This window comes from Dasypus novemcinctus, chromosome 14 (genome assembly GCF_030445035.2).
Source record: "Dasypus novemcinctus isolate mDasNov1 chromosome 14, mDasNov1.1.hap2, whole genome shotgun sequence".
NCBI classification, from domain to species: Eukaryota; Metazoa; Chordata; class Mammalia; order Cingulata; family Dasypodidae; genus Dasypus; species Dasypus novemcinctus.
In genome coordinates, this window is record NC_080686.1 from 14,127,723 (window position 1) to 14,199,811 (window position 72,089).

Sequence of the window (72,089 nt, forward strand, 5' to 3'; positions counted from 1 at the left end):
TTCATCAGTGTCTCCAGGTGACTACAGACAGTCTTGTGCCCAACTGGGATCATTATACATGGTACAGCTCTGTCCCTTCCCCTGACAGAAGAGAAAGGTGGAAGAAAATTCATCAATTCCTGGGGCAATGTGGGCAGCTTCAGCCTCCACAGCTTACAGCACCAACTATATCCTTGGCTTCTACTACACAAACAGCAAGGGAGAAAAGATAGGAAATCGCTAAACTAAAGGGAGAAACTGCACCCAGAATAAATACATCTAGCAAGTCAGATGCAGAAACACTAACAAAAAATTACAATCCATACCAAGAAACAGGAAGAGATGGCCCAATTAAAGGAATAAGATAAGTCTACAGATGACATAAAGGAGTTGAGACAACTAATTTTAGATGTTCAAACAAATCTCCTTAATAAATAAATGAGATGGCAAAAGATATTATGGATATTAAGAAGACATTGAATGAGCACAAAGAAGAATTTGAAAGCCCACGTAGAAAAAGAGTAGACCTTATGGGAATGAAAGGTACTGTAAATGAAATTAAAAATACACTGGAAGCATATAACAGCAGATTTGAGGAAGCAGAAGAAAGGATCGATGAGCAGAAAGACATGGCCTCCAAAAGTGAACAAACAAAAGAACAGATGAAGAAAAGAATGGGAAAAATTGATCAGGGTCTCAGGGAACTAAATGAGCAAGAGACATGCAAACATATGTGTCATGGGTATCCCAGAAGGGAAAAGGGGCAGAAAGAATATTTGAAGAAATAATGGTGAAAATTTTCCTAACCCTATGGAAGGACATGGATATCCATGTCCAAGAAGCACAATGTACTCCCATCCAAATAAATCCAAATAGATCAACTCTAAGACACATACTAATCAGAATGTCAAATGCCAGAGACAAAGAGAATTCTGAGAGCAGCAAGAGAAAAGCAATGCATAACATGTAAGGGATACCCAATAAGATTAAATGCTGATTTCTCATCAGAAACCATGGAAGCAAGAAGGCAGTGTTATGATATATTTAAGATACTGCAGGAGAAAAACTTCCAGCCAAGGATTTTATATCTAGCAATATTATCTTTTAAAAATGAGGGTGAGATTAGAATATTTACAGATAAACAGAAACTGAGAGAGTTTATAACAAAAAGACCAGCTTTTCAAGAAATACTAAAGGGAGGGTTACAACCTGAAAAGAAAAGACAGGAGAGAGAGGCCTGGAATAGAATCTAGAAATGACAACTGTATCAGTAACAGTACATAAAAGGGTCAAGTATAAAATGACAGACAAAACACAAAGATCAAAATGGATGAAATAAGAACTACTTTTACAGTAATAACATTGAATGTTAATGGATTGAACTCCCCAATCAAAAGACATGGACTGGCAGAATGGATAAGAAACTATAAACCATCTATATGTTTTCTGCAAGAGACTCACCTTAGACCCAAGGATACCAATAAATTGAAAGTGAAAGGTTGGAAAAAGCTATTCCACACATGCAGTAACCAAAAAAAAAGCTGGGGTAGCTATACATACATAAGGTGATACAGACTTTAAAAGCAAAACTATTATTAGAGACAAGGAAAGACATTACACATTAATAAAAGTGATGATTCACCAGGAAGAAATAGCAATCATAAATATATATGCACCTAACCTGGATACCCCAAGATACATGAGGCAAACACTGGCAAAACTGAAGAGAGAAATAGACATTTCTGCAATGACAGTTGGAGGCTTCAATACACCACTCTCAGCATTGGATAGAACATTTGGGCAGAAGATCAACAAAGAAACAGAAAACTTGAATAATATGAAAAATGGACTAAACCTAACAGACATATACAGAACACTGCACCCCAGAACAGCAGGATATACATTCTTTTAAAGTGCTCATGGCTCCTTCTCTAGGATAGACCGTATGTTGGGACACAAAGCAGATCTCAATAAATTCAACAAAAATTGAAATTATACAAAGCACTTTCTCTGATCATAATGGAGTGAAGCTGGAAATCAACAAGTGGCAAATAAAGGGAAAATTCACATATATATGGAGACTAAACAACACACTCTTAAATAATCATTGGGTCAAAGAAGAAATTTTAAGAGAAATCAATAAATATCTCGAGATGAATGACAATGAGAATATAATGGATCAGAACCTATAGGATGCTGTGAAGGCAGTGTTGAGAGGAAAATTTAAAGCCCTCAATGCTTACATAAAAAAGAAGAAAGAGCTAAAATCAATGACCTAACTACACAGCTGGAGGAACTAGAAAAAAAAACAAGCTAATTCTAAGGCAAGTAGAAGGAATGAAATAACAAAGAGCAGAGCAGAAATAAATAAAATTGAGAACAAAAAAAAGACAATAGAGAAAATTAACAAAGTCAAAAGTTGGTTCTTTGAGAAGATTAACAAAATTGACAAACCCTTAGCTAGACTGACTAAGAAAAAAAGAGAGAAGATGCAAATACATGAAATGAAAAAGGGAACGTTACTACTGACCTCACAGAAATGAGGGAGACATAAGAGGATACTATAAACAACTTTATACTAAAAAACTAGACAATGTAGATGAAATGGAAAAATTCCTAGGAATGTACAAACAACCTGCACTAACATTAGAAGAAATAGAAGACCTGAACAAGCCAATCACAAGTAAAGAAATTGAAACAGTCATCAAACAGCTCCCCAAAATGAAAAGCCCAGGACCAGATGGTTTCACAGGTAAGTCCTACCAAGCATTCAAAGAAAATTTAATACCAATCTTACTCAAGCTCTTCCAAAAAATTCAGCAAGAAGGAATGCTACCAAACACATTCTATGAAGTCAATATCACCCCAATACCAGAAAAAGATATTATAAAAAAAGAAAATTACAGACCCATTTCTCTAATAAATATAGATGCAAAAGTCTTCAATAAAATACTTGCTAATTGAATCCAACAACACATTAAAAGAATTATCCATCATGATCAAGTGGGTTTTATACCAGGCATGCAAGGCTGGTTCAACACAAGAAAATCAATCAGCATAATACACCACATTAATAAATCAAAGAAGAAAAATCACATGATCTTATCAACTGACACAGAAAAGGCATTTGACAGAATACAGCATCCTTTCTTGATAAAAATACTACAAAAAATAGGAATTGAAGGAAATTTTCTCAACATGATAAAGGCCATATATGAAAAACCCACAGCTAACATTGTACTCAATGGTGAAAAATTAAAAGTTTTCCCTTAAGATCAGGGATAAGACAAGGATGCCCACTGACACCACTGTTGTTCAATATAGTGCTAGAGGTTCTAGCTAGAGCAATCAGGCAGGAGAAAGAAAAAAAAAGGCATCCAAATTGGAAAGGGAGAATTAAAAATTTTGCAGATGATATGATTGTATATCTAGAGAAATCTGGAAAATCTACAACAAAGCTGTTAGAACTAATAAATGATTTCAGTAGAGTGCCAGGATACAAGATCAATACACAAAAATCAGTGATGTTTCTATACCCTGACAATGCACTATCTGAGGAGGAAGTCAGAAAAAAAATCCTTTTATAATAGCAACTAAAAGAATCAAATATTTAGGAATAAACTTAATGAAGGATGCAAAGTACTTATATTCAGAAAACTATAATGCATTGCTAAAGAAATTTAAAAAATACCTAAATAATTGGGAGAACATTCCATGCTCATGGGTTGGAAGACTAAATATCATTAAGATGTCAATTCTTCCCAAATTGATATAAAGATTCAAAGCAGTCCCAATAAAAATTCCATCAGCATTTTTTAAGCAAATGGAAAACACAATTATCAAACTTATCTGGAAGGGTAAGTGGCTCCGAATAGCCAGAAAACATCTTTAAAAGGAAAAGTGAAGTTGGAGGACTCTCACTTCCAGACCTTAACTCATATTACCTAGCTACAGTGGTAAAAACAGCATGGTATTGGCATAAAGATAGACACATAGACCAATGGAACATAACTGATGGTTCAAAAAAAGACCCTCACATCTATGACCAAGTGATTTTTGACAAGCCTGTCAAGTCCTCCCAGTTGGGGCAGAACAGTTTATTTAACAAATGGTGTTGGGAGAACAGGCTATCCATAGCCAAAAGAAAGAAAAAAGACCCCTACCTCACACTTTATACAAAAATTAACTCAAAATGAATCAAAAACCTAAATATAAAAGGAAGTACACTAAGTTCTTAGAAGAAAATGTAGGGAAATATCTTTAAGACTTGGTGGTAGGTGGTGAATTCTTAAACCTTACACCAAACGCACAAGCAACAAAAGAAAACATGGATAAATGGACCTCCTCAACTTTAAACATTTCTGTGATTCAAAGGACTTCATCAAGAAGGTAAAAAGGCAACACAGTTGATGGGAGAAAATATTTGGAAACCACTTATCTGATAAGGGTTTATTTCTATTCTATATAAAGAGATCACACAACTCAAAAATAAAAGAACAAGCAATCCAGTTAAAAAAATGGGCCAAAGATTTAAATAGACATTTCTCCAAAGAGGAAATACAAATGACCAAAACATGAAATATGAAACATGGAACATGAAAAAACATGAAAAAAATGTTCCATATCACTAGCTAGTAGGAAAAAGCAAATTAAAACAACAATGAGATATCGTCTAACACCACATAAAATGGCCATTATTAAAAAAACAGACAACAGTAAGTGCTGGAGAGGATGTGGAGAAATAGGAACACTCCTTCACTACTGGTGGGAGTGTAAAATGGTGCAGCCTCTGTGGAAGACAGGTTGGTGGTTCCTTAGGAAACTAAATATAGAACTAGCATATGATCCAGCAATTCCTCTACTAGGAATATATCCAGAAGAACTAAAAACTGTGACATGAACAGACATCTGCACATCAAAGTTCATAGCAGTGTTGTTCACAATTGCCAAAAGATGGAAACAACCCAAGTGTCCATCCACCAATGAATGGATAAACAAAATGTGGTATATACGTATGATGGAATACTATGCTGCAATAAGAAGAAATGAAATTGGGATATATGTGATAACATGGAGGAGTCTTGAAGACATTATACTCAATGAAGTAAGCCAGACACAAAAGGACAAATATTGCATGGTCTCATTAATATGAACTAAATACAAATAATAAACATATGGAATGAAAACCTAGAAGATAGGTTATAAGGAGATAAGAGGAGGGTTAAGAAGAACTATGGATGCTTAATGTACATAGAAGTTTTAATTAACTTGACTGTAAAAGTGTGGAGATGGATAGAGTTGATAGAAATCCATTATAGTGAGTAACAACTGGTTTATAAAAGGAATTGCAATAGAAAAAGGTAGTCAGGGGAAGTAAACATCAATAGAAAGAAAGCTAAAGAATAATCTAGAGACTGAATAATACAGTGAACCCAGAGGCAATTGAGAATTGTGGTTAACGGTACAAATGCAAGAGAGTCTTTCTGTTAGCCAGAGCAGATATATATCACTATTGCAGGGTGATGGGAATACGGAGAAACATGGGAAAACTACAAGTGGTGTGACCTATAGACTGTGGTTAACAGCAATACTATAATATTCTTGCATTAGTGCCAAGCTATACTGTGTTGATAATGTAGTTGTATGGAAAAAGTGTGCCAAATGTATGCTATGGGCCATGATTGATGGTAATAGTCTGATGAAATTATTTCATAATATGTAACAAATGTTCCACCAGTATGTGGAGTTGTATGAGAAATCTACACATCTGTATGATTGTTTTGCAAGTTCACAATATCTGTAACAAAAATACATTAAAAAAAAGAGTATGGGTTGGGGGAAAAATACACCAAATGTAAGATACGGAATATAGCTGGTAGTAATATTTTGACAATGTTCTTGCATAGTTTGTAACAAATATTTCACACCAATGCAAAGAGTTGGTGGAGGGGTGATGTATGAGACCCCTGTGTGATGTTATGTATGTTTATTTTGTAAGTTCATAATCTTTACTATACACTTATTGTTTATGTGTTCATGTATGAATGATATACTTCAATAAAAAATATATTAAAAACAAACTGCATTTTCTTGATTCAGCATGCGCCCAGTTACTGCAACCATTTAATTGTTTTCAGAAGGATTGAAAATGATGGCTTTGATAGTTTCCCTAGTATTTGTTTTGTTGGAACAGCACCCTGAAATATCTTATGGTGCCATCTTGGTTGATATGGTGTTATCTTGGTTGACTGGAGACTGGTACATCCAAATATCATTCCAAAACCACTCAAACCACATTTACTGGGCTATAAATACATCTTGATTTATATAGTTTTCTATTCTCAAGAAAACACAAAATGCATTTGCAAATCTTTACTATTTATGTTTCATTTTGACACTGTCTTTTTTTATTTTTGATACTCATTAATCAATATGGCTTACATGTAAGAGCTTGAAATAAAAATTTAAAACAGCTTTGCTTGCATATAAACACTTTTGATCCAGGATGAGGATCATTGCTGCAGGGTGTCAGCGATGGGAGATGCATGGGAGGAAGTTCACCTGGGACATACCTATAAGGTATATAAATGTTCAAGTGTTCACTGACAAGTGTTCATTGTCATGGTGGATGGAGAGTCACATAATAACCAAAAGAATATCTAATTTTCATCCTGGGGAGCTCTACCACATTCTCTAATGGGATAACAAGAATCCCCCATGTACAAAATAAGGAACTAGTGAAGGAAAATGGACTATTGACAGGCCCTTAATATTTCTGAAATTTAGTCTAGTATTATAGGGTGCCTAAGAGTTACCTCCTGAGAGCCTTCTTATTGCTTAAATGTGGCTTCTCTCCAAGCCAAACTCAGCATATAAATTCCTTCCCCCCAGCATTGGACATGACTCCCAGGGATGAGTCTCCCTGGCACCAAGGGATTACTATGTAGCACCTACCAGCAATGCAACTAGAAAAAGACCTTGACCAAAAGGGGGAAAGAGTAAAGACAATGAGTTTATATAACTAAGAGACTTCAAAGTGAGTCAGGAGGTCATTCCATAGGTTATGCTTATGCACATCTCAGCAGAATCTCTTTGACTGTCAAGTAAAAATTGCCTCAAATAGTGGAGATATCCAGACACTATAGGCTGGGCAGACAGCTCAGGAGTTTGGTGCACAGCCAGTGGGCCCTACTTGGAAATTTATGCTCTCCAGTGTCACAGAGTTGGACTAAGTTGTGGTTTCCCTATACATGGCTCTTCTGCCCCTTCTATTTGAACCTATAGTTAGTGCTAGAGTTGCTAGGTATATGTCCAAGAGACTTAAATTTTTGGGCTGTCTATGTGCCAGCTTTGCCCTGAGTCTCAATGGAATAATAACACCTACTCTCCAATTCACTGGACTCACTCAGGACAACTTACAAGGAGATAATGAAGGACAATGACCATCCCAAGGAACGGAAAGAGTCTGTAACTGCAAGCAAGATAATTCCATCCATTTACCCCATGGGATCTCAATTAGAGGTGGAGTGGGCATCATCATCCCAGAATCCTCAGAACTGGAGAATAAACGATGAACCAGAGTATACTTACTGCTATTCAACTACAGATTTATTGTGATTCTAGCAATGGAAGAACTTTTATCATTGATATGGAGGCAGTGGCCACTGGAGATTCTGAGGGGAAGGAAAGGGAAAAACAGGTTCTGACATTTTTGGGACTTGGGAATTGTCCTGAATGGCATTGCAATGACAGATAGAAGCCATTATATACCTTGTCATAACTTACAAAATTGTGTGGGAAAGGGTATAAACTACAATGTAAACTATAATCCACATTTAGTGACAATGCTCCAAAATGTGTTCATCAATTGTAACAAATATACCACACTAACAAAAAATGTTGTTAATATGAGAGAAAGTATGGGTTAGGAGCAGGGCATGTAGGAATCCCCTAATTTTTTAGGTAGCATTTATGTAATCTAAAAACCTTTAAAAATATTTTTAAAGTATATATATATATATATGTAAAGTATATATATATACATGACCTGGCCCGCAGGTCAAACGAACCAGCACCTGAAAGAGGGAGTGGGAATTGGGGGACAAGAGGCAAGAGAAACGGAGACAAGACAGGATTCTGATCAAGTCTCCATTTATTGAGGGTAGAACATGAGAATATATACTAAGGGGAGGGTATTAGCAGGGGGTGATAGGCTGATGAAGTGGCTCTTCCATATAAGGCAATAAAATGCTGTTACACCACTTGCTATAGGTTTTGAGTCTTCAACGCTGGTCATGGCTTCAACATCTTGTTGCACAGGCGTGGCACTTTTTGCCCGGGAAACTGGGGAAAGGGGAAGAAGAAGGCGGAAGCACAGTGGAGTAGGCATACTTATGAAAACCGCCATGTTGCTGGAGACCACAAATGCACGTAGCTCTGGGTGGCTCCCCACAGGTCCCCCTTCTTTATTATATTTTATGAAGCACCCTGAGTTCAGGGGGAACTGTGCCTGTCTTAGGTCGGGGCGTGCAAACGGTTAGGCGGATTGAAATTTGCACTTTCAAAGATTGGTTGTTTGTTCTTTGGTCCAGATAGGCTGGTATTGATGAACAGCGGCAAGATACATCACGTGGGCAGAGATTTGCTTCATCCTTTCTTGGAGAAATTTAAGGAGGCATGGGTTTTAGCATTGGTTGCTCTCGTGCAAGAAAGCAGAGTTCATCTCAGGGAGAGTTCTCTACCCTGGATAGGTTGTTATTATCTATTTGTTTTACCAATTGTTCCGGCAGCCACCTGGCTGCATCTAGTTCTTTGGAATAGACGCAAACTGATCCTCTGCCCCATATTAGGACGGGATCGGGTCCATGCCAGGTATTATCCATTGGGTCTTTCCATAGGACGGTGGCATGGTTTGTGCTGGTATTAGGGTGCCAGAAGCGGTCAGCCGCAGAATGTCCTTTTTGATCTAAACTTAAAAATTTAGAATAAAGAGAGAGTGGGATAATAGATTTTTGGGGGATCCTTTGATGGGGTACCACTCCCCCTTTTTTATTTTTTCTATGATGTTTTTTAGAGACAGATGTGCTCTTTCAACTATACCTTGGCCTTGGGGGTTATATTATTTCCTGCCATATGAAACCCCAGGTAGGTATAAGGGTCTTGTAATTGTACATTATCAGGGGCAATTTGAAGCCCGTGTGCCTTTAAGGCTGTTTTCATATCACGGTAACATGTTAGGACATCTTGTTCCTTTTTACCAGCCATTAAAATGTCATCCATGTAGTGAATAGCATAAAGGTCTTTCCACATTGCCCTTACTTCTCTTATGGTGGCAGCCACAAATTTTTGACATAAGGTAGGGCTGTTTGTCATGCCTTGGGGTAAAAAGTTCCAGTGATATCTCCTCATAGGTTCTTTGAAATTCACAGAGGGGAGGCTAAATGCAAAGCGTTTTTGATCGGCCGGGTGTAATGGGATAGTAAAGAAACAATTTTTTAGATCTATGACAATTTTATAATATCCAAAGGGGATGGCTACAGGGGTTGGAAGACCAGGCTGCAAGGCTCCCATAGGTATCATTACTTTTTTTACCGCTCTTAAGTCTTGCAATAATTGCCATTTTCCAGATTTCTTTTTAATGACAAAAATAGGAGTATTCCAGGGGGAGTCACTTTCTGTAATATGTCCTGCCGCTAGCTGTTCCTGCACTAACTGCTGGGTGGCCTGTAACTTGTCTGAGGATAAAGGCCATTGATCGACCCATACAGGTTCATCTGAAAGCCAGGTGATTTGGTCTGCATGGGGTACAGGAAGATCAACAACCTCTAGGCTAAATTTCCCAGGCCTTTTTTGTGGGTGTGTCCTGTGGCCGGTGTGGGTTGAGTAATGCCTGTCTCAAGCTTTCCTAAGCCTTTTCCTGGCTTAAATCCCTGGGAAAGCATTTGAGCTGTGACTATATCATTGGGGCTACCCATAGAGTCCCATTTGGGCAAGTAAGTCTTGTCCCCACAGATTGACAGGGAGCCCTTGGAGGACATAGGGCTGTATAGTTCCTTGATTTCCCTCCCTATCTTTCCAAGTCAAGAGCTTGGAACTTCTTTCGGGGTTTCGGGTTTGCCCAATGCCCTGTAAGTTGGTTAAGGAGGGAGAAAGGGGCCAGGTGGATGGCCAATCAGCCTTTTTAAAGATGGTAACATCTGCCCCTGTATCTATTAGGCTTCGAATCATTTACCGTCAAGCCAAAGAGACATAGTAGGTGTGTGGGTGGTGATGGGTGTACCCAGTAGGCATAGGAGCCGAATGCTCTGTCCCTGCGGTCACTATCAGTGGCAGTGTTGTTAGTGGGTATTACTGGGAGTATTAGTAGTTGAGCAACCCGCTGTCTGGCAGGGAAGGAAATAATGCTTTTTGGAGCAGAAGCCATAATTTTTATTTCTCTGGTGAAATCACTATCCACAACTCCAGGGGAAATGTGGAGGCCACTAATAAGGGACCTGCCACGCCCAATGATGAGGCCAAAAGTGCCTTTTGGTAGTGGGCCAAACACGCCTGTAGGCAGGGCTTGAACTCCCATAGGCAGTGTTAGTACAGTGTGGGAGGAGGCACAGAGGTCCAATCCTGCGCTCCCTGAGGTGACTCTACAGAGGTCGTAAATGGATTGCCGCTGGCAGGAACAAAGCTGATTGCCCCATAAGTCTGATTGTTTGTCGGGGCCTGGGGCTGGCCCCTCCTCCCGCTTCCCTGATAAGGAGGGAGTGGGCGACCTGAAGAATCGGTTCTTGATTTGCATTCATTAGCCCAGTGTCTGCCCCTGTGGCAACGGGGGCAGGAGTTGGGAAGGGGGGTAGCTTTTGGCTAGCAGGGGGGGCGGCGATGACAATCTCTGGCTAGATGGCCAGGGTTGCCGCAAGAGAAACAGGCCCTAGGTGCACGGGGCACCGGGGATGGAAGCACTTCTCTCAAGGCCGCAGAGAAGGCTTGGGCCTGTTCAGAGGTGGCCTCCCTTATGGCGGCAGCTATAGCCAGGCCCTGCTGCTTTGTGGGACCTATGTCTGAGCAAAGCTTAATGTAGCCAGAGAGATTTTCCCTTTTTCTATAGGGCCGGATAGCCGCTTGGCAGGCTGCATTAGCATTTCAAAGGCAAGTTGTTTTATATAGTCAGCATCAGTATTTGCATCACCAAACATTCTCTCAGCGCCGGTACAAAGTCTACCTATGAAGCCGGAGAATAGTTCCTCCGGGCCCTGACGGATAGATGTTAAGGAGGTAAGGGATTGTCCCTTGGTAGGCAGTCTTTTCCAGGCCTTAAGGGCTGCAGCACGGACTTGTTTGAAAAGTCCAGCATCATAATGCAACTGATTTGAGTTCTGCTTAAAATCTCCTGCGCCGAGAAGCATGTCCTCGGTCCACCTATTCTCAGTTCTGAGATTCTGCTGTGCAGTTTCCTTGCAAAACTCACAATATTCTGACTTCCAAAGGAGATAATCTCCTGCACTGAGAGCGGAGCAGGCAAGGGTGTGCCAGTCATGGGGGATGAGCCACCCACCAGCAATGTGTTCTAACAGAGAGAGGGTGTATGGAGCAGTAGGGCCATAGGTGGTGACCGCGGGCTTAAGCTCCTTCAAGGTTTTGAAAGGGAAAGGGCTATAGATGCACTCAGGCTCAGGTTCAACAGCAACCTCGCTCCCCTCACCAGCCTCATTAGGGCTCCCAGGCCTCTCGATAACAGGGGATGAAAAAAGGGGTGGTTTGCGGAAGTTGGCAGTTAGGGGATTTTTTAGAGGAGGGGTTAAGTTGAGCTGACGCTGCAGAGTTGTGCATAGAGATTGTAGATCCTTTCTCTCTTTTAAAAGAGAGAGCCATAACTTTAGATCTGCATTGGGGTCTAGGCTAGTGGGGGCGGAAGCGGGGGTGCATATGGGGGTGGGCAGGAACCAACAGAGTGTTCTTCAGCCTCAGGGTTGGAGTTATCGGAATCTGTACACGGGGCGTTAGGGTTTGGATTACTAATAACTCTCCTCCTCTGATTAGGGCCAGCTCTTCTCTTAGAGATATTATTTTTGCAAGGGGAAGGGGCACTCTCATCATCGCTATCTATTTTAATAGACACCGAGTCTCAATCGGGAGGTGGTAGTTAGCAGGACTTTTTGCCAGGGGGGATTTAGAGAGCGTCCCCAACTCTACTCCACCACCTTTCATTTATGGTCCCTTCCTGAGGAAGCCACCGACAGACTTCTCTCAAAAATCTAAAGAATTCTATTATCTCCTTAAATTTAACCTTTATTCCTCTCATCTTTAATGCCTCTCCGAGTCTCTTAATAAAAAGTTCGTGCTCACTCATTGCTTGTCCCATATTTGCCTATCACTTACCGAGGCTTCACAACCGGGAGGCAGGTTCCCTCGCGGCGTCCTCTTATTACTCTCTGATTCTCCTTTTTGATTTCTGGATGTTACACTTGGTCTGGCTGGACTGTCTGTCGGCGTTCCTCACTGGATCCCTCGTTTTCAGGTCCCTGTGCTTGGGCGCCAATTGACCCGGCCTGCAGGTAAAACGAACCGGTACCTGAAAGAGGGAGTGGGAATTGGGGGACAAGAGGCGAGAGAAACAGAGACAAGACAGGATTCTGATCAAGTCTCCGTTTATTGAGGGTAGAGCGTCAGAATATATACTAAGGGGAGGGTATTAGCAGGGGTGATAGGCTGATGAAGTGGCTCTTCCATATAAGGCAATAAAATGCTGTTACACCACTTGCTATAGGTTGTGAGTCTTCAACGCTGGTCATGGCTTCAACATCTTGTTGCGCAGGCGCGACACTTTTTGCCCAGGAAACTGGGGAAAGGGGAAGAAGAAGGCGGAAGCACAGGGGTGGAGTAGGCGTACTTATGAAAACCGCCATGTTGCTGGAGACCACAAATGCACGTAGCTCCGGGCAGCTCCCCACATATATATATATATTCATATTTGAGCAATAAGAAGGCTTTCAGGAGGTAACTCTTAGGCACCCTATATATATATATGAAAGAACATACAAAGGAACTTAGATAGTCATATGAGTTAGCTAACACTGGGAATAGAAGCTGTTCAAAGACATTTATTTTGGTGTTGTGTGCGGAGCTGTAAATACTTACCGATGACTGTGAAAGACATATTGGCCACAACACGGCCAAATTATTCTGAGCCACATACTCAGATCTTCCTGGTCAATGTGCCCCATCAAAGATGGTTAGGGTGCCTTTAGCACTGACATGGAATTTATCACTGTCAGTAATCTGAACATCTGCCTATGGAGCAAAAAGAGTTGTCACTGGAAGCAATTATTTATTAACAAACAAAAGCTTTACGTTTTGTCTGATGTAGTTTCAGTGGTTCAACCAATGTTGATATACTTTGAACATATATCAAACACTGAATGAGGTACTATAGATCTAAAGAGGCAAGAAAGCAGAGAGAGAGAGAGAGAGAGAAACTGGTTTCCAAGAGGTGTGGTTTGCCTCTCCTAATTAAATAAGTTTCATATCCAAAAATGTAATCATTTATATACTTAAATATGATAGCTATTTTGAAATATTCATGATCCTGATGAATGAATATATACAATTTATTAATTCCCTTGCTTACTTCTAAAACAGAATTGTAACAATAATTATAAGACAAAATATAAAAAAGAGGGAAAATGCTCGCAAATTCACTACCTTAAAACATCAAAACGTTTTCATACTACCACTTTCTCTTTTATTTCTTATTTATGCACTCATAAATTTTGTATATTTCCAAAGATTTTGTATACCCATTTCCCAATTGAAATTATATTTTAAGATGATAAATATGATTACATTTAAGTGAAAGATGTTTAAAAAATGCATTTATCTACACTTAGCATAGATTTATGTACATATTAATTTTTTTTGTTGGTGAAAATTTGTAAAAGAAATGGGCTCCACAAGATTGCAGTTGAGGCAGAAATGTCTCTATACTGCCCTCCCCAAAAGACTCAGTAAAGCCTAAGTATGAGAAATAATTTTTTAAAAAACAGCTCATACTCTAGTGAGGACCTGTACTTTATGAAGTATAGTCACAGAGATTTAGGGTGAAAAACTACTTCATAGTTCTTCAGATTCTCACAGCTGCCTTTCCCCAGTGCTGGAAGCAAGTCCAAGGTGATGGGTAACCAAACAGTGAAGATAGGAGGTGAGGAGGAAGTAGGAGTGGCATACCAGATAGGAGGGCAGAATGAAAGGACCAGATAAATAGAAGGTGTATGGAGGAGCCCAGTTTCACAGGTGACAAGGAGCATAGGGTTTGTCCTTCTGTTCTACCACCTCACCTCCTTTAGTACTGGACCACACACCCTCATCTGCCAGCTGGTCCACCATCTTCTTCCCATATTTGCTCCCTTCCTCACTCCTCTCCTTACATACTGCAGAACTCCCAGGCTAAATTTGCAGTTCTAAAATTTTTTGCTTAGATTCTCTGAGGTATCAGATAACCTTCCAAGAAATCTGCTTAGCAGATTTCTTATTCAGATTTCTGTTGCTTGTAGCCAGAGTAGTTTAAATACTCCAGATGGATGACCCTGAACAACATTATTTGCTCTTCCCAAACTTGTGAATTTAAGAGGATTGTTGAGGAGATTAAATGTGATAGCTTATGTAAAGTGTCTGGCAAACAGTATGCACTCAAATCTATTTGTTTGTGATTAGAAGCAACTTTTATTAAGCATTGTTTGGACTCGGATATTTTGCTGATGTGATTGTATGTGGCAGGTCGAATAAAATATATAGCAGGCTTTAGATACTGACCAAAATGTCATTTTTTTTTTGAATTTCCAAGTTTTAGTACAAAATATATTTGAATTATATAATATTAAGAAAAAAAGTTTTATAAGAAATATTCAAACTACATGAAACGACAGAAGCTTAAGTCTCAAGCATGAGACCACTGAACTTTATAGAGAACTGCATAAGATGCTTGACTATTGCACACACAAAAGCTACCATAAAAATACAAGGCCTTGAAAATATATGGTAACAACAAAACCAAGCCAAATGTCTTTGGAAAACAGTTTTGAAACATTGACTAATCTTCCATAAAAGCTATCATTTAAGTGTATATGGGCTTGATAATTTTTAAGAGCATTGGAATCTGAGATTAATTCTTCAATTTTAATGAAAACCAAAGTAATTGTGTGAAAGAATATGGCTCAAAGAACTACAGGAGTAAGATATATAATTATTACTTCTTTAAAATCACTCAAGTTCTGTACCTGTTTAACACTTTTGACATGTCATTTTATTTTAATAGCAAGCTTTTCAATCTTTTCATGTTTCAGCTAATGATCTACTTTTAGTCCACTGCAGAGGTATTACTTTAGAAATTGTTTGTAGCTAGCCACTAAAACTTAATTTATATATGAAAAAGCAAATTTTCCTTAGAGGAATTAAGTTATGCTCATCAAGATTTTATCACATGGCAAATGAAAAAGGGTAGGCTCTATCAAAGATCTGAACTGAAATTAGATACAGTCCCTTTAAAAATAGAAAAGGATGAAATAAACATGCTTCAATGTAAAACAAATTTTAACATTACAGCAGCAATAAATCAAAGTGAGAATCATTAGCTCTGTTTCAGTAGGTCAATACATCTGTCACTGCTCTTAATAATACTGTACTTTTCTTTGACACCTCACCTTATTCCAAGTAATTATGGGTTGTGGTTCTCCTTGAGCCTGACATGAAATGTTTATATTCTTCTCAACCTCTACACTTGCATCCTGAAGTAGCTGAGTAAACACTGGCAGAGCTATGGAAACAAACTGAAATAGCATCATGTCAATATCATTTTGTCAATATTTGCCAGCCATGTCAAACAGCATTAATCTGGATGCTGTGCTGGTTAACCATACTAGTCTTGAAAAAAATCAATAACTTGGGCATGCAGGAGAATTATAAACATTAAACCCAGGTCAAGGGAGGCTGAAGAATAATGCACACCATCCTTGGGCATATTCGTAATGTTTATTTCTTCAGCTGAACAGGGAGTACAAGGATTACCATTACTTTCTGATACTCTTCTGTAAATCTTAAATGTAAATATAATGGAGCATCAAAAATGTATTGCTGGATGAGATTTTAAAAAATTCTCTTGTTAAGTGAAAATCTTATCTTCTTTCTTTGACAAACACAAGCTGCCACAACTCACCCAACATGAACCAGATATTGGTATACCACTATAACTATTAAGGAAATTGAATTCACAATTTTAAAAAATTCAGAAAAGAAATGTTCAGGCCCAGGTGTTTTCTCTGAAAAATTCTGCCCGGTGTGTAAAGAAGTATTAATATCAATTCTTTACAATCTCTTCCAGAAAACAAAAGTGGAGAAATACTTCCCAACTCTTTTTAGCAGGCCAACCCTGAGAAAAAAACAGACAAATAGAGTACCAAAAACAAAAGCAAAAAAACCCTACAGCCCAATATCCTTTATGAAGTTAGAAAAAACTCTTTAACAAACTGTGAAGGATTCAACCATATAAAATAAGTATAGACACCATGACCAAGTGGAGTTCATTCCATGGATGCAAGACTGGTTCAACATTAGGGAAGCAGTCCAGTAATCTACCACATTAACAGGCTAAGGAAGAAAAATCACATGGTCATATCCATTGATGCAGAAAAGCATTTGACTAATCCAAACACCAATCATAACAATTCTTAGAAAAACGGAAATACAGGAAAACTTAATCATGAAAAAGAACATCTACCAAAAAACTACAGCAAGCATACTTAATGGTGAAAGACTGAATGATTCCCCTCCCCCAGATTGAAACAAAGTAACAATGTCAGTTCTTTCCACTCTTTTATTTTTTCCTCTCTTTATTTTTTTTAAATGTTACATTCAAAAAATATAAGAGGTCCCCATATAACCCCCACCCCCCTCACCCCACTATGCCCACATCAACAACCTCTTTTTTCATCACGGAACTTTCATTGCATTTGGTGAATACATTTTGGAGCCCTGCTGCACCCCATAGATAGTGGTTCTTTCCACTCTTAATGAACACAATACTGGAAGTCCTAGCAAGTACAATATAGCAAGAAAGGGACCTAAAAGGCATACAGATCAGAAAAAAAGCAATAAAGCTGTCCCTATTTGCAGATGACATGATGGCAAACACTCCAAAATGAGTTCAGCAAAGTCACAGTATATAAGGTAAATGTATTTTAAAAAAACAACTGTATTTGTATATTGAAGTAAAGAAAACATTTCTTTTAAACATAAAATTCAAACTACAATAAAATTTGCAATCATCTGAATAAATGATATACTTATGTATAGATCTAACAAAACATGTACAGCCCTCATATTCTAAAAACTACAAAACACTGATGAAGGAAATCAAACCAAATAAAAGGAGAGCCACCATATCATGAATTGGAGGTTCCAACATCTTTACTATGTCAATTATCCCCAAATTAATGGACAGGTTTAATACAATTCCTATCAAATTCCCAGCAAGATTTTTCTAGATATAGACAGAAGCATTGCAATATTTATGGAAATTGAAAGGAACTAGAATAATTGAAACAATTTTGATCAAGTAGAGTTAGGTGGGAGGAATCAGTCTAGTACATTTCAAAATGTATTATATAGCCACAGTAATCAAGACTGTCTTTTAACGATGAAGGGGTACATTCACAAGTCAGAGGACTAAAAGTAAACACACAGATGTACCCAGTTAATTTTTGACAAAGGTCAAAAGCAATTCAGTGGAGGAGGAATATTCTTTTCAATAAATGTTGCAAGAGACACTGAACACCAATAGGAAACAAAATTGAATCTCTATCTAAGTCTCACACTTTATGCAAAAATTAACTCAAAATGGACAATATACTTAAATGTAAAAGGTGAAACCATGAAACTGTTAGGAAAAAAAAATTATAGGAGACAATCTTAAGGAATCTAGGGCTAAGCAAAGAGTTCTTAAACTACATCAAAAGAAGAATCCCTAAAGGAAAATTGATTGGACTTTATCAGAATTAAAACTACTTTTTAAAGATTTCTTTTATTTATTTATTTCTCCCTACACCCTCATTGTTTGCACTTGCTATGTCTTTTAGTCTTCCTTGTTTCTTTAGGAGGCACCAGGAACTGAATCTGTGATCTCTGATGTGGGAGAGAGATGCCTAATGGCTTGAGCCACCTCCATTCCCTGCTTTGTTGTATCTGTCATTATGTTTTTCTTCTTGAGTCTATTTTTCCATCATATTTTTGTAGCAGCTTGCTATGCCTGCTTGTCACACCAGCTTATTGTCTTCTTTAGGAAACAATGGGAACCAAACCATGGACCTCCTGTGTAGTAGGTGGGAGCTCAATTGCTTGAGCCACATCTGCTTCCCTAAAAAATTTTTTTACAAAAGATTCTATGAAGAAGACAGAAAGACAAATTACTGACTGAGAGGAAATATTTGCAAATCACATATCCAGCAAAGGACAAGTGTTTAAAATATAAGCACTCAAAACTCAACAGTAAAGAAAACAAGCAAATACTCTGTTTAGAAAATGTGCAAAAGTCATGAACAGATATTTAATGGAAGAGGATATACAGATGGCAAATTGACATATATATATATATATATGAAAAAAATTCACCATTATTAGTCATTAGTCTAACAGAAATTAGAGAAATGCAAATTAAGACCATCAGTATCATTACATACATCAGTATGTAATCAGTATCATTACACACCTATCTGAATGGCTAAAATTAAAAATGGTGACACCAGAAAATGTTGGCAGGGGTGCATAGATACTGAATCAATCACAAAACATGGATGGGGCTACAAAATGGTACAACCAATCTGGAAAACTGTTTGGAAATTTATTTTTATAACCATACATGCAACTCCCGTGTGAATCAGCAGTTTCACCCCTCGGCATTTGATCCATAGAAATGAAAACTTGGATTCACACATAAAATTGTACACAAATGTTTATAGCAGCTTTATTCATCATAGCCAAAAACTGAAAACAACACAGATATCTTTCAATTCATGAATGGTTAAGCAAACTGTTGTATATCCATATCATGGAACACAACTCAGCAATATAAACAATTGATGCACACAACCACCTGAATGAATAGCCAAATAATTACGAAGAATACGGGGAAAAGCCAATCCCAAACTTTACATACATAAAAATTCTATTTATATAACATTATTGGAGTGACAAAATTATAGAAATGGAGAACATTAATGGTTGCCAGGATTTGAGGAGGTAAGTGAGGAGGGAATGGGGCACAATAGGGAATTAGAGATGGCTGCAAAATTACAAAAGGAGTGGTCTTTGTGTTGAAGGAACTGTTTCGCTTCTTGACTAAAATCAATATTCTGGCTATGCTTGTTTCAGATTTAATTTGTTCTTCTTTTTCTAGTTTCCTAAAGTGGAGGCTTACAGAAATGATTTTTATGTTTTTCTGCTTTTCTGATATATACATTCAATGCCATAAATTTCTCTCTAAGCTCTGCTTTAGCTGCATCCCACAAATTTTGATGTCTTATTTCATTTCCTTATAGTTAAATTTTCCCTTGAGACTTTATTTTTGAATCATAAATTATTTGAATTTAAATTAGTAAATTTTTGGTAATTTTCCATCCTACCTGGAAACAGAAATAGTACACTATTTTCTGTTATTTATTTCTAATATTATTCTATTATGGTCTGAGAACATACTTTGTATCATTGCTATTCTTTTAAATTTGATAAGATGCATTTTATGTCACTGAATGTGGTTCAGCTTGGTTATTATTCCATGTGAGCTTGAGAAGAATGGGCATTCTGCTATTGCTGGATGAAGTATTCACTAAATGTCGATTACAGACAGTTGATTGATGTTGCCATTCAGTTCAACTCTGTCCTTACTGAGTTTCTGCGTGCTTTATCTATAAATTACTATAAAGCTGTGGAAGTCTCCAGCAATAGTAGTGGATTTGTCTGTTGTGCAGTTCTAGCTGCCTTTGCCTCACTATTTTGATGCTCTGTCAAATATATTCATATACAGGATTATGATGTCCTCTTGGAGAATTGACCTCTTTGTCATAATGTAATGCCCCTCTTTATCCTGGATAATCTTCCTTGCTCCAAAGTCTGCTTTGTTTGAAGTGAATATAGGTACTCTAGATTTCTTTTTTTTTTTCATTAGAGTAGTCATGAGCTTACAAAACAATCATGCAGAGTTCCCATACATCATCCCTCCATGAAAACTTTACATTGTTGTGGAATATTTGTAACAGATTATGAAAGAACATGATCAGACTATTGCCCCTAACTATGGTCCATAGCATACACTTGGTATCTGACTTTCTTTTGATTAGTGTTAGCAGGTTATAGCTCTCTCCATTCTTTTATTTTATCACAGATAAATAAATTAGATTTCTTATAGATAACATATGTTGTGACCTTATTTTTATCCACTCTATCTCTTTTTTTAATTGATGTATTTGGGCAATTTGCAATTGAAGTGATTATTAATGTAGCTAGAATAATACCTACCATATTTGTAATTATTTTCTATTTTTGTCCTTGATCTTTGTTTCCATTTTATGTTCCACTCTTTTCCTGTTTTCTGTGGTTTCAATTGAACATTTTATTTAATTTGAGTTTCTCTCCTCTCTTAACATATTATATTTTTTAAAAACAATTTTAGTCATTGCATGAGAGTTTGCAGTATGCATTTACAACCAATCTAAATCCATATTTAAATAACACTATACAGATCCATAGATAGTGTAGGTAGTTTTTAACACAGTATTCCCAATTCTTTCCTCAATCCTTTATTACATTGCTGTCATTCATTTCACTCATCCATGAATTCTAATCACACAATATGCCATTGCTATTACTATTTTGAATAAACTGCATCTATTATTCAATTAAGAACAAGAAAAATAAAATATTTTATTTCATCTTTATTCATTCTTAAACACTCTTTATGTAAATCTGAAGTTTCAGCCCCTATAAATTTACTTTTCTCTGAAGAGTTCCTTTTAACATTTCTTGCAAGACAGGTCACTGGTGATACATTTCCTCACTTTTTGTTTATTTGAGAAAGTCTGTTTCTCTTTTAAGTTTGAAGAACTATTTTGCTGGATAGTGAACTCTAGGTTGGTGATTTTTTTTTTCTTTCAACATATTAAATTATTTCATTATACTCTCTTGTTTGCATGGTATCTGAAGGGAAGTCTAATATAAAATTCTTTTCCTTGTTCCTCTGTACATATGACTTTAAGATTTCTCTCTTTGTGTTTGCTTATCTGCAGTTTGAGTATTATATACTGTGGTGCAAATTTTGGGGGGTTTATTCTCCTTGTGGTTCCTAAGCTTCCTGGATCTGTGGGTTGGTATCTATCAATTTTGGAAAATTCTCAGTAATTTTTAATCCAATTATTTCTTCTGTTGCTTTTTCTCTTCCTTCTTCTTCTTGTATTTTCATTATGCTTATATTATACCTTTTGCAATTCTACCACAATTCTTGTATATTTTCTTCTGGGCTTTTAAATTCTTTTTTCTCTTTGCTTTTCAGTTAGGGAAGTTTCTACTGACTACCTCCAAGTCCACTGATTCTTACCTTAGCCTTATCCAGTCTTCTGATGAGCCCATCAAAGACATTCTTCAATTCTGTTTCTGTTACAGTGTTTTCAATTTCTAGCATTTCCTTTGATTCTTTCTTAGAAATTATACTCTCTGCTCACAAAACCTTATGTTCTTTCACATTATTTATTTTTTCCATCAGAGTCCTTGACATGTTAATCATAACTATTTTAAATCCTGGTCTGATAATTTCAACATCTGGGTCATGTCTGAATCTGGTTCTGATGTCTGTTTTGCCTCTTTAGACTGTGTTTCTTATTACCTTCTGGCATGCCTTATAATTTTGTTGAAAATCCAGATGAGATATATCAGATAAAAAGAACTGATGTAAATAGCCCTTTAATGTGGGGTTTTATGTTTATCTGACTAGGAGTTAGACTGTGTTAACTGCTGTAGCTGTATAAATCAGAGTCTAAACTTTCCTTCAGCATCCTAATTTTTGCCTTAGCTGTTGTCTATAGTTTTCCTAAAGATTCCTTCTTAGTTTCTGAGCTTTGTAGTTCTTTCAGCTGTAATCCCCCTTTTTAAAAAAAAAATTTTTTAAATATTTATTTATTTCCCCCCCTTGCAGCTTGCTCGTTGTCTGCTCTCTGTGTAAAATTGCTGTGTGTTCTTCTGTGTCTGCTTGTCTCACTTTGTTGATCATCTTTGCTGTGCCAGCTCTCCATGGGCATGGGCCACCAGCTCTCCATGGGCATGGGCCACCAGCTCTCCATGGGCACGGGCCACCAGCTCTCCATGGGCACGGGCCGTCAGCTCTCCATGGGTGCAGGCCAGCCTGCCTTTACAAGGAGGCCTGGGAAGCAAACCCAGGATCTCCCATATGGTAGATGGGAGCCCAATCTGTTGAGCCACATCTGCTTCCCTGTAATCCCCTTTTATTATACAGAAGCCCTATCAATGTTGTGGTAAGGTGTTGGGGAGAGGAAGCATCTGTAATTCTTTGATGAGGTTTCAGTCTTCTGAGCCTCTGCACTGGGCTGTGACCTTCACAAGTGTTGTTCAGCTTTTTTCTTCCCTTAGGTAAAATAAAGAGGGCTGGATCCAGGAATTTCCCTTCTCCCAGGTAATTTTGGCTCTGGTAAAATAGTTTCTCTTAAGAGCAGGCTTTAGTTAAGGAGAACAGAATATTCTGGGTATTTCAAAACCGTTAATTTTCTCCTTCCCCTGCTGGTAGTGGGAGGAAATTTTTCTCCAATCTTCACTCTGATAAGCTGGAGGTACTGGAGGTACCCCTACTGGAGGTACCCCTAAGACTGCTTCCAGTAGTTTTCACTTCTCAAGCTGCTCCGTGGCTCAATGTCCAGCAAATTATCAATTATTTTTAAGTGCTCCTAGCAGTTGTTGGCTCCAGCAGTGGTTTCTGCTTTTGGGAAGTTGTGATTCTCAGTATTTGCCTCTCTCTCCAGTTTTCCAGGCAGCAGTTTGTCCTATAACCTCAATTGTTTGAAGAATCTAAGAGAATATGTTGATTTTCAGTTTTTCACCTTTTTTTTAACTTGTTGTAAGGATAAAAGTGACAACTTCCAAGCACTTTACCTGTCAGATCAGAAAAAAGCAGTCCCACATCTTTGCAATGTATGTCTTTATGTTCTTCAATTTCTTTCAGTGACTTACTAAACTTTTATATACTGTTCCTGTTCATCTTTTGTGAGTTTTATTTTAAAGGAATTTACATTTTCTTGCTCTTTTAAGGGGTATTTAAAAAATAAAATTAGGTATTCTGTTTGTTGCTAGCATGTAGAAAGGAAAATAATTTTACTTTGTGATGTCACACACCATTATTTGATACTCTGTGTTATTTCTAAAAGTCTTTCTATAGAAGATTTTGGATTGTGTACAAGGTAAATATTATCATCTATAGATTAAAAATTACCTATTTCTTCTAAACTCATGTTTGATAATATTTCTTTCTATTTGCACAGTCCAGGAACTTACTTACTTACTTAATTACAAAATTAAGTAAATTCTGTCTTCTTTCTAATTTCAAAGGTAATATTTTTAACATTTTACCTTTAAAAATGTGATTTCCTACAGTTTTTTTCTAAAAACTACTACTTTTTTGATAAAACTTTTTAGTTACTTATTGTTGTATTGCTGAAATCCTTTAAAAATAATAAATGATAAATATTTTGAGATTTTTTCTCTGTATCTACTAAAATAATTTCTTCTACATTAATTTATTAATTTCCATGGATTGTGTAGTATGTTATTTTATATAGATATTATTCTGCAGTGTTTTTTCTCATAATGCCCATTAACAGAATATATTTACTGTTCTCTTCTCTGAAAGTGTGTGTATTAGATTGATCTTTATATTAGAGCATTTATAGAATTTTTTGTAAATTATCTGCCAGATTTTTTTCATATCTATTTATAAAATTACTGAAAAGTTAGGCTTTAAACATATTTGTAAAAATCTTATTTGTAAACTTTTTACAAGTCTAATTTTTGCTTCCTATTTGCCACTTTCCATGCTTCTTTTTTACTTCCTTACATTTTCTATTTGATTCCTCTTTTAGTTGGTTTTCTAATTCTATTTCTTCTCCTTACTGATTTGAAACTTCTAACTATATTTTCATCCTCTGATAGCTTTGGCATTCATTCTCTAAAAACCCGAAGATGAATATACAAAACAGTCCCTCAACTCACATGTACAAGAATATTATTTAACCTTAATTTCAATAATGATTTTCCCAACCTATATTCCATTGTTGGCTAGTACTTCATTATGTGATTTTATTCAGTGTCATACATTATTACTATTATTATAAATTATCATTTAATAGACATATTTTAATGTTATCTACATGTTGACCAGTTTCTTTATTCACCATTGCATTTCATTTTGAATCTCAGCCATCCTTTCAAGAAATACAGTTTTAGAATTTCCTTCAGGTAGTTTAGCAGTTCAATATGGTTATGAATTCCAAAACTAGATATTGGGTATTGTGTGTAATTTAGACTGTATCTGGGCATGATTAAGTTATGATTAGGGCTTTGACTGGGCCACATCATTGGTGGGTGGGGACTCACAGATAAAAGACATGGCAAAGGACAGAGATGAGGGCTTTTAAAGTTGGAGTTTTGATGTTGGAGTCTGAGAGTGGTGGACCTCTCCCCCATGGATTAGGGAAGGCCAGGTGGTCAACTCCTCACTCTGAGAGGGTTGAGCCTGTTTACCAAAAGTTAGGGAAGGCCAGGTGGTCAACTCGTTGCTCTGAGAGGGTTGAATCTGTATGCCAGAGGTTAGGGAAGGCCAGGTGGTCAACTCATTGCTTTGAGTGGGTTGAGCCTGCATGCCAAAGGTTAGAGGGAATGATGTCTTCAAGTCACTGTACTAGGGGGGTTAAGACTCTAACCCAAAGATTGGATAAGGTATGGCAATCACCCCAACACTCTTGGAGGGTGAGGTCTGGAGCTTGGTCGACACCCAGATGCTTGATGAGGGTAGAACCAAGAAAATGGCTGTTGGGCAAGCAAGTGGAAAGGGTGGGTCCCCATAAGGCACCAAGGAGAAGAAACGATCATCTTAAGAATGACTCTCAGACTGAAATTGAATGGAACTTGTCCTGCAGGTCTACTGAAATGTAGAGGACCCCTGCCTCATGTTTCCCTCCCAATTTCTCCTTATTGTAATGAAAATGTTTATCCTTTGCCCATTTGTGTATTGGAAACAGATAAATTTTTGTAAGTTTCAGAGGTCTATAGCAGACAGGACTTTGCCCCAAGAGAAGCTGTATTTTTTAAAATTGATTGTACTTGCATTGTTACTGATTTAAAGTTTTATCAAATACTGTAATGTCTTTTTCGAATTCAGAGGGTGAAGTGTACAACAGTTTGATATGATTATGAATTCCAAAAATAGATATTGGGTTATGTTTGTAATCTGGTCCATACCTGGGCATGACTAAGTTATGATTAGGGCTTTGATCGGGCCACGTCATTAGGGCGTTGGGTCCCCACCCCGTAATGGGTGGGGACTGTCAGATAAAAGGCATGGCAAAGGATAGAGTTGAGGGATTTTTTTTTAAGATTTATTTTTTATTTATTTCTCTCCCCTTCACATCCCACCCTCCTGTTGTCTGCTCTCTGTGTCCATTCACTGTGTGTTCTTCTGTGTTCTCTTACATTCTTGTCAATGGCAACAGGAATCTGTGTCTCTTTTTGTTGCGTCATCCTGCTGCATCAGCTCTCTGTGTGTGTGGCACCACTCCTGGACAGGCTATGCTTTTTTTGCGTGGGGTGGCTCTCTTTTTAGGGATATACTTCTTGTCATCACCAGTAGAAGCCAGAAGAAACTGGAGTCATATCTTCAAAGTATTGCAAGACAAGTAAGTATTGAAAGACAAATACAGTATTGCATACCCATCTTTCAAGAATAATGACATGAATTGAGCTGTTAGTTCATTTGCTGAAGATGATTTGTCTTTATTCTCTCATTGTTTTTAAGATCTTTATCTTATTTCCTGAAATTTCACTATAGTATTTACTGAAATTTCACTACAGTATTTCCAGTATTTATTTCTGCTTATGTTTCTTTATATATATATATATATATTTTTTTTTATACTAGCTTGGATTCATATCTCTTACTAATTTTGGCTATTTATTAGCTAACAGTTCTCTAACAGTATCTCTTTCCATCCCTTCTACTCTGAGACTTAGAACTTCTAATTCTACCTTCCACATGTCTTAACTTCTCTTGCATATTTTACATTCTCTGCTTAACTGTGCTATCTCTGGGATAATATACACAGTTCCTCATTTCATTTCACAATTTTTTTTCTTCAGGCATGTCTAATCTACTGCTTAAAACATATGCTTTTTTGTGGGTTTTTGGAAAATTATTATTGGTTACTTTTCAAATCATTCTTTTTTATGTTAGTATCTTGTCTATTCGTTTTTGTAGTAAGAAAAGTTTTATGTCTTTAAATAGTTCATATCTCATTATTTTATGCTTTATGTGCTTTAGTTCCAATATTTAATACCCTTGAGGTTAATTTTTTGTTATTCTTATATCTTACAAGGATGGTTTGTTTCCTTGGATAGTTAGTAAACTGATTGATTTGATTGACACTAATATTTGGCAAACCTAGAAATGTAAACCTGAGAGTGCTTTCCTCCAGAATGAGTTTGTGTTAGTTGCTTCTGTGTGGCGGGACACTCCCCTCAGGGTCCACTTCAGATCCTGTCTAGAGCCTGTGGCTTATCAAGAGCATCTCAGGTTTAGACTCTCCAATGCCTGCTACTTCTCCAAATCTTGCTACCTATATTGAAGTGATGATAGGGTATTTGCTTTTTTAGGGTTGTCTCTCCATTCTTCATGCTTACCTCTCAATGAGCGGACTGCACATTCAGCCCCATCACCCCATTTTTAGGAATGATCATACTTCGGAGAATAACTTACACCCTGGACTAGCCTAACTACACGACATAAATTAAATTTTTACATAGGATCCTTTTAAAAATGTTTTGCTATCAGAACTTTATAGCTACTGTTTCCCTGTACTGCCATAATCTCCTTTGATAATTATTCAATCAGGATTCTTGATAACTTCTCAGAGAATTTGATGTCACAAAAGAATGTATTCATTTGTTTCTACTGCATCTCTTAACTTCCCCGCTATGAGCCTAATTCTCCAAAACTCTATGACTTCTTCCTCATTCTGTGTGTGGGGTTTCTCCATCTCTTATACAACCAAACCATGGAATTCCTTAGGGATCAGCCCTCCAAGCACTTTCCCTGCTGTATTTTTAAGATCATGTATATGCAGTGACCCCCAAATTTACGTTCTAACCAAGGCCTCCATTTTGAGAAGGGACTTCTATTCCCTATTGTCAATTTAGCATCTTCCCAAAGAACTGTCATTTATCAAACATGTCTAAAACACAAACTCTTGGTTTACCTCAAATCCAGGCTGTGCACAAAAGCTGGAGTGGTCCACGCTCACCAAGTCACTTTCCATCCTCAGTCCATCAATGACATCCAACTTCCCTTTGACTAACATCCAAAATCATGTTTTTTCCCTGCATGATCTGTCTTTTATCCATAACTCCAGCCTCATCTGAAGCAACTTGTCTCTGCTGTCACTAAATTGTTATAGACATACTGGTTATTTATTTTTTTGTTTTTTTAGTCCTTTGCACGTGATAAACTCTATCCCACTTCAGGGGCAACACACTGTTTTTCCCTTAACCAGTGATAATTTCCGTCTTCCAGCCTCCACAACAATTTTTTGAGTGCTATTCATCCTCCAGCTAACCTGCTACATTTCACTTCACTCAAGTCTGCCGAAATACTTATAGATATCTTCTCTCACCACACGCTCTAAAGAACATGTCCTGACACATTGTCTGGTCTCATGCTACATTGTGCTTCTTAATAGCACTTACTGTCATCCAGCATACGCTATATTTCTTTCTTTCTTATCCTTACGTTCAGATGAAGAATATCATCTTCAAGATAATAAGGAATTTTTCTGCCTTATTTGCGATTGAGTTACCCATGAGTAAAATAGCACTACCACATCATTGGTTTTCATGAGTATTAAATATTGTTTAATAATATGCATGAAATGGTGACACAATTTTACTAATGATCTATTGGAGATCTTGGAAAACAGAAAAGGTTAAAGAATATTAGAGGTGGCAGCAGACTTGGCCCAGTGGTTAGGGCGTCTGTCTACCACATGGGAGGTCCACAGTTCAAACCCCGGGCGTCCTTGACCCATGTGGAGCTGGCCCATGCGCAGTGCTGATGCACACAAGGAGTGCTGTGCCATGCAGGGGTGTCCCCCACGTAAGGGAGCCCCACTCACAAAGACTGCACTCCATAAAGAGAGCCGCTCGGCGCAGAAGAAATTGCAGCCTGTCCAGGAATGGTGCCACACACACAGAGAGCTGACACAACAAGATGATGCAACAACAATAACAAAAAAGAAACACAGATCCCTGTGCCGCTGACAACAACAGAAGCAGACAAAGAAGACGCAGCAAATAGACACAGAGAACAGACAACTAGGGTGGGAGGGAAGGGGAGAGAAATAGAAATAAATAAATAAATAAATAAATAAATCTTTTTAAAAAAAAAAGAATATTAGAGGTAAGATATTATTAATTCCAGGATGTTCTACACAGTCTAAACCGGTAACTGTTATTATTTCCTTAAAAAAGTAACAATAGCTAACTTTTATTAAATGCTTTCAATGTGCAGGAAGCCTTCAAATAGCTTTGCATTTATTACTCAATTTAATAATATTTGCAGATGAGGAAACTGGGGCACAAAATTATGATAGAACATAAGACAGATCAATTTACCATAGACTTGGAGTATCTTGATTTTAGCAATTATTATACAGATTGCTGTGTTATGAAGACAAAGTGATAAGAATGCAGTTTAAATAAAAGTCTCCTAGGAAGGATTTATAACTGGTTAAACCAGAAATATTGATTAATGGACTAGTGTTAGCCTACAAGAGAGTTCTGTGCTTTTCCCATTTTTATTGAAGACATGTACAAAAACACACAAAGAATTTTCACCAAATTTTTGGATGTGATTTATTTGGAAGAGCAAATAATTACATTGGATGCCACAGTATGAGTCAAAAGATATATTTACAGGCTGGTAAGATGAATTAATTTAAGCAAGTTAAAATTTTGAGTAGATAAATTTCAGAGTTGTTTTGAGATTAAACCAAGTGATTTGCACAGGTTGAGGATGTGGCTAACCTGTACAAATAATAATTCATGTGGCAATGGCCTCTGCATTTATTATGCATGAAATACAGTAAATGTCTCCACAGCTTCCACTAATGCTGCCCTGCACTTCCAGCTATCCTACACTACACATTGCCTTACTAATCCTGCACATTTGTTCAATGTTATCTTCTGACACATACTTGAAAAATTAAAATTAAATGTATTCTATTAGTCAGAGTTCTCTAAAGAAACAGAGCCAACAGGATGTACGTATGTTAAGAGATTTATTATAAGGTGTTGGCTCATGTGACTGTATAGGCTAAATCCAAATTTCCTATGGCAGGTCAGTGATGAGAATTCCAGGATGAGTGATGCTGAAGTTCAAAGTCAAACCTTTAAGCAAAGCCAGGGAAGAGGGGAGGGTGTAGTTTGGAGGCAAAATTCCTTCTGATTTTTCAAGACCTTGAATTCTCCCTTTCAATGCCTCCAACAGATTGTATGGACTTGTCCCCGTTGTGGAGGTTCATCTCATTTACTTCAAGTCAACCATTTATAGAGACTAATCCCATCTATGAAATACTGTAACAACAACGAGACCAGTGTTTGACCAAATAATAGGACAGCATAGACTTGCCAGGTGGATACATAAAAATAACCATCACATGTATGTTGAGTTCTGAAGAGTGTAGTCTTTAGGTAAAGATAGAGAGCTAAATTTTGAGTCAGAATAGATCATAGAGAAACACCTGAGACCACAGAGAATCGAAAACATGGGTTGCAGGATGTGATGGGGATTTTTCTAGTCACCCCATTATTTCTGTTAATGTCTAGAGCAGGGGAAGAAAGGTGATGTGTACCTTAGGTTCAAAGTGAGGAAAGTCCCCAGTTGTTTGGGCAGTTGTGTCCTGTAGGAGTTACTTAATGGTCCCAGTGCCTGCCCCACACTTGACTCCAGGTCAGTATAAAATGGAGTATTTGAGAAAAGTCTGCATCTTCCTAAAAGTATGCAGGGTGCAGGGCTTATGGGTGAGGATTTTCATTCTCTTGGAAGTTGAGAGGAAAACTTGACCCCATAAAACTGAAAAGGAGAGAGAGACTACTAGCATTTAGTTCCCCAATTAGACATCTGCATAGCCAGCAGACTTGATCTGATCTACTTGATCAGTGGTGAAGAGAATTAGCAGGGGATGGCAGAGCAGAAAGACAGAGTAGCAATGAAACATTTCTGGTGCACAGATAAATCATGTTCCTGAGGATTAGGTGGTAACCACAGGTCATGGCTTATGCCATCTTTCAGGTAATGCCCCTAAGAAACTCCATCAGCAGGAATGGGATAAACCAGCAGTAAGAAGAGATAAAATTGGCCAAAAGCCAAATGCTGGAGCAGGGCCTCTATGTCAGGGAGAAGAAAAGTAGTGAGGCTTCAGGGTCACCTCTAAGTAACACATGCATGAGTCCTGGAGGAGAGCTAGCTCAGCAGGGGACCCTAGAGGTCAAGCACATTCTAAAAGGAGACAGCACCTGGATCCTGGGCGTCCCATTAGCAGGCAGGTCCTCCCATCCTCTCCTTCCCTGCCACCAGTGGGAAGGAAGAATTGAAAGATGAGCAAAGAAGAAAAGTGTGCAAAGAGCAAATTAAGCTTCTCCTTTTGCCCCTCACTACACTCAGGCACAACTCCACACCCCTGGAGTCACAGCTCCAGCCTGCACTGGGGGGAGGAAAGGAAAAGAACTGTGCCTGCGTTCTGAGACCAAATTTGAAAATGGCAGCAAAGAAGTTTCCCTTTTTTCCTGCCAAAAATCATCCAAAAGGAATGTGGAAAACAAGAAACAGAAGTAGATAGCAGAATTCAGAAAAACTGGTTAAAGAGCTAAAAAGTAATTAATGGAAGGGATACCCAAAGTAGAAAATATCCATCAAAGAAGCCTGCAGTGAGTGATAAACCTAAGGCAAGGACTGGCCAGATGCCTGAGGGACACCTCCAGAACAGACCCTGTGATGCGGGAACACTATTACATCATTATATGTCTACCCAGCTACCCCAGTCTTTCAGTGAATCACCCATCTTTTCATCAATGATTTGAAATGCCATCTTTTTTCATACATTACATTCACGTATGAAATAAGATCCACTTTCAGAGCCTCTCTTTCTCTCATATATATATATATATATATGAAAATATATTATATATACATCAGAATATATATATATATATTAAGGGGGCATCAAGAAATGAACCTGGGACCTCATACATGGGAAGAAGGTGCTCAGCCACTGAGATACACCCACTCCCTTCTATATTGTGCCTTAATATACTATCTGGGCACTGTTTTAATTACTGTAACTTTATTGTGTAATGTGATTAGTCCCCCTTCATTATATTTCTTTTTCAGAAATGTTCTATTTACTTTTTCTTGTTACTTTTGACAGTTGTCATGATTTATCTCTCCAAAACTGAGGATAGTAAATATATTTGGTTTATTCTTTTCTTTAATGAAAATATTCATACCATTTCTCTATTAAGCAAGATTCTGGCTGACGCGTTTCAGTAGATCTACTTTACCATGTTGAAGAATATCATTTCAGAACTAAGTTAAGAAGTTTTTAACGAGAATGGATGCAGGATTTTATCAAATGTCGTTTTAGCATCCATAGAACATATGTATGATTTTTCTCTCTAAATCCATTGGATTAGGCAGCCAAAGAGATGCTGGTACAAAGTACCATAAATCTGTTGGTTTTTAGAAAGAGTATTTATTTGGGGTAAAAGCTGACAGTTGTAAGGCCCTAAAGTGTCCAACTCAAGGTAACATAAGAGGTGTTTTCTCACCAAAAGCCTGTTGCCCCATGTTGATGCTAGATGGCAGGTGCTATTTGGGAGGCTTTGGCCTTCCTCTTTGCTCTTGAGGCTCCATGGGCCCAGCTTCTTCAGATCTCAGCTGGAGGCTGGAAGTCTTGTTTCTTTCAAGGTTCAGCTGCTCTGTTCTCTTCAGCTGCAAACTATCAGGTGAGTGGCTCATCTCTCTTCCCAGGGTCACAGGATCCTCTTCCTTATCTATGGAGCTTCCTTCCTCTTTTCTTGCATATCTGCTTCTTGGTCTTGATTGAGTGTCCATTTATACAGCCCATTGAGAGAGTGGGGACTCATCCCTGCACACCCTAATGACATGGTAAATCAAAGCCCTAATCTTGATTTAATCAAGTAAACATAAATCCTTTAAAGTTAAACCAGTCAAAGGGTATCATGTCCAAAGGAACAGGTCAGTTTAAAACCATAATCAATATCTCTTTTTGGAACACATAAATAATATCAAACTGCCACATGCCACCCTCTGACTCCCAAAAAGATACTACAATATTCCAAAAAAGCCTTAAATCCTGTTGGTTAGCAATGCTAAGTACAAAATCATATCTCAGTTACAGTGTATAGAAATACAGTTTGTTTTGGGCAAAGTCCTCTCTGGCTGTAAACCTGTGAAACTTAAGAAACAACTTATCTGCTTCCAATATACTAAGGGAAAGACAAAGGCTAAAGATTCATGTTACCAAAGGAGAAATTGGGAGGGAAATATGAGTCACTGGTCCCCCAAAAGTTCAAAAACCTTCAGAGTATACTTCATTAGTTTCAACGTCTGAGAGTAATTCTCAAGATAATGATTTCCTCTCCCTGTGGCCTCATGGAGATCCACCCTTTCCACAGGCTTGCCCAATGGCCATTTTCTTGGTTCCACCTTCATCAAGCATCTGGGTGGCAACCAAGATCCAGATCTCACCCTCCAAAATGTTGGGGTGATGGCAACACTTTCCCCAACTTATGGGGAACAAATCCACCCCTCAGAGCACTGAAGTGTTGACTTCACTCTCCAGTCATTGGGCAATGTGTTCCACCCTCTCTGTAGCCTGGGGCAGTAAAACTCACCCTGACCAGTGGGATGGGACACCCACCCTCTTCAAATACCAGGGCAAACTCACCCTCTACATACACATATGTGGGATCCTTCTCTTGGCCCAAGGAAATGTCTTAATTCCAGATCTTGGCTTCCATGGTTTTCCTCTTAAGCAGTTTTCCTTCCATCACTCCCCTCCATGTCCCTTTCAGTACAGGCCAACAGTAGATTTGTTCATATATATCTCAAAAAAAGTATATTGGTTTAGCATGCAGGAATCAGAGGTCCAAACTATCAGACAGTAAAACTTGCTACAAGTCTTTCCTGGATAACTGCATTTTCGATCCTAATTTATAAGTTCCAAGTTTAGTTAATTCCCCAAATGGGACACTATCATCTGGGAGCTTGATCTCAGAGGTTTGGAATTTCTGGAATCAGTCTCTGATTTCTTTGTGCCCAACAATTCAGTTCTCAGCTTATCTCTTTCATCTAGCATTTTGCTATAAGCTGCAAGCAGAAACTAAGCCACATTCTCCAAGTTCACTTTGGAAAGCTTTTCAGCTAAATGCCCACACTTGCCATTTTCAAATTCTGCCTTTCATAAAACATCAGAAGTTAATCTTGCTAAGTTCTCTGTGACTTTAAAACAAGGATTGCCTTTCCTTCAGTTCCCAATAATGGTTTCACCACTTCCTTCTAAGCCCTTATCAAAAGTCTCTTTATCATCTATATTTCTACCAACAGTCTCTTCAAAGCAATCTAGGTCTTTTCTTCAAGCGTCTCATAATTCCCCCCAAAAAATACTCCTTGATTAATCACTTATAAAACTGTTCCAACATTTTGGTAATTACAAAAGCACTACCCCACTCTTATTACCAAAGTCTGTATTAGCCAAGTAGTGCTGATGCAAAATACCAAAACTCTTTTGGTTTTTATAAAAGGGTAAATATTTGGGGTAAAATCTTACAATTACAAGGCCCTAAAGTGTCCAACTCAAGGTTCATAAGAGGTATTTTCCCACCCAAATTCTGTTACCACATGTTGACGCAAGATGGCGGGCAATATTTGTGAGATTTTGGCCTTCTTTTTTCCTCTTAAGGCTCCATGGGCCCAGCTTCTTCAAATCTCAGCTGTAGGCTGGAGGACTCATTTCTTTCTGGGCTTAGGAAGTAAGCACACAGAGGAAAGAGAAGCAAGCCCTGGGAAGAGAGGAACCCAGGAAGCCTGAACCCTTGCAGACTTCATGAGCCATCTTGCTCCAACACATGAAAATAGACTTTGGTGAGGGAAGTAACTTATGCTTTATGACCTGGTATCTGTAAGTTCCTACCCCAAATAAATACCCTTTATAAAAGACAACAGGTTTCTGATATTTTGCATCAGCACCCCATTGGCTGACTAATACACCCTTTCATTCACATAGGAAGCATCTCTGACATAGACAATTTGGAAAACATGATAGAGACAGAGAGGATAGAAATGAGAGAGCAAGCTAATTGACACTGAAATAAAGGAAAGAAATCAGGCAAAATATAGCACACCAGTGTTTCTCAAATGTTCTGATCTCAGGAAATGACTACACTCTTAAAAATTATTGAGGACCTTAAAGAACTTTTGAATATATTGAAACAGAGAAATTAAAATTTTATTTATTCACTTAAAAATTATGGTACTTGTTTGGGAAGTGGATATAGCTCAAGTGCTTAAGACCTGCTTCCCAATACAAGGTCTTGAATTCAATCCCCACTACCTCCTAAAAAAAATTAAAAAATAAAAGTAAAAATTACAATATTAGGTCAGTTGTGTTAGTTCTACTCACTATAATGTGTTACAATCAAATCTGTCCATTTAATACTTTTACAGAGAAGCTAATAAAAACTCTCACATACATTAAGCATCAGTACACCTACTCAACCCTCCTGTCTCCTGATATTATAGATAAATTGTAGATAAATTCCATAGTCTGAAGTTTAAGTTCTGATGTGTTATGATTCAACCAACATCTCCACCTATTTCCTCCAATCTGCCTTCATTGCTACACTTATGATCCTACAACACTCCCCAAAAAATACGTTTTTCTATTTTGTTCATATCCATGCCTGTTATCAATGGTATTTTCTCATCTATCAATATTTGATAGAGTTAGTATATCCCTCTACATTTATCAACTCTTGGATTAAATGGCATATTCTAATACTAGTTTCATGATATTTTATACTGTCTCACCAAAAGTATATGAGCATTCTTTCTTCTGAACACTATGACATTTTCTTTGTTCCTTCATGTGGAGTTTAATCACATTTTGCCTGTATTAAATCACTTCATTTTAATTCTACAAGCCCTGAGTCCATTATATGGAAGATCAATATGAGACACTTAAAAATTATATGCTGCATGAATGAACTACAGAGAGAAAAATTTGTGAGAAATGTTGTATAGAATGCAAAATCTAAAGAAGAGAAGGTAGTTATTTCCAAATATATAGTGAGTTGTTTACATAGAATAGGCTAGATATATTTTTCATAGTACCAATGGAAAAAGATTTCTATATCTTCCTGTTAAATTCAATTTATTCAATCATATTACAAATACAGTATGTATTGCCCATGCTAGACCAAGTATTGTGTTCTATTCTTTGGATAGATTGAGGAATAAAACATGGTTTTGATATGAAGGAGTCTACACAATGATGAAAAATTCTCTAAAATAAAGGGGACAGAAGGGATGTTGGAGGAAATAATGGCTAAAAACTTCCCAAACCTATTGAAGGAGATGGAAGTACATGTCCAGGTAGTGCAGCACGCCCCAAACAGTAGAAATCACAAGAGGCTGACAGCAAGACATATGCTTGTAAAATTATCCAATGCCCAAGAGAAGGAGAAAACACTGAAGGCAGCAAGAGAAAAGAGAACCATCATATACAAGGGTAGCTCAATAAGAACAAGTGCTGATTTCTCAACTGAAACCATGGAGGCAAGAAGGCAGTGGTATGACATAGTCAAGGTACTAAAAGAAAATAATTTCCAACCAAGAATACTCTATCCAGCAAAGCTGGCATTAAAAAATGATGGAGGGAAATGGACTTTGGCCCAGTGGTTAGGGCGTCCGTCTACCATATGGGAGGTCCACGGTTCAAACCCCGGGCCTCCTTGACCCGTGTAGAGCTGGCCATGCGCAGTGCTGATGCGCGCAAGGAGTGCCGTGCCACGCAAGGGTGTCCCCCGCGTGGGGGAGCCCCACGCGCAAGGAGTGCACCCGTGAGGAAAGCCGCCCAGCGTGAAAAGAAAGAGCAACCCAGGAATGGCGCCGCCCACACTTCACGTGCCGCTGACGACAACAGAAGTGGACAAAGAAACAAGACGCAGCGAATAGACACCAAGAACAGGGGAGGGAGGCAAATTAAATAAATAAATCTTAAAAAAAAAAAAGTTGGAGATTTCAAATTATTCACAGATAAACAGAAACTAGGAGAGTGTGCCAATAAGAAACCTGCCTTTCAAGAAACACTAAAGGGAGTTCTGCAGGAAGAAAGAAAAAAAGAGGAGAAACAGAGTTGAAAGAGAGTGTAAGAACAACCAAAGAGACAAAAAGAGAAATAAATACAACATATGACATGCACAAATCTGAAGAAAATATAGTTAATGTAAGTAATTCCTTTAGAGTAATAACACTGAATGTTAATGGATTAAGCTCACCTGTCAAGAGACATAGATTGGCAGAATGGATAAAGAAATATGACTCATCTATATGCTGTCTACAAGAAACACATCTTAGACCCAGGGATTCAAGGAGGTTGAAAGTGAACAGCTAAAATACAATCTTACAAGCAAACAACCAAAAAAGTGCAGGGGCAGCTATACTAATATCAAACAAAATAGACTTCAAGGGCAAAACAATTTTGAGAGACAAAGATGGACACTACATATTAGTAAAAGGGGTAATCTTTCAAGAAGAAAGAGCAATCATAAACATTTATGTACCTCATCAGGGCACCTCAAAATATGTGACACAAACACTGGAAAAACTAAATGGAGGAATAAATGCCTCCACAATTTATAGTGGGCACCTTAATACACCATTATCTCCATTAGACAGAACATCTCAACAGAGAATCAATAAAGAAACAAAGACTTTGAACAATATATTAGAGGAGCTGGACCTAATAGACATACACAGAACAGTACACCCAAATACAGAAGATATACATTCTTCTCAAGTGCACATGGATCATTCTCCAAGATAGACCACATGCTAGATCACAGAGAGAGACTCAGTGAATTCAGAAACATTGAAATCATACAAAATAATTTCTCTGACCACACTGGAATGAAGCTGGAAATCCACAAGGGCCAGCCTAGATTTGGCACCAAGATATGGAAGTTAAACAACACACTCTTAGGCAAAGAGTAGGTTAAGGAGGAATTCTCAAAAGAAATCAGCAACTATCTTGAAACTAATGAAAATGAGAAAACAACAAATCAAAACTTATGGGATGCAGCAATACCTGTACTGAAAGAAAAATTTAGAGCAATAAGTACATATATCAAAAAAGAAGAAAGAGCTAAAATCAAAGACCTAACTGCACACTTAGAGGAGTTAGTAGAAAAACAACAAATTAATGCCAAAAGAAGAAGAAAGAAGAAGAAGAAGAAGAAGAAGAAGAAGAAGAAGAAGAAGAAGAAGAAGAAGAAGAAGAAGAAGAAGAAGAAGAAGAAGAAGAAGAAGAAGAGGAAGAAGAAGAAGAAGAGAAAGAAAAAAAATCAGAGCAGAATTAAATGAAATAGAAGATAAGAAAGCACTAGAAAAAATAAACAAAACAAAAAGAGTATTCTTTGAGAAGATCAATAAAATTGACAAACCCTTAGCTAGACCAACAAAAAAAAAAAGAGAGAGAGAAGATGCAAATACAAAAAATAAGAAATGAGAAAGGTGATATCACCATTGACCCCACAGAAATAAAGACTATCATAAGAGGATACTTTGAAAAACTATATTCCAACAAAAACAATAATTTAGAGGAAAGGACAAATTCCTAGAAACACATAAGCAGCCTACATTGACAAAAGAAGAAGTTGACAATCTCAACAAACCAATCACAAGTAAAGAGATAGAATCTGACATTAAAAGCCTCCCAACTAAAAAGAGCCCTGTGCCAGACAGCTTCCAAGGTGAATTCTACAAAACATTCCGGAAAGAACTAACACCAATCTTGCTTATACTCTTCCAAATAATTGAAACAGAAGGAACATTACCTAACTCATTCTATGATGCCAACATTACACTAGTGCCAAAGCCAAACAAAGACACCACAAGGAAGGAAAATTACAGACCCAATCTCTCTAATGAACCTTGACAGGAAAATCCTCAACAAAATATTGCTAATAGTATTCAACAACACATTAAACAAATTATACACCACGACCAAGTGGGTTCATTCCTGGTATGCAAGGATGGTTCAACATAAGAAAATCAATTAATGTAATACATCACATAAACAGATTGAAGGAAAAAAATCACATGATCATATCTATAGATGCAGAAAAAGCATTTGACAAAATACAGCAACCTTTCTTGATAAAAACACTGCAAAAGATCAGAATAGAAGGAAACTTTCTGAACATGATAAAGAGTATATATGAAAAACCCACAGCTAACATATTTACAATGGTTAAATCCTAAAATCTTTCCCTCTAAGATCAGGAACAAATCAAGGATGCCCACTATCACTCCTCCTGTTTAACATAGTCTTAGAAGCACTGAGGCAAGAACCAGACATAAAAGGTATCCAAATTGGAAAGGAATAAGTCAAAATTTCACTATTTGCAGATGATACGATCCTATGTATAGAAAACCCTGAGAAGTCTACAACAAAGTTTCTAGAACTTACAAATGAGTTCAGTAAAGCCACAGGTTACAAGATAAATGCACAAAAATCAGTAGCATTTCTGTACACCAATAATGAGCCATCTGAGGGGGAAATCAGGAATCAAATACTGTTCACAATAGTAAATAAAAAAATCAAATACCTAGGAATAAATTTAATTAAAGAGGTAAAAAACTTATACACAGAAAACTACACAACACTGTTTAAGGAAATCAAAGAAGACCTAAATAAATGGGAAAATATTCCCTGTTCATGGATAGGAAGACAAAATATTATTAAGATGTCTATCCTACCAAAACTGATCTACAGATTCAATGCAATCACCATAAAAATCAACACAACATTCTTTAATGAACTAGAGAAACTAACTATGAAATTTTATTTGGAAAGGAAAGAGGACCTGAATAGTCAAAGGCATACTGAAAAAGAAAAATGAAATTGGATGAATCACACTACCTGACTTCAAAATATACTACAAAATTGCAGTACTGAAAACAGCATGGTATTGGCACAAGGATAAACACACTGACTAATGGAACCAAACTGAGAGTTCTAATATAGATCCTCATATATACAGCCATATGGTATTTGACAAGGCCACCAAACCCTCTCAACTGGGAAAGAATGGCCTCTTCAACAAATGGTGCCTGGAGAACTGGATATCCATATGTAAAAGAATGAAAGAGGATTACCAACCTATACCTTATACAACAATCAACTCAAGATTGATCAAAAACCTAAATATAAGACCCAAGACCATAAAGAACTTGGAAAGCAAAGTAGGGAAGCATCTACAGGACCTTATAATAGGAAACAGCTTCATGAACTTCACACCAAAAGCACGAGCAGCAAAAGAACAAAGAGATAAATGGGACTTCCTCAAAATTAAAGCCTTCTGCACTTCAAAGGAGTTTGTCAGGAAAGTGAAAAGAGAGCCTACACAATGGGAGAAAATATTTGGTAACCATATCTCTCATAGGAGACATATCTTGCATGTATAAAGAACTCCTATATCTTGAAAATAAAAAGACAAACAGCACATTTTAAAAATGGGAAAAAGCTTTGAACAGACACTTCTCCAAAGATGATATACAAATGGCTAAAAAACACATGAAAAAATGCTCAAAATCCCTAGCTATTAGGGAAATGCAAATCAAAGCAACAATGAGATACCATCTTACCCCCATAAGACTAGCAGCTATCAAAAAATCAGAAGACTACAATTGTTGGAGAGGATGTGGAGCAATGGGAACTCTCATCAACTGCTGGTGAGAATGCAGAAGGATCCAGCCGTTTTGGAAGACAGTTCCAGTTTCTCAAAAAATGAGCTATAGATTTGCCATATGACCCAGCAATACCACTGCTGGGTATATACCAAGAAGTTCTGAAAACAAGGACACAAACTGATACGTGCACACCAATATTCATAGCACTATTCACTATTGCCAAAAGTTGGAATAAACTCAAATGCCCATCAACAGATGAATGGATAAATTAAATGTGGTAAATACATACAATGGAACACTACTCAGCTATAATTACAAATACAGTACAAACACATGTGATAACATGTATGAATCTTGAGAACCTTATGTTGAGTGAAGCAGCCCAGGTATTGAAGGACAAATACTACAAGTAAACCAAACTGTCTCAAAGAGCTAGAGACTGGATGATAAATTTTAAGGTAGTTGGAGGGTAGAGGAAGGTTGTTAGCTGACAGCTACTTGGGTGAAATCTATGATAAGTGGAAGGTAAGTATTTGTACAGGGAAGGAATAAAATGGGGGCATAGGACTAACATAGGGTGGGGCTGTGTGGTCTTTAGGGGAGCTAAGGATGGGAGGATGGGTCAGATTGCCCAAGAATTTGGGGAGAGGGTGAGGAACATTTGATCATGGGAGATTGTCAGGTATGTGGTTGAAATTGTGGTGCAGAGAAAACTCTTTAGAGAACGTAATATGGAAGGTTGCCTGTTTCGGATGTTTAAGGGGGGGGGGGGCATCTGACATAGGACAAGCCTCCCGGGACTGTGTGAGTGCTCATTTTGTCATAGTGGATTATATCATTGGGTGGAGACCCATACTATGAGAGTGAAGGTATACCCACATCCTGGGGATGACTGATGTTCTCAGAGGGAATTGTATCTCGAGAGAATCACTGGCTCCCAATGGGTTAGGCAGTCAAGTATGTGAAGCCCTCAACATTTTTGCAAGTATCTCTGAATATGGTCCCTCAAGTATTGAAGATTGATTGTCATGGTGGGCCCTGAGGAGAAGGGGAAAGAGGTGTTGAATACATGGAATCAGGCTAACTGTGGGGCAATGGAAGTGTTCCCTACTTTGGAGTTTGTGTTGTTGAGTGTGATGGAGTTGGACTCAGATATAACCTTTCTACACATGCCTCTTCTGTTACTTTTACTGGACCTGTGGTTGGCATTTGGCATTTGGATTCAGGAGACCTGAATCTCTGAACTTTCTATGTGACAGCCAGGCCCTGGGCCTCAGCAGACTTGTAGCTCCTACCCTCTGGTTTCTTGGACTTACACTGACCAACTAACAGGGAAGTGAAGAGGGTCAACCACCACAACAGGGAGCCAAGAGGGCCTACAGTTGTGAGCAGGAGAATTGCATCCATCATCCATGTGGAATCTAACCCCTCCCCCCCAAAAAAAGAACAAACCAATCACAAGTAAAGAGATAGAAACAGTCATTAAAAACCTCCCAACTAAGAAGAGCCCAGGGCAAGACAGATTTACAGGTGAATTCTACAAACCATTCAGAAGAGAACTAACTCCAATCTTGCTTAAATTTTTCCAAAAAATAGAAATAGAAGGAACATTGCCTAACTCATTCTATGATGCCAACATTACCCTAATACCAAAGCCAAACAAAGACAATACAAGAAAGGAAAATTACAGACCAATTTCTCTAATGAAACTAGATGTTAAAATCCTCAACAAAATACTTGCTAATCCTATTCAACAACACATCAAATGAATTATACACCTTGACCAAGTGGGCTTCATCCCTGGTATGCAAGAATAGTTCAATATAAGAAAATCAGTCAATGTAATACACCACATAAACAGACTGAAAGAAAAAAATCACATGATCATCTCTATAGGTGCAGAAAAAGCATTTGACAAAATACAGCACCCTTACCTGATAAAAACACTGCAAAAGATAGGAATACAAGGAAACTTTCTGAACATGATCAAGGGTATGTATGAAAAACCCACAACTAACATCATTTACAATGGTGAAATCCTAAAATCCTTCCCTCTAAGACCAGGAATGAGACAAGGATGCCCAAGATCATTGCTTCTATTTAACATTATGTTAGAAGTACTTGAAAGGAGGATGTCAAAATTCACTATTTGCAGATGTCATAATCCTTTACATAGAAAGCCTTGAGAAATCTACAACAAAGCTTCTAGAATTTATAAATGAGTTCTGTAAAGTCATAGGTTATAAGATCAATGTGCAAAAATCAGTACTATTTCTGTACACCAATAATGAGCAATCAGAGGAGGAAATCAAGAAATAAATACTGTTTACAATAGTAAATTAAAAAGTCAAAAACCTAAGAAAAAATATAACTAAAGTTGAAAAAGACTTATAAACAGAAAACTATACAGCACTGTTAAAGAAAGTCAAAGAAGACTTAAATAAATGGAAAACTATTCCCTGTTCATAGATAGGAAGACTAAATATCAATAAGATATCTTTCCTACCCAAACTGATCCACGGATTTAATGCAATCCCAATAAAAATCAACACAGTATGTGTTACTGAACTGGAAAAATTATGAAATTTATTTGGAAGGGGAAGAGGTCCCAAATAGCCAAAGACATATTGAAAAAGAAAAATGAAATTGGAGGAAACACACTACCTGAATTTAAAACATACTGCAAAGCTATCATGGTCAACACAGCATGATATTGGCATGAAGATAGACACACTGACCAATGGAACTGAATTGAGAGTTTGGATACAGATTCTCATGTATAAAGTCATCTGATATTTGACAAGGCCACAAAGCCCACTCAACTGAGGGAGAATGGCCTATTCAACAAATGGTGCTTGGAGAACTGGATATCTATATTCAAAAGAATGAGAGAGGATTATCATCTCACACCTTCTACAAAAATCAATTCAAGATGGATCAAAGATGTACATATAAGACCTGTAGCAGTTTGATATGGTTATGAATTCCAAAAAGAGATATTGGATTATGTCGGTAATCTGGTTTGTGCCTGAGTGTGATTAGGTTATGACTAGGCTTTGATTGGGTCATGTCATTAGGGGGTTGAGTCCCCACTCACCAAGGGGTGGGACTCACAGATAAAAAGTATGGCAAAGGACAGAGTTGAGGGTTTTTTATATTGGAGTTTGATGCTTAAGCCTTAAACTGGAACCTTGGGAAGTAAGCTCACAGAAGAAACAGAAGCAAGCCTCAGGAAGAGAGGAACCATGAGACCAGAAAGAAGCAAGACCCTGGAAAAGAGGAACCCATGAAGCCTGAACCCTTGCAGATGTCAGCAGCCATCTTGCTCCAAGATGTGAAAATAGAGTTTGGTGAGGGAAGTAACTTATGCTTTATGTCCTGGTATCTGTAAGCTCCTACTCCAAATACATACTCTTTATAAAAACCATCCAATCTCTTGTATTTTGCATCAGCACCCCTTGGGCTGACTAATACAAGAGCCAAGATCACAAAGACCTTGGAAGACAACATAGGAAAGCATCTACAGGACCTCGTAATTGGAAATGGCTTCATGAACTTCACACCCAAAGCATGAGCAGTGAATGAAAAATACATAAATGGGATCTCCTCAAAATTAAAGCCTTTTGCACCTCAAAGGAGTTCATCATGAAAGTGAAAAAACAGCCTACACAATAGGAGAAAATATTTGGTAACCATATATCTGATAGGAGCCTAATATCCAACATATATAAAGAAATCCTGTATCTCAGAAATAAAAAGGCAAACAACCCATTCAAAAAATGGGCAAGAGATTTGAATAGATGCGTCTCCAAAGAAGAAGTACAAATGGCTTAAAGGCACACAAAAAGATGCTCAACATCACTAGCTATTAGGGAAATGCAAATCAAAACTACAGTGAGATACCATCTTACACCCATAGACTGGTGGCTATTAAAAAAATAAAGGACTACAAGTGTTGGAGAGGATGCAGAGGAATGGGAACCCTCATCCACTGCTGGTGGTAATGTAGAAGAACCAGCCATCTTGGAGGACAGTTTGGCAGTTCCTCAGAAAACTAGGTATAGATTTATCATATAACCCAGAAATTCCACATGTGGGTATATACCCAGAAGAACTGAAAACAAGGACATGAACTGATATATACACAATATTCATAGCAGCATTATTCACTATTGCCAAAAGTTGGAGTCAACCCAAATGTCCATCAACAGATGAATGGATAAACAAGATGTGGTATATACACACAATGGAATACTACACAGCTGTAAGAAGGAATACAGTACTAACACATGGAATAACATGGATGAATCTTGAGGACTTGTTCTGAGTGAAGCAAGCCAGGCATTGAAGGGCAAATACTACATGACCTCTCTGACATGACTTAAGCACATCAAACTGTCCCAGAGAGCTAGAGACTGGTGGATGGGCTTACAGGAAATGGGGGAGGGGGGAAGGTTGTGAGCTGATGACTATACAGGTGAAATCTATGATTAAGTGGTTGTGCAGTGAAGGGATAAGACAGGGGCATAAGGATACTATTGGGTGGGGCTTTGCAGGCTTGATGGGGGCTAGGGTTGGGAGAATGGGTCAGATGGTCCATGGAATTGGGGGGGAAGGTTTGGAGTGGGTGAACATGGGAAAGTGTCAGTTATGTGGTTGAAACTATAATGTTGAAAAAACCCTTTAGAAAATATAATAAAGAAGGATTATTTGTTAGGGGTGTTTGAAGGGGGGCATCTGGCACAGGGTGCACTTGGAGCAGGCATTATTGAGTGTGTGTGTTCATCTTGTAATAGTGTGTTCTATCAGTGGGTGTAGATACATACAATGAGTGGGAAAGTGTTGTACCTCCATCCTGGGGTGGACTGATGTTCTCAAACAGAAGAGATGCTGTCTCTCGAGAGGATGGGTAGCTCCCAATGGGGGAGGACAGACTAGAGTGTCAAGCCCTCAGCATTGTTGTAAGTATCTATGAATCTTGTACTTCAAGCAGTGGAGCTTGGTTGTCACTGTGGGCCCTGAGGGGAGGGGAGAGCGGAATAGAATGGAAGGAAGTGGGGGTAACTGGGGGACAATGAAAGTGTTCCACAAGTTCATGCAACGATGGATATAAGCCATATTAAATTTCACCAAAAATGTATAAAAGTGTATAGTTTAAAATGTAAATCATAATGTAACCAAAAATTTAGAAAAGTGTACAGTCTAAAATATAAACCATAATGTAAGCCATAATGGAACCATGGTTGGTAGCTATGTTTCAATATCTATACATCAGCTGTAGCAAATATAATATCCACATGTAAAAAGATCATTGCTGGGGAAGTGGGAAAAGGGTTTGATGTTGGGTATATAGGAGTCCCCTATATTTCACATGTGATTTTATTCTGATCTAAAACTTTTTAGAAGACAAAATTAAAAATAAAAAAATGATGCTGACACTGAGGAAGGAATGGAGGAGATTGCCTTACCACTGTACATTCAGGGCAACACCTATTACTGTGATGAAAGGCAAAACATCAAAAACAAAGTTTTATGATATTTTTTATTTTCCAATACCCAAATTTATTTTTTACTTTATTTTAGTTTTTCTAAATTATTATGTATTCTATATCTAATCTATAAGCCTGTCAATACTATTTCATTTTCCTACTAATTGAATTTGGAATATCTTAGGCTTCATTTTTTTAATAAGTTTGGATCACACAAGGGTTCAACTATGGCAGAGGAGGAACACTGGTGTGCAGTGTCATTGAGGGGAATGAATGGGTGAGAGAGAGTTCTCCAGGGCACGCATATAGGGTATATCGACATGTTCAGATGTTCATTGGGTATTTTCATAGTGGATAGAGTTACACATGACAACTGAGGGAGTGTTGAGTTCCCATCCCAGGGAGCTCTGTCACATTACCCAATGGAGCAGCAAGAATCCCCCAAGTGCAAGGATAAAAACCAGTGAAGAAGGATGGTCCAATGATGGGCCCTTGATACTGATGACTATGCTTATGAGCCTATGTGCTTGAAATTTTAACTAGGCTTGGAGCTGCAGGTTGCCTAAGAGTTACCTCCTGAAAGCTTTCATGTTGCTCAAATGTGGCCACTCTTTAAGCCAAACTCAGCATGTAAATGCATTACATTCCCCCCAGTGTGGGACATGACTCCTGGGGCTGAGCCTCCCTGGCACCAAGGGACTATGACCATCACCAGCTGTGATGCAACTAGAAAAAGACCTTGAATAAAAGGGGGACTTGGTAAAGACAAATGCATTTATCATTTCCCCCTTTTATTCAAGAGACTTCAAAATTATTTAGGAGGTCATCAGAGGGGTTGCACTTATGCACATTTAAGCAGGATCCCAGAGACAGCCAAAGTAGATACCACCCCAGGTATTGGTGCTCCTGTGGGTTATGGAGACAAACAGGCTCTATGGTCATGACAGATGGCTCTGGAGTTCATTGCCTTGCCAGTGGGCCCTACTTTGTAATTTGTGCTCCTGATTGTGATGGAGTTGGACTCAGAAGTGACCTTTCTACACATGCCTCTACTGTCACTTTTACTGTAACTGTGATTGACACTGGAGTTTGTATATGTTCAGGAGACTTGAATCTCTAGACTCTCTATGTACCAGCTGGACCCTGAGCCTCAGCAGAGTAGCAATACCTACTCTCCAGTTTGTTGGACTTACCCAGTTCAGCTGATGGGGAAGTGAGAATGGTCAACCACCACACCAGGGAACCAAGAGTGTCTACAATGGCAAGCAAGAGAATTGCATCCATTAGCCATGTGGGATCTAAGTCCCTTCTTGATTTTGAGGTGGAGTAGGCATCACCATCCCAGGGTCCACAAGACGGAGGGATATAATATGGATTGGAGTGGACTTGCTGGTATTCTACTATAGAAATGTTGTGACTCTAGTAATGGAAGAAATTGTATCATGATGTGGATATAGTGGCCACCAGAGTTGCTGAGGACAGGGGGAGGGAGGAAGCAGTGAGATATGGGGCTTTTTTGGGACTTGGATTTGTCCTGAACAATATTGCAGGAACAGATGCAGGACATTGTTTATCCTGCCATAAATCACTGGGGGAGAGTGTGAACTACAGTGTAAACTATGGTTCATGTGGCATGGCAGTGCTACAGGGTATACTCACCAAGTACAATGAATGTGCCTCACTGATAAAAGGGGATGTTGATGTGGGAGGAGTGGGGGTGGGGGTGAGGAGCAGACTATTTGGGAACCTCTTATGTTTTTTAATGTAATATTTTGTGTGATCTATTTATCTTCAAAAAAAGACAATTAAAAAAAAGATTCTCTAAAATAGTTACTGTAATTGGTACAATGGGGCAACAACTAACAAGTACCTTAGAGAGTCAAGGAAACCTCCTTAGGGAAATCAGGTAATTTCTAAATAGGAAGTTCAATAGGAGCTAGACAGATGAAAGAATGTAGCAATGGAATGAATTAAGACCAGTAATTTTAGCACCTTCAAGTCATACCTTGTTTGATTAATTTTTATTAGCTTAATGTTTTCCCATTAAAAAAAAATGATATTCATGTTAAAAAACTCCTGGCTTTCAAATGTTAAAAATTAATTCAAAAGTAGTTTTATACATTCTGCAGGTCAGCTTTTGGCATTTGTTCTTAGACAGAACAACCCAAAGAAATAGGGGTCACCAAGGTTGTCATGTTCCTTCATCTTCCTATGATTTCTAATTTCTCCATATGTGGTAGTTTGGAGGAGTTATGTACTCAAGAAAAATGTGTTTTTATATTTAATCCATTTCTGTGGGTGTGGACCCTTTGTAAGTAAAACGTTTTGATGAAGTTACTTCAGCCAAGGTGTGGCCCAACCCCTTATTTAGATGTGTCATCATCCTATTGCTGGAATCCTGTATAAGAAGAATGAGATTAAGACAGAGAGAGAAATCCATGGACAGCAAGAAGCTGATGGTGAATGCAACTGGAAGAGAAGGGAGAGGCCGGGAGAGACTTCCGTGTGTATTGCCATGTGATAGAGGAGCCCAGGACAAAGATCAATAACAGCCAAAACCAGAATGCCAGTTTTGGGGAAGAAAGCATCTCCTTGATGAAGCCTTGATTTGGATTTTCTATTAGCCTCAAAACAGTGAGCTAATAAATTCCCCTTGTTCAAGGCATACCATTGCATGGTATTTGCTTGAGCAGCCAAGGAAATTAAACACCATGTATTTGAGTTGGTGCACAACCTCTCTAAAAATTGCTTCGCCCTTCCTAAAACCTAAACTTCCATCAACACAAATAAACATTGGATATATCAAATATATAGTGAGAAAGGAACCCATAATAGACAGCACTTAGATATTACCTCAGCACTGTCTTATGTCTAAGTCCCAGTGCCCTGAACACCACAGCATCACTGATACTTCTCCCCACACTTACATTACTACAAATGGGAGAACTTAATTTCTTCTTCTCATACAATGTTATCTAAACATGTGTTACTTCTGAATGCAGGTCTAGTACATCAAAACAAATTACAGCGTAGGAATGAGAAACTTAAATTATATTTAAATGCAAAGCAGTGCTGAGAATGAAATTTTAGTGCTATAAATATTGTAAGTTTTTCATTTCAACAAAAGCCCAGAACTAAGAAGACACTTCAGTAGTACTTAATAACAACCATACTTCCATTTTTCATTCTTATGTAGGAATTATCTTTAAAATTTTAAAGCTTGATTTTTTTTCAATTACATTTTGTTTTATATCTCAGTTGACAATAAATTACATAAAAATATTCAGGGAAGGTAATGTTTATGATAAAAACAAAGTAATGTGCTTTACACAATGAATCTGAAGTAGTATCTGCTATATATTTCCAATATTTTAGAGCATAAAAGATGCTTCAACATAAGAGCAAGATTCAGACCATCAAGCTTGAAAAAAATGCATCTTTCTGTGAGAGTCCAGTCTATAGAGTTAATGGATAATCAATTAAGAGAAAATAGGAGCTTTGTAAGAAATTTGTATGAAAATATGAAATGGTATTTTTGTAAGAAAAGATGATGCTAATTAGTATTTAAAGAATAAAATTCAGAAGTAAAGAAAAGTTATGCAAATGGCTGATGACAAAAAGATGGCATCAAATTTGCAATTTATTATCTCCTATAAAGTAAAAAAATACCTAAGCAGTGAGGTACTTGCAGTGTGGGTCAAGGACACAGAAAGAGACACCCCTCTTTCTGGGTTGTGAAAATGTGATCATGCAGGCATTACCTTTTAGTTTTACAGTCAGCTAGGCAGGCATATTTTGTACCCCAATGAACTGATGGCTTGACAGTGATATTGGCCTTGATTCTGTTGTGCTGTGTGGATGATTGTCAAAGTGGCAGAGGAGAGAACCCTTTACCAGCTTTCCTGAGGGAAAGAAAATAGCTTATAATATATGTATGGCTGTAGCAGTTTGATATTATTGATGAATTCCAAAAAGAAATATTGGATTATGTTTGTAAGCTGGTCTTTTCCTCTGGGTTTATTAGAGTACACTGGATTCAGAAGTTTTACTTTTACTTGATTAAACAATGATTAAGGCTTTAATTGGGCCACATCAGTAGGATGTTGGGTTCCTGTCCCCTTGATGGGCAGGGAACTCACAGAGAAACTATACTGCAGAGAAGGGAGGCTGGAGTTTTGAGTTGGAGCTTGGGAAATAAGCATACAGAGGAGCAGAGCAGCTGATCCGAGAGAGAATCAAGCCCCAGGGAGAGAGCCTGAGTCATTTGCTGGTAGCCTACAGCTGGTCTTGTGGAGAGAGTGAAGGGCAGCTGAGCCCAGAGAGACTAAAAGTCCCGGGAAGAGAGGAACCCAGGAGGCTTGAACCCTGGCAGATGTTGGCAGCCATCTTGCTCCAACACATGGCAACAGACTTTGGTGAGGGAAGTAACTTATGCTTTATGGCCTTTATAAAATAAATGCCCTTTTTAAAAGCCAACAGATTTCTGGTATTTTGCATCAGCACCCCTTTGACTGACTAATAGAGTGCCCAAAGAGCAGAAAGCAAGAACTTCATGAACTTTCCTAGAAGGAGGCTGAGATCTATCTTCAGGAAGCCCTTGGTGTCAGGGTGGACTGTGAAGGCCATTCCTTAACATTACACCCCTAGAAGCATGGGCACCATCCTTGACCCACGCCAAGAGTGGTGGCTTGCAGCTATGTATCCCAAAAAGCATTTTCTTAAACTTAACCCATTCCTGTGGGTGTGACCCAACTGAATCAGGATGGGTCTTAATTCTATAACTGAAGATTACAGAAAGAGAAAATGCCACGGGGAGCAGCCCTGGGCTCCTGAGTCATTGCATATGGAAAGTATCTCTGGTCACTGTTACAGATTTCAATTTCACCACGCACTTTCTTTTTATAAGATTAAGTTTGCAGTACAGGTATTAGTAAATATTTGATAAATAATCTCAAACTCCCATACATGCATACAAAGAATATTACTTTTTATTTTAAGAGAAATAGAAGGCCATTAAAAGGTGGGGAATATTATAATTAGACTCAGATTGAAATTTGCCTTCTACATGCACAAGTAAAACCAAGGGGGCAAACATGGAGCTGGGAGAAGCATTAGGAAGTCAAGTGGTCCTCTCAGCAAGAAGGAATAATTCTTTAGAGTTTTAGTTTTCCAGCTGCAAAAACAAATGCCAGGCAATGAGGTGGCTTAAATAATTGCAATTTATTGGCTCACAATTTTGAGGCTGGGAGAAGCCCAAAATCAAGGCATCATCAAGGTGAATCTTTCTCCCAGAAGACTGTGGCATTCTGGACTGGCTGCCAGCCTTCCTTGGTCCTTGGCTTTTCCATCACATGGCAATGCACATGGCAGCCTATCCTGGCTTCTCCTGTCTCTTCCAGGTTCCTTTGATCTCAGCTTCTGGCTGAAAGATGGCAAGCCTGCTCGCTCCTTTCTTGGCTGCTCAGCTGCTCTAGTCTCTTTGGCTGCAGACTCTCAGGCAAGTGGCTCCTAACTTCCTGGGGCTAAGGATCAAAGTCCTCTTCTGTGTCTAAGGAGCTCTCTCTCTTTTCTTGCATATCTGTTTCTGTTTCCTTGAGTGAGTGTCCTACAGGCATACACACATACATATTCACATGTGTGCATATGTCTTTGTGTGCGTGTATTTCTCTGTTTCTATGTATTTAGAACCAAATGTTTTCAAGACAGAGAAAACTGCAGGAGCTCAAAGACATTATCTGCCTTGAGTCAGTCCTGCCACTAGTCTGACCTGAATGTCCTCAGGTTTCTCATCCTCAGATCTCTGCTTTATTCCCTACACTGAGGCTTGCATCTATCTTAGCTTCTCAGGGACAAGACTCACGGCCTTAGATCCACCTTCAAGAGCACCCAAAATTCACTGTAAACCTATTCATTAAAAACCAGGCTTTGAAGTCAGGCACACCTAGATGCAAATACCCGCTGCCCCCTTACCACTTATTTGACCTTAAGAAAGTTACTTAAATTCTCGATCCTTCAGGGTCATTAACTGAAAAATGACACCATAACAGTATCTTCCCAATTAATTTGTCCTGTTTGTGAACTAAATGGGATGATATATACACTCATACACATACACACACACATACACATACACATACACATACACATACACATACACATACACATACACATACACATACATATACATATACATATACATATACATATACATATACATATACATAACTATGTCTTAGTTTGCCAGACCTTCTATACCAAATACTACAGACTGGTTGCTTTATACAACAGGAATTTATTTTCTCACAGTTTCATAGACAAGAAGTCCAAAACCAAGGTGTCGACATGCCACACTTTCTCTAAAATCTGTAGCATTTTGCTGTTGGCTTACCAGCAATCCATAACCCAGTCTCTACCTCTGTCACTTGGCAACCTGTCTCCTTCTGTCTCCTCCTCATTACAACTACTATGTTCAAATATCCTCTGCTTGTATGGATTCCAGTCAAATTGGACTAAGCCCCACCATGATTCTGTCTGATCTCACCTTGATTGGATCTCCAAAATCCTCTTTCCAAATGGGCTCATATCTACAAGGGTTAGGACTTGTGGGAGGACACATTTCAAACCACACAGCATATAAATATCTTACCACAGCACTAGGCACTTATGCTACCCAGGAGGTGGCAAGTATACATCCATTCTCTGGATTCCAAGTGCTGAAGACTGCTTCAGCATTTCCCTGCCAGTCAGCCCAGGAGAACTGCACCCGCCACCCCAGCCCTCTGCTCTCAGACTTGTTTGTGGATTCAGGATTGTCTATACAAACACTTGGCACAAGATGCATCTGGTTCTTTTTCCTGCTGTTTGGCTTTGTGAATATCTTGTTATAGAAGGACAAATATTAACAACCAACCTTTAATGAATGTATACTGGTTTGAATCTTTTGTGGACCCCCAAAAAAATGTTCTTAAGCTAAACCATTCCTGTGTAGTTGAACCTATTTTATGTGGGAACTTTTGGTTATGGATTTGGTTGAGGGATCTTTTGATTAGATCACTTTTGTTAAGGGCCTTTGATTCAACTGTGGGACCCAGGGTGGGTCTTAATGCTTTCATAGAGTCTTATACTAATAGAAACACAGAGAAAGAGAGTCACTGCCATTTTTATCCTGCCATGTGAGGAAGGACTCCAGGATCACCTACAGCTGCAAAAAGACAGAGAAACCCAAGAGGCAGAGAGAAAGGCTGGAGGCAGGAGTCTGTAGAGCAGCAGAAGCTGAAGAGATGTGCCTGGGGGGGGATGAGCCATATGCCCGATTGCCCAGAGCTAATCCTGGGAACAAAGTGAGGTGGGAGAAGAAGCAGAGATCAGTGGCCATTTGCCTCGCCATAAAGCCAGATGGTAGGATTTGCCAGCAGCCCACCTTTGGTGAAACAGCATCTCTGATAATGGACATTTTCACAGCATCTGAACTATAAGTTTTACTCTTCCCTTGATAAAAAACAACACATTTCTGGTACATTGCACTGGTAGCCTATGACAAACTAAAACAAGGTACATACACAAATGTGTCAGATACTGTTCTCTATGTTCAAGTGTATAAATGCAACCACCTTATAAGGTGGGATACATCATCCTTCCAGTGTATAGATACAGCACAGAGCAGTTAACTCACTTATTCAAGGTAACACAATTAGTAAGTTAAGGAGAGAGAGGTGGATCTGGGCATTCTGGCCCCAAAGTCCACCCTTCAACCCACTACTGTGCATTTCTTTCTTCTCATAAAGTCTAGAGCAAAACTTTTGTCAAAGGACATTCACAAATCTCGATGCATTTGAATTTCATCTCATCCCTGAACTAATGTAAAAATATAGGGTCCCCAAGTCCAGTGGAATCTTAGGGAAGATCCCACCTAACAGATGTTCAACCTTGTCTGCAACGTCCTGTGGTTCTGGGGAGGTACCCAGGGGCCCTAAGGAGGCAAGAGAAGATGCTGCTCACCAGCTTCCACGTACCCCCACCCACACATCACCCTCAGCAGCTCTCTATTATCTGTTTCTTAGGTTGGAGCATCACTTATGATTTCTTTTTGTACTAAAAGAAGATTCTGCTGCTTTGAAAAATGTGTAGACCCATTGAAGACTCTAATAATTTCATTTTAAAACCCAGGAAACTAAGCCTCTGTAAGGATGCTCTAAGGCAATTTACATTCAAATGCCACAACTTTAAACACAACAGAACATAAAATAGTTTCATATTTAAATACAAGATGACTTTGCGTAATCATGCCCACATGATTTCATGTATTTTCATGTCCTCATCATACCTATTACAATCTGTTTAAGCATTTTGACATAGGCTATCTGAAAAGAAGGTAATTTTTCTTCCCACAGTCACTTGTAGACATGCTAATATTTGCTTCGGACCAGGATATTAATGGAGGTGACCTGCTTTCACCATCACAAAGAAATTCTACCATGTACCCTTCCAACACCACCTGATTCTTGGGGCTTATTTTAAATTATGGAGGAGCTGAAATGAAGGAAAAGGCACAACAAAACTGATAATTTTTAACATTTTAATACCAAGTGGAAAAAGAGAAATATGTTTAAATATATTGTGTAATAAGAACGTGTTTTCAATTAGTTATCAAGTATTCCCTGCATGTGGATGACTGTCTGCCTGTAAGGAAACCAACAATATACACATCTGGTTTGCAAGTCCACAAAGCAGTAGGCAAAAAGAGGAAAATATTTCTAAATCTTATGGAAACTACTTCATTCAATAAATCATTGTGGCTATTTACTAGCAATAATCTATGATAAACATATTGAAAACTTCAAATGGTGCTTGTGTTGAGAAATAAAAAGCATAACCTTGCAGAAAAATATCTAATGAGCCACTCCTGCCCCCACTTCTGTAAATTAGCCCACAAAAGCATGACCTTGCACCTGCCTTCTGCTTCTTCACCTAGCAACGCATTAGCCAATGAGCAAGAGTCATGCTAGTCCCACATAAAATGCTATATAAACCTATGAAAACTGAAAAACAGGGCTCAGAATTTGGAGAAAGACTCTCTTCTGGGCCTGCATGTAATAAATTTGTTCCTCCACCTCTCTGAGTGCTCTTTGGGTTTTTCTGCTACTGGGAACTCCTGACTTTGCTGCAACATTTGAAGTGGTAACAAAATAGTTTTCTGCAAACTTCCATGCACAGAATGAAATTTGCAACAACAACTTCCTGTGTTCATTTCAGAAAGAAAAGATTAGGCTTCTTAGATTACCGCTCTTCCCACATTTGAATCTATCCTTTGAAAAACCCAAAGTTAGGTTAAAAAAAAAAAATCTGTCATCAGTTATAGAACAGGATTCTATTCATAGATCTCATAAAAATGAAAAATTAGTCAACATGGCCATTTATGAGAGGCACAATGGTACCCAATAATATCTGTGATGCCATTTTCAAAACAGTTTTCTGAGATGACATGACAAATCACTTCTCTTTGCTATTAGATCTTTGCACAATTCTTGCTATCCTCCAATACACCAACCATTTCGAAATATAAGAAACATAAAGTAAATAATAATTGTCAGAGTGCATTTATTGTGAGCTTCATATGGTATGCAGTAAAACGGATTTTTTAAATCTCCATAATTCTGAGTCCTTGTATTAGACTAAACAAATATGGTATATGATATATTGCAAGGTCACACAAATTTATGAAAGCCATCAGGGTATGCCCAAAATATTTGTAATAGGCCTAGAAAATTAGAGGCAGAAAACAACTAACAGACAACAATTTCAAACCAGCATTCCACAGATAAAAAAATGCATATTGAAGGAGGTGAAATTGAATTATACTCACTCAATGCTAATACATAGCAGACACAACATGAGAATCTAAGTTGCTTGACTCCCACTTTGATATTCTTTCCAAAATCAAAACATTACAATAACTCTAAAAATGATTGATGATTTCATAAAAAGAATGGAATATTTCTACATTTAGAAAATGGAATCATGACACAGTAAAAGTGCTAGGTGATAAAAGAAGGTAGCTAAACAAAAAAAACAAAAAAGAAGGTAGCTAGACAAATCATTTAGCCAAATTTTCAATAATGGCAAATTTGATTTCAAATTTTACTGATAAATTAAAATTCACAATTAGCCAAGTATCAGTGAAAAGCATTGCTTTCATTTGAGACCCTTTTACTTCATATATTCTCATTCAAAAATTCCTCAGACTCTCCATCTTACTAAAGTATAGGAAAAACTGAAGTCAATTGCTTTTTTACACTTTTTCCTAAAACCAAAATGACTAGCTGGTTAGATCAATGAAGAAATTATGATATGATGGGAACAAAACCAATTTTGTCCGCACCATTTTTGTAAACACAATGAGTGACGAATGGACCATTTCAAGATAGACAGGGTGTTTTGTTTTGTTTTGTTTTGTTTTTTGAGGCCCAGGGGCCAGGGACTGAACCCAGGACCTAGTCTCTGGGAAACAAGCATTCAACCACTGAATCACATTGGCTTTCTTGACTTGTTTTTTTTTGTTTGTTTTTTGGGGATTTTTTTTTTTTAAGAGGTACCAGGAATTGAGCCCATGAGGTGGGTACTCAACTGCTTGAGACATATCCACTCTCAACACAAGGATTCTTGAGTGACACATGTACTCAGCACCCAGTGATATGAGCAAGCATATAGTGATTTCAGTGCAAATTGACCTGCAAAAAAAAATCACTAGCACATTGTACTGAAACAGGAGTAAAGTGTTATCACAGTTTACTTATACATTAACTGATGCAGATGAACACATAGAAGGAATAGGATCTAAATGCAAGTAACGAAGAAAACAAAGAGCTAGCACACTGTAAAATCAGGGAGACCATTAAAGTGCAACTGTTTGTAACCTAAAAAGAAAAAAAAAATCACAACTTATTAAAAGAAGTAAAAAACAAAGGTATTAAACATAAAACAATGCAAACAAAACAAAAACAACACACTATTTCTTTGAAAGCATTTTTTAACCCCAACACATTGGAAGTCTAAAAATAATGTTTGGGTTCTTGAAAAATAATTTCCCCCAGGAATTGCCAATTAGCTCAAGAAAAAATGTCATTCCTATACCTTCTCATTAGAGCATGGAGAATATTTTTCATGATATTAACATCTCTAGGGGAAAAGCATTTTTTCTCATCAGACACATCAACTGAAACAAGAAATTTTTGATCTATTGCTTTTGAGGAATTGATGCTAAACATTTCAAGTCAGGAAACACTGACTAAATGCTGAAAACCTGCAGTGGACAAATTACTGTGCCTTTTTCAGGGTCAACACTGCTGTTTAGCCTAGCCCAGGCTCATTGCCCAATATAGCCCCAATGCTAGACTGGTCAGTTCCATATTAGTAAAACTTCTCAGTTCCTTGCCTTTCAGAGTCAGGTATAAAATGCTATGCAAATATGTTAGGTAAAATAATAAAAGTTTTTTAACTCATTGAAAGTGTTCCTGGTTCCAAAAGGGAGGCCCTTAATATGGATAATTAAAAATTACTGTTGTGTTGTCAGCTGATGAGAAAACCTGCTTTGACAGCAGGGGGCTGTTAGCCTCACTCAGATAACATGTATATTCAGCTGTTTACCAAATCAACAAGGGATGTGAGTCTGCACACCCATACAACAACAGCAGCCCAAGAATGGACTGACCCTGGAATCAACGCGAGAGAACGTCAAAGAGTGACTTGTTCTTTAAAACAGAATTGGGTGTCCATGGATATCAATTATTTTCTCTGCTTGAAATACTTTTATTATTGCTTCTGTTTCCCAGCCCGGGCTGCATGTGAAAGCCATCAGCATATTCTCAAGCTGTGTCAAGTAGACAATTTGGCAAATATCTAAGAATACAGGGCACAACCTTTCACTCACATATCTAGAAGGTCGTTCCTATGCCTGTGAAGTATTCTGAAGCACAAATATCTTTTGACAGGTTGCTGTCAGATTAATAACTTCATATTTTTTTATTGCCCATGGTTGATTCTGGCACTTGGACTAAGTGAGGAAAAAAAAAATCCTAGTTTTAACTTGAAGCAGATTAGCTTTGAAACTTCTATTTTGTCAAAACATAAAGGGCAAATAAAAATCTCTCTCCCCCTATTTACATGACATTTTTTTCTAGGTTGAAAATCAATTGTCTGAGTGTGGCAGCATGAGCATTTCAATCACGACCTTCTGCTCCACACACCTTGTAAAATTATGTTTGCCGTTGCTTGAACAGAGCCTTGGTTATTGCTGGCATGACAAGTAAATCAGCCGTGATCTTGCAGAGTGATGTTCTGCACGAAAAGTCCTCTGGACTTGGTTCCAGCCACTGCCCTTCCCACCCCCCCCTCCATTGCCCTTGTTCCAGATAATGTGAGGGTGAGCATGGCCTGTGGTCAAATATTCCAAAATTGTGATAGTGCCAATTAAAACCTCTGTGTCCTGGGGCAGATTACAAAACTAGGCTTGGCTAAGGGTGGATCGGGAAACAAATCAAAATACGGCCAGCAGCAAGTTAGAAAGTATGATATATTCTACATTGTGGCTTTAGGATTATTGTTATCCTAAAATTTTCTTTAAACTAAAATATATGTGAATATACACACCTTAGGTTCTCAAATAATTAAATCCAAACTAAAATTCAATCTAGATTTGACTAAAGGAAGCAGCGATATAGAGATAAAGCTCATGAAAGGTACGACAGTAAGCATTATGAATTCTACATTCATTAGTAATGTTGAATTTTGGGGGATTGTTTTAGAACTCAAGGAGAGCTCAAAGGAGGAGGAAAATGTGATTAGAGAAGAAGAGACAGGGAAAGACAATGGAAAACACCAACATTGAAGGCAGCTGAAGAGAGGAGGCTATAGGAAAAGAGAATGAGAAAGAAGGCTGAGGAAGTCAGGACAGGATCCAAGAGAAAGGGGTGCCACCAAAGTCAAAAGTGTGCAGCGTCCACCCTGACCAAGGGGTGAAACAGTAAGAGGCTTTGAAATACAGATGATTTTCCTGCCCACTGCCTCAGGATGCTAGGTTCTTAAGAGGATGAGGAAAGCTGGATGGATAAGAACGGAGAAAAGAATGGAAGATAAATATGACTTGGACAGCATATATTGTGTTTTGGAAAAGGAAATTAAAATAAACTTCAAGAGGAAAATCTAGACAGCCTATTAAATCTAAAATTCAAGTTTCTCTAAAACAACCTTAGACAAACCACTGACCATGGCAATTGTTTCGCTTTTAAATGCGACTTACTTTGAGGAAGCAATATAGGGCCGTTTTCTCGTGAGAGTAACTAACGAATAACAGATGCACTTACATTAAATTCAACCATAAAAAAGGAGAGTTTTATGCAGCAGGCTGGAGTATCTGAGGATGGCATTCTGTGTCTTGACTTCGCCAGCTGAATTTCCAGACCTGCCTGATATACACACCTTGGTCTGACTCCCTTAGTGTTTTGGATCATGAGAATCCCATCACCAAACAAATTAAGTTGAGGATTGTCATCCAAATCCAATGACTGAATACAAATAGATGTTACCCATGAGTATTTTCTAATCTTGATCATATTAAAGCCTCTTAACAAGAATGGGAATATTGTACTTTATAAATATATCTCATGAATGCCGATTTGTAAACTCCTCTGTTATATGAAGAATTCAAATATTTGAAATCAAATCTTAATTGTCTCCTTTCTATTTCTGAGATTGTACCCTGAGCTCTGACCACAAGTTAACGTGGTAGAACAGGGGTTCACCGGACTTGAATTGAAAAAAAAAATTCAACTTATTATCTTTATTTTCTCTGACCTCTAACTGAAATCTAGCATTTCCTTCACTTATGAATACATGCAATAAATAAATTACAGTAGTATTCTTTTCACCTGACTGGCAAAAGGGTCCACGGAACAAAAAAGGTTAAGAACCCCTGTGGTAAAGGTGAAGGGGGTTTAGACCCTCTGCATTACAGGGCAGCTCCATTTAGACCCTGAAGAAATTTCCACCATATAAAGGAGACTTCACCCTATTTTTCTCTCTCTGCCTTCCTATTAAAAATGAGAAATCACCAGATGATAATATGTAAGTTTTTCATCTCTTTTCTGTAAGTTGTTGAGTATAATCTCGTCATTTTGTTAAAGTTATGTGTGAAAGAAATATTCATGTTCTAATCAAATGGAGAAGAAGCCAATTATAACCATAAGATTAGCATTTAACGAGGATGTCCCTCCCACTTACCCAGTTGTTAGTATTAGGCCCTCTTAATTGATCTGAACTCTTTTGGATACACTAGGAAAATGTCATTTATCTATTTAAATGGAAAATCCATTGAGAACAAGTAGTGATATTTTCATTAAAATCAATGAAATATTTGGCTACTACAGGTCTCCATTAGTAATAAATATTTAGCTCCACTCTATTGGAATCATAGCTTGCTGCCATGTAATAAACAGTAAAAACCAAAACAAAACAAATACGGCATAAAATTTTAAAACCAACATTGTTGACTTCTGACATTTATATTTAATTTAAGGTTTTAAGGGACTTCTACCTTTTCAATCTTTTGAAAAGATAGAGATATCACCATGTGAGGGAGGACGGCCGTCCACCAGTACTCTACCGACCACGGGAGAAAGCCCAGCCTTGCCAACGGCCCAGGGTTGGACTTCAAATGTCCAAAACTGTAAGACAATAAATTCCTGTTTGCTAAGCCAAACCCATATGTGTTATTTGTTATAATCAGCTCTGGTAAACTAAGGCAAATTGCAATAAAAGGGTATATTAAACACAAAATGGGGTAAGCAAAGCAGTAAAAGAGGTGCCAAACAGCAGAGGGTTTCAGAAGGAGAGAAGTTAGTGAAAGAAACATATCCATTGAAGGGAATGGTGACAAACAAGAGAAAATATCTCAAAAGATGAAATGAACTATAGTTGGAGAATAATAGGTAAAAGAGAAAACTAAACGTTATAGACTATAAATCATGGTAAATATACTCAATTTGTTAAAGATGACAAAATATATTTCAAAGTTTATAAACCTTCCAATAAAAATTAATATAAAAAAGGAATACACCCAAAGTCAAACCTAGTTAACTAGAAAATTCACTCATATCAAACAACTCGCTTCCCTACAATGCCACAGAAGTTTCCTTGTATATTAGCATAGGTTATAGGTCTATGTAACGGCTGTCTTTTGATTCATCTGGCCTGCAGGGTGTTTTCTTTTAATTGCATTTGTTGCAAAAATTTTAAATTGGGAAATTTCACTGAATACTCAAATTTCACTTGAAAGTTCTAGCAACTTGGGAGGCTTGTTCCAAAGTGACCTCAGTCAGCTACATCTGAGTGGTTGCTTCCCTGAGAAAAGCTGCCTGGTCTACAGATTATAGAAGCACCCACTTGGTCTATTCATTAAGATGAGAATTCCCAGCTTGCTGTTCTGGGTGTGTGCATGTGGAATGGCTAATCAATACATGACGTCATGTTGAATATTGTTAATCTACAGCAAAATGGGCTGTCCTTTGTTAGCCAAACTAAACTTGACGTAAGGATCAAACTCATTTTAGGACTTCAAAACTAAATGGTTGCAAACTAGATTCAACCATAAATATATACAATAAATCTATATTTTAAAGATTAACATGTTCTTTATCCTCTATAGCAAATTAGTGTATGTGGTGTGGTAGATTAAATTATGTACTCCAGGAAAAAAAAAATGCTCTTAATCTTAATCCATTCTTATAGTGGAGAACCCATTGCAAATAGGACCTTTTGAACATTTCATTTTTAATTAGGAAGTGGCCATCTAAAATATGCTGGGCTTTAATCCAGATTACTTGAGTGCTGTATAAACAATGAATTTCCAACAGAAAGAGCAAGTTGGAAGTCAAAGTAACACAGAAAGACAAAGGAGATATAACGCCATGTGCGTTGCCATGTGACAGAAAAATGAAAGACCCAAGGGGCACTAGCAGCCGGCCCCGGAACTTCTATCTTCAGGTAAAAGCACTGCCTTGTTGATGCTTCAATTTGGAATTCTCTTAGCCTCAAAATCAAGAACCAATAAATTCCCACTGTTTAAGGCAAGCTATTTTGAGGCATTTGTTATCATTGTTGAAAAACTAAGATATATGGTAAAAGAAAACCCTCATTCCAGAGAATATAATATTAGAGAATTTTTTGTTCAGTTGTATTTCTTTTGTGTAAATATAGTTAATGATATGTGTGAGAAGTTCCTTAGATGTCCATTCAAGTATGCTTAGTACTAATGATTGCATTAGGCATGTAAAAGGAAATCTACACCCCCATAATTCATCACTCAACAAACATTTACTGGACACCTATTGTGGGTCACTCACTATCAAACCCCCTGGGAAAAAGTCCACTAGGAAAACGACCATTTAATTTGTTTATTAGTTTTGCAAAATTAATAGGTTCTAGGTAAACAATTTGTCTACTAACTTCAAAATATGATCACACTGAAAAAGAACTCAACCTATTTTTACACATGTAGAAATGTTTAGGCCTGTTAAAAGATGGAGAAATAGTCATCTTTGTTCAGCAGTACTTATCAAAGAAGATACGCAAGAAGCAGAAATGGCCATAATTCACAAAAATTTTTTTTGGAGTGGAGCACAAGGGACATGATAGGATGGAGAGAGGCAATCTATTCTTCCTCATTCACTGAGTGAGAAAAGGCCAACTTGAAGAAAAAGTATGAATTAGCCAAATAAGAACTGTAAAGTTGTTATTTCTGATGAGACTGGCTTCTAGAAAAACAGCACTGCTCTCAAATGGCAAGAAATTCAAGATGCTGGCAAAAAAAACTAGTAGATATTCGATATCATATAAGTATAAATTACCAAAGTTACTCAGTGTAAGCAGCATGAAACAAAAATCAGAAAACACGTTTGTCTAAGTGCCTAAATTTAAAATTATCTAGCATTGAACTCAATACATTAACAAGAAACATGCTAGCAGTAATGAAATTGCATCTTTTGAAATGATTTAGGTTCCTGAAAATTTGTTCTGAAACTCTAAATGGCAAAATATGAAAAGCTACCAGATGTGCATATGTTATCTTCTGGCAAGACAATGAAATAGAACCCACTGAAATTCACTGTTAAAAATATGTAAAATTGACAGCAATATATAACATCTATAAATTTAAAATGCATCGCACCTTTTCCTAGTTATATCCTTTGGTTCACATCTTCTTCGTTATACTCATAAAACTTGTTTGCTCATGAATGATGACATTCTTTCAAAAAAATAACAATAAGTATTTATGATTCAATATATTTCTTTCACATCATCAGTTAGGCACAATCCGATTAGCAATCTGATATAAAAACACAAAAATTTGCATAAGTACAATTTACATAGCTTTTTTCCTTGAAAATATGCTGAAAGCCTTTAAATATTAAAAGGATTTCATTTTAATTAAGGGTAATCCATTTGAACAAGCATTTATTATGTGCTTTCTGAAAACTGGGCACTGTGTCTGTACTGGAAATGCAAAGAAGAGCACGTTATCAGTAAGTCCACTCTAGTCCATAATTCATTCCCTACTCCTGAGGTTTCTGGGATGGTGATGTCCACTCTACCACTAACTGAGAGGGGACTTCAGCCCATACAGCCGATGGATGGGACTCTTGCTCACAGTTGTAGGCTCTCTCATTTCCTTGGTATGGTAGTTGTCCACCTCATCTCCTCATTAGCTGTCTTGGGTGAGACCAATGAACTGGAGAGTAGGTGCTCTACTATAGATTTATTGTGATTCTAGCAGTGGAAGATATTACAAGATTGATGTGGAGACAGTGGCCCCTGGATGCTCTGAGGGCAAGGAGAGGTAAAAACAGGTGTAATACAGGGGCTTTTTCAGGGCTTGGGAATTGTCCTGAATGACATTGCAATGACAGAATAGACCATTATGTATCTTCCCATAACTTACAGAATTGTGTGGGAGAGAGTGTAAACTACAATGTAAACCATAATCCATGCTCAATGGCAATGCCCCAAAATGCATTTATCAATGCAATGAATATACCACACTAATGAAGGATGTTGTTTACGTGGGAAAATGTAGCTGGTACGGGGAGTGAGGCATATATAGGAATCCCTATATTTTTTATGTAGCATTTATGTAATCTAAGTATTTTTAAAATTTTTTTAAATTAAAAAACATTAAAAAGAGTAAGTTATCATCCATGTGCACAAATTAGAATTATCCTCCACATGCTAAGGCATATTCAAGCATAGCTTAGAATATAATAGTAAAGCTTGCATGAAAACAGCTGTAAATATATTAATATTTACTACAGAGTTTCCATTTCTTTTATAATGGTCTAGATTTCTGTGGTCAACAACTACAACACTAAGAAAATTATGGATGCTTTGAAAATTACTTGCATTATGTCATAACTTTTGTAACATTTTCTAGTGTTTTTGAAGGATTATAAATTGAAAGCCAATGTTATTAGCCTTCAAGTTATTTTACAATATTTTTCTATTACTCCCCTAGGTAAAACTTTATTTCAAAAAATGTGGTCTACCTTCTTTCCTGAAACCAGTTCTTTTTTTCAGCTGCATTGTATGTTATAACTCATACTTTTTCAAGCCTATTATGTTTTTTCCTCAGCTTTCATTTAGTCAATAATTTATACACAATTTACTGAGTGCTATTTCAAAGTGCTGGTAATCGTTTTACTTTCCTGCTCAGAAGCCTATACAAAATTTATGATATTACCTTGAAATAGTAGTTGATTTTTAATTTTATGAAATTATGAACAAAGAAAATGTTCTTTATGAAAGTGTTTCCTTCTTCTGAGCTGAGATTTCCTTTGTGTCTTTTATATGTGAATAACTTTGATAAATTTTCCATTGTTATTTGAAAGAATGGTATAGTTTTTAGACTGACACATATATACATAAACATATATTCACATATATATCAATATATTATCATTCTTTTTATGATTTTTAGATGTTCCTACTAATTTTTGTTCTCCTTGATCTTTTTTCAAAAAGGAATATTAAAATCTCTCTCTGTCAGTAGTCTTTTGTCATTTTATCCTTATAATTCAATTTTGTTTAATTTTTGGAGCTTATTTTTTTAGATATTCAAAAGCTCATGAATCTTATATCCAGGTGAATTATTCCTTTTATCATTAAGTATGACATAATATTATGCAATTACTCCTTTTCCTTTAAATTAACTTTGGTAGATACTAATATTGTTGTACCACTTTTAGTTTAATTAATAAAACATTTTATCTGTCTATTGCACTAACTTTTAGCTTTCATTAGCATTACATCTTATGCATGCCTCTTATAAACATCATATGGCTATATTTAACTGTATTTCTTAGTCCAATATGAGAAAGTCTTTCAATAGGCTATTTTAATCTGTACTTTTGTTATTTAACTGATGTATTTAAATTTATTTCTGATATGACACTTTGTGTGCTCTCTTTCCTATATCTTTTCTTGTCCTCTTTGTTTCCTTTCTTTCCTTTTATTGGATTAATTCAATTTTCTTTACCCATTTTTCTGTTCTCCTAATGTGGAAGTTTTCTCTTTCTAATTTTTAATATTTAAGTTGAAAATACTTAGCAAATATTCTTGACAGTTTTAGCTAAAAGCGGCCAGGAGCAATATACCAGAATGGGTTGGCTTTTACAATGGGAATTTTTTAGGTTAACAGCTCACAGTCCTGAGGCTGTGACAACGTTCAAATCAAGGCTTCAGCAGGCAATGCTTTTCTCCTGGAGGACCAGCAGCTTTTGGTCCTGGACTCCTCCCTTACAGGGCACAATGGCCACATCTGCTGGTCTCGGGCTCTCCTTTCTCCTCCCAGCCTCTGAGCCTTCAGCTTCAGGCTGCTCCTTCTGTGGCTCTTCTCTCTCCCAGGTTCGTCAACTTCTGGAAGCTTCTCTCTGTCTCTTCAGCTTTTTTCTGTGTCTGCAGCTTTTATTCTCTTCTTTAAAAAGGACTCCAGTAAGAAGATTAAGACCCACCTGGGTATTACAATCTAATCAAAGTCTTTTAACTAGAGCAATTTAATCAAAAGTTCTCATCTACAATAGGTTTACAGTCACAGGAATGGATTAAGTCTAAGGACATGATCTGGGGACCATCCAGCTCCAAACTGTTTTATTGACTTAATTAAATCCAAAGTTAATATCACTCTCCATCTCAAAAATGAGTCCTGGAATATGATTTAACTATGCCTTATCTCTTTGACACTCTTTTCCTAGTATTGGTCAGTATTTACTTCTCCTTTACTTGGAAACTGGTCAATATTTTAACAATTTCAATATATTCGTATTTATTGACATTTTAAAAAATTACTTCCTTCACCTTTGCTTCTTACATATTACACATATATTACAGGTCCAATTTCCTACTTTCTGAAGCACATCCATTTGTATTTCTTTCAGCAAATATCCCCATGTAATAGTTCAGAAAATGTGTTATTTAACCTTATCAGATAATTTAGCTAGATATAAAATTGAGAGGAATCAGTTATTTCCTTCAACCTTCTAAATATATTCCATTGATTTCTGGATGATGTGAAATCTACTGTTAGTGTAACTATTCTACAATTTAAGGTAATCTGCAAATTCTCTTGAATTGAAAAATTCTATCCCTGGCTCAATATTCTGATCACAATGTATCCAGATAGAGATTATTTATTTTTAAATCTTGCTCAAGATTCAGCACAATTCTGAATCTGAAATGACGTAAATTTATGCAATTCTGAACAATCTCAGTTGTTATCAATTATAGCTTCCAGCTCATTCTTTCCTCTTCCTGGAAATCCTACTAGATATGCTCAGACTTTTCATTATTCTCCATGTCTCTATTCTCTGTAGTCTGGGTTACAGAAATATTACAAAAACATCTTCTAATCTTACCTCAGCCCTCTAAGTCAGAATAGAGGTCAACTCCAAAGGGATAGTGAAAGGAAGGATACATAGGAAGATTCTGAGCACTTGGCAATAACATTTTCTTCACCTAGTTCATGTTAAATATGTTTATTTAGACATTTGTATATTTTTCCTATAAGACACATTTTTGTTTTCTTGCAACTTTAATTTATGGATTATCTATCCATAAAATAATGCTCAAAAACAAATAGTAAATTAAGGTTTGTTGATACTAGACATTCCTCATCATAAACCTTTCCCTTTCATCTGAATTTTTCTGTATAAAACAGCTAATATTTTCACAGACATTTCTATCTATATTATATTTCACCAGGGAATATATTATTCTCTTATCCCTTTCTAAATACAAGTCAGTACCTTTGAAGCTTTGGACACATAATCACTGAATCTAAACTCTAAGAAGGCAGAGCAAGCAGTTTTAAGATAAGATGCAATTTCAGATACTCAAGTGCTCTTGAACAACTTCAAGATGGAAATAAAGTCCTTCTCCTAGGCTACATTTCAGATTTAAGACTACTCATAATTGTTTTTTATGCAAGCTATTTTTAAAATGCACTTATTATATTTTTGCAAAAATTAGTAAAACCTTATGGAAAAGGAGTATGGGAAAATGGTGGATTAATAAGCTCCAGGAATCAGTCCCACCACCAAAACAATACAGGCAAATCTTGTTTTCCTCTACCTTGCTTTATTGCACCTCATATAATTGTATTATATACAAATTGAAGGTTTGTGGCAACCATCCATCAAGCAAGTCTATCAGCACCATTATTTCAATAGCAGGTGCCAGCCAACTTCATGTCTCTGTGTCACACCTCATTTATTTTGCAATATTTCAAACTTTTTCATTATTATATCTGTTATGGTGATCTGTGACAGTAATCTTTGGTGTTACTGTTGTAACTGTTTTGGGGTGCCACAAACCACACCCATATAAGTGAAATTAATTGATAAATACTGTGTGTGTTCTGACGGCTTCACCAAACAGCCATTCCTTCACCTCTCCCCTACTCAAGGCCTCCCTTTTCCCTGAGACACAAGGGTATTGAAATTAGGCCAATTAATAACCCTACAATGCTCTCTAACTATCAAGTGAAAGGAAGAGTCCAACATCTCTCACTTTTATCAAAAGCTCAAAATAATTGAGCTTATTGAGGAAGGGATGTCAAAAGCAAAGATGGGCAAAAACCAGGCCTCTTGAGCCAAATGCCAAATTGTGAATACAAAAGGAAAGTTCTTCAAGGAACTTAAAAGTACTAGTCTCATGAACACACAAATGATAAGAAAGCAAACAGCTTTATTGCTGATATGGAGAAAGTTTTAGTTTGGATAGAGGATAAAAACCAGCCACAAAATTTGCTTAAGTCAAAGCCTAACCCAGAGCAAGGTCATAATTCTCTTCAATTCTATGAAACCTGAGAAAGGTGAGAAAGCTGTAGAGGAAATTTTGACACTAGCAGAGATTGGTTCATGAGATTTAAAAAAAAGAAGCCATCTCGATAGCATAAAAATGCAAAGGTGAAGCAGCAAGTGCTGATGTAGGAATTACAATAAGCCATCTAAGAGATCTACTAATATAAATGATGAAGGTAGCTACACGAAACAATGGAGATGAAACAAACTTTTATTCAAAGAAGCTAGTGAGGAGAAGTCAATGCCTAACTTCAAAGCATCAAAGGACAAGCTGACTATTGCTAGGGATTAATGCAGCTGGTGACTTTAAGTTGGAGCCAGTGTTTATTTACCATTCCAAATACTCTAAGGCCCTTAATAATTATGCTAAATCCATAACTGGACCAACAAAGCCTGGATGACAGTACATCTGTTTACAACCTGGTTACTGAATATTGTAAGCCCAATTTTGAGAACTACTGTTCAGAAAATTAAGATTCCTTTCAAAATATTGCTGCTCATTGACAATATACCTGATCATCCAAGAACTCTGATGGAAATGTACAATGAGATTAATGTTTTCATGCCTGCTAACAAAAAACCCATTCTGCAGCCCATAGATCAAGGAGTCATTTCAACTTTTCAAGTCTTATTATTTAAGAAATACATTTCATAAGGCTTAGCTGTCATAGATAGTGATTCCTTTGATTTATCTGAGCAAAGTAAACTGAAAATCTTCTGGAAAGGATTCATCATTTTAGATGCCATTAAGAATATTCATGATTTATGGAAAAAGGTCAAAATATCGACATTAACAAGAGTTTGAAAAAATTTGATTCCAGCCTGTATGGGTGACTTTGAGAAGTTCAAGACTTCTGTGGAGGAAGTAACTGCAGATGTGGTGAAAAAGACAAAAGAACTAGACTTAGAAGTTGAGCCTGAAAATGTGATTTAATTGCTACAATCTCACATTAAAATTTGAACAAATGAGAACTTGCTTCTTATGGATGAACAAAGAAAGTGTTTTCTTGAGATGGAAACTACTCATGGTGAATATGCTATAGACATTATTAAGATGACAACAAAGTATTTAGAATATTACATCAACTTAGTTAATAAAGCAGTGAAAGGGTTTGAGAGCATTCACTCCAATATGGAAAGAAGTTCCACTGTGGATAAACACTATCCAACAGCGTAGTATGTTACAAAGAAAACTCTTGTGAAAGGAAGGTTCAATCAATGTGACAAAATTCATTTTTGTCTTATTTTAAGAAATGGCCACAACCACCCTAATCTTCAGCAAACTCCACCCTGATTAGTCAGTGTTGGAAACTGAGGCACAGTGGTCTCCCAAGGAGAGATTTGCTGTTTCCATGGCTACGCTTGCAACCTAAGGAATGTGGTAATTAAGAGTTCACAGCAAACAGCATGAAGCTGTGAAAGGTTGAAAGAAAAGCAGATAGCATTTGTGTAGTGAATAGAACACTTAAACTTTGAGATACGATTTTTTTAATTCCTTAGACTAGGAGTAATGTTGATGGTTAACTGCATGTTGCTGCTTCTACCTATGTGGACTGGTGTATATATAGAGCCCCTTGTGAACAATAAAATTGTCTGATGAGTCTCTATTCACAGACCCCCTGATCCCAGCTCTTCCTTCCTTCCTTCCTTCCTTCCTTCTTCCTTCCTTCCTTCCTTCCTTCTTCCTTCCTTCCTTCCTTCCTTCTCCTTCTTTTCTTTCTCTTTATTTCACTCTCCTTTTTCTCTTTCTTTCATTCCTAATACCCTTCGGGTCCAAATCTCCAACAAGTCAGCCTCAACATCAAGGCAAGCTCCTCCACCAGGAAAAATTATGACTCACTGAAATGTTAGATGATGATTAGCATTTTTTAGCAATAAAGTATTTAAATTAAGGTATGTACCTTGTTTATTTAGATATAATGTAGAGATTACTCAGTAGACTATAGCATAGTGTAAGCATAACTTTTATATGCACTGGGAAACCAAATAACTCATATGAAATAGATAATTCATAAACAAGGAGAGATTTAATGAAAACAAAAGTTATTTCTTTGAAAAGATTAGTAAAATCAACAAGCCTTTTGCTAGGCTGACAAAAATAAAAGAGAGGATACAAATAGCTAAAATCAGAAATGACCCCACAGAAACAAAAAGCAGAGACTATAAAGGGTAGTATGAACAACTGTATATAAACAAATATGATAACCTAGTTGAAATGGAAAAATTTCTAGAAACACATAAACTAGCTATACTGACTCTAGAAGAAATAAAAGACCTGAGCAAACCAAGTCCTAGTACAGAGATTGAATCAGTAATCAAAAATTTTACAGCAAAGAAAAGCCCAGGACCAGATGGCTTCACTGGTGAATTTTACCAAACATTCCAAGAAGAATTAATACCAATCTTGCTCAAACTCACCCAAAAAGTTGAAGAAGAGGGAACATGCCCTGATGCAGTCAATGAGTCTAATATTAGCCTCATACCAAAGCCAAATAAATATACAAGAAGAAAATCACAGATAAATAACCCATAAAACTAGATATAAAATTGCTCAGCAAAATACTAGCAAACTGAGTTTGATAGCACATTTAAAATTTATACTTCTCAATCAAGTGGGATTTATCCCAGGTATACAAGAGTGGTTTAACAGAAGAAAGACAATTAATGTAATACACCACATTAAAAAATGGAAGAAAAAGCAGGCACATGATCATCTCAATTGATACTGGAAAAAAAATTAACAAAGTCTAGTGCCCTTTCTTGATGAAAACACTTAGAAAACTAGGAATAAAAGGAAACTTCATCAACATGATAAAAGGCATTTATGAAAAGTTGACTGCTAATAATATACTCAAAGGTGAAAGACTGAAAGGTTTCCCTCCAAGGTCAGGAACAAGACAAGGATGGCCACTGTCACCACTGTTATTAAACATTGTACTGGAATTCTAACTAGAGCAGTTAGGCAAGGGAATAAAATAAAAAGCATTCAAATTGGAAAAGAACAATTGAAACTTTCCCTATATGCAGATGACATAACCCTGCATACAGAAAATCTTAAGAAACTCAAAAGAAATCTACTAGAAATGACAAATGAATTCACCAAAATGTATAAGATCAACTGCATAAATCAGGAGTGTTTCTATACACTAGCAGTGAAAAATATGAAGAATAAATCAAGAAAAATATTTATTTTCAATATCACCTAAAAGAATCCTAGATAAGGAATAAATCTAACCGAGGATATAAAAGACTTGTAAACAGAAAACCACAGAGCATTGCTAAAATAAATTTTTAAGAAAGACTTAAATAAATGGAAGGGTATTTTATGTTCATGTATTGGAAGATTAAAACTACTAATAAGTCAGTTCTAACCGAAAGTATATACAGATTCAGCACACTCTCAATCAAAAGTCTAACAGCCTTCTTTGTAGAAGTGGAAAACTTAACCAGCAAATTTATATAGAAGGGCCTGGGATAGCCAAAACCATCTTGAAAATGACGAATGAAGTTGGAGGACTCACACTTCCTGTTCTTAATACTTATTAGAAAGCCACAAAAATAAAAACAGCATGTTACTGGCACAAACATGGATATGTAGACCAACAAAATCAAATTGAGAGTACAACAATCAATCCTCACATTTATGGCCAACTGATATTTGACAGTGGTGCCAAGTCCACTCAATGGGGAAAGAACAGTCTCTTTAATAAATGGTGCTGGGACAACTGGATCTCCCTATGCAAAATAATGAAGGTGGACCTTTACCACGTACCATATACAAAGATCAACTCAAAATAGATCAAGCACATAAATATAAGAACCAAAACTATAAAACTCTTAGAAGGGAACATAGGAAAGAGTCTTTAGATCCTT

The 72,089-nt window shown here is 37.3% G+C and overlaps 1 protein-coding gene across 1 annotated transcript; it reads right to left on the bottom strand.

The window, feature by feature from the left end:
• Positions 1-12,428: 12,428 nt before the first annotated feature.
• Positions 12,429-59,423, bottom strand: LOC101419529 (probable oxidoreductase PXDNL). The gene is given in 8 exon segments (XM_071208113.1): positions 12,429-12,541; positions 54,211-54,345; positions 58,059-58,163; positions 58,198-58,305; positions 58,308-58,325; positions 59,187-59,280; positions 59,282-59,305; positions 59,307-59,423. Coding segments are annotated over 8 exon segments (714 nt in total).
• Between the last annotated feature and the right edge of the window lie 12,666 nt (positions 59,424-72,089).